Source organism: Echinops telfairi, unplaced genomic scaffold (genome assembly GCF_000313985.2).
Source record: "Echinops telfairi isolate 266 unplaced genomic scaffold, ASM31398v2 ScPeMD7_1;HRSCAF=3_0, whole genome shotgun sequence".
NCBI classification, from domain to species: domain Eukaryota; kingdom Metazoa; phylum Chordata; class Mammalia; order Afrosoricida; family Tenrecidae; genus Echinops; species Echinops telfairi.
This window is the reverse complement of record NW_022103896.1, coordinates 57355833-57427921: the sequence shown is the minus strand read 5'-3', so window position 1 is coordinate 57427921 and position 72089 is coordinate 57355833. Positions and strand designations below refer to the sequence as shown.

The window sequence follows — 72089 nt, the reverse complement described above, 5'->3', positions numbered from 1 at the left end:
AATGGCTGGTTTTGTCACTCTGTTGTGTGGCAAGAATCAGGATCGCAGAAATTAAATCTTGCAAATTCAAGAGGTAACCAGGTACTTTGAAATTTAGCAAAACGAGGGATATGATTGATTTTCATGAAAGTTAAGGAACCTACACGGAAAAATACCCATGGGAAACCGTAACAGGAGGAATTACCTGCAGAGTTTTGCAGATATTAGAAGAATTACGTGTCTTAAATTTGAATGACAAATGCCTACAGCTTGGCCATTTATGGTAAACATTAATGTACTAATTATGTAATTTCAAGTTTTATTTTTAACGAGTCAGGAGATTTAGTTTTCTTTTGTTTCCTCTTTCACACGGTTCTTTTGTGCAAGAAGTAGATAGCTTCGCATCTTTTTTTCCCCCCTCACTGTAGTTCAAAGTACTGTGTGTGATAATAGAAAAATCAGTCCCGAGTTTTGAAGATTTGGGCTCTTTAGCTGAGCTGGCAGTGCCTGGCAGGGGGTGGGTGGGTACTACATTTCCTAGAGCTTGTGTTATTGATCCCCCGAGAGGCTGTTCGAACAAACTTCAGAAGAAGGTATCGGTCATCTGCTCACAACTCAGTCGGGGTTAAGTATCACAGACTACGATGAAAAGTGCATGCTTTGTGGTAAAAGAAAATCTTCTGAAAGACATTTTGAAGAGAGTTATACAAGAGAAAAAGAATAGATTTCCTAGATAGCATAATTTCTTTGAGTTTTATATATAAACATGAATCTAAATAACCCCAAATCCAAGGTGAGTATTTAAGGTTCCTACAAGGGGACCAGTCATAGAACTTTTTCTAAAAGTTGTTTAATTTTATAAAGTACATTAGGCATGATTCACTAGAATTAATTTTTAATATATGGGGCAGTTATTCTTTACCTTTAACATGAATATGCTGTCTAACTGGTAGCAATTTTGAACATCACAAAACTTTGACATGGAATCTGAAATGAAGACTTTGGTGAAAAAAAAATCATTTTTGTTTGTTTTTTTTAACATGGAAACAAACATAGACCAAATTATCCTCTCATGGCTTTTTTGTTCAATATTAAGTATACTTAAGCACACTAGTATCGCCACCACCATCACTACTATCATTTCCACCAGCAGCAGCAGCAGCCACGCCTCAAGGCAGAAGCCTCCTTAGAATATTTCTTACATGTTTTATATGTATTATTTACTTTTATATTTCTGGAGATAGGAGTCTTATTACTTGGTGATTTAATCCACTTTCTTGTTTATTTCTAATTGCTGATTAGTTTTTTAACCAAAATTTACCTTCCTGTGATTTCACCCCAACTCTCTGATATGACACAGAGGGTTTAGAGATACATGTACTGCCGGAGCTTCAAATGATTGAAGGCATCTAGCTTCCGAGTCTCAGTGTGTTAGGCTGGGCGGACTAGAGAAGCAAATCCAGTGAGACTCATGTATGTGTAAGAAAAAGCTATATATCAAGAAGTAATTGTCTACAAAGAAAATATCCCAGCTCAGTCCAACTCAAATCCATAAGTCCGATACTAGTCCATAAGTCCCTCTTCAGACTCATGCAGCCACATGCAATGATGCAGACTGCAGGAAGACCACAGGCCAGTGGATGCAAAGTCATGTGGACCCAATGGCAGTGGCGCTGGCAGCACTCAGGGTCAGCCAGCAGGAAGGTGAAGGAAGAGAGAGACGGGGAGGTTCCCAGGGCCTCCTTCAGAGAAGGCCATGCCCACGAGGAGGCACCATCAGGCTGTGAGCTGATTGACAGCTTGAATACCACCTCTATACTTTTATATATGTTCATGTTGACACAAAATTGTGTAACTTCCACACTTAGCTTCTCCAGTGTGGAGCAAACCAGTTAATTTCAAACATTTCTTACATTCTGGAGTTTTCAGATGTGCATTATCTTGAGAATTTGCTTCCATCCGTCAGGGTCATATGTTCATTGGATGGCCAAGAACGGGGTTATTTCATCTCTTACCATTTCCAAAAGGCCTGGGGACACAGCGGACTAACCACTGGGCTGGGACCTGCACGATTGGCAGTTTGAACCCCCAGCTGCTCCGTGGAGAACCCGTCTGGTGCAGTTGTACTTTGCCCTACAGATCAGTTATGAGTTGGAATCCACTCAATGGCAATGGGTTACCACCGTTTCCAGTATAACATCTGGACCTGTGCTGATAATTAAGAAATTATCTCCTTAGTATGAGGTTTGCCTGCTGTTAAAGAATGAAATATTAGGCATCCCGAAATATTCTATTAAACCCAATCAAACCCATTTCTGTGAGTAAAGTTCAACATTTCTGGGAATAAATTTCAATAGAACAGAGGAAACCATCCTTTAAAATTTCCAAGGATGCAAATCTTTCTGGAAGCACCTTTCCAGCTCTTTCTCCCACCCAGTGGCTGGTAGGCTCAAACTGCTGACCATTAAGTCAGAATCTGAGCATTTAACCACCGTGCCACCAGAATGGTTTTCATTTTTTATAGATTCATATTTCCATGTAAGTGCCAAAACTAAATATGGTACTCTGGATGTTATACAGTCAATATAGCATACAATGTGACTATTGTTTCTTATAACTTAGAGAATCCATATTTTAACTTAATATTCTATATATGTATCTTTTAGCTGTATCACTCTGTGAGCTAATATTAAGATGGTTATTAAATATACCAGGGATTTTAAAAATTAGCTATTTAATTAGCTATTAAATTAGCTGTGATCTGGGACTATGTATGCATTCAATTAATTTAATCTAAATCCAGGACTAAATAAGCTTCCTATTTGTTTGCTTTTTTTAAGTTATAGTCATCCAATGTATTTCTCCTGATTCTCTGCTTTGAATATATTCTTGCAAACAAAAGAATAGGGAACTAGAATTATACTGTAGATATTCATGCATCTATTAGCCAACATTATTACAGTTATAATGACCATTTTACCTAACTATACTGTTATCTAGACATTTCTTTCATGTTTACACAGGTGTTTTAGGAAGATGTGCTAGAATCTTAAATTAGGATGCTGTATTTTAAAATATGGTGTGCTAGTTGATTTGATATACTTTAAACTTTTAAAATATATTTACTTGTTCTAAGAAATGCATACCCCTTTGGTGATATTTTTCACATAGTAGGCCTATTTGTTGTTTTGCTTCACCATTGGTCTGTCAATTTGTCATACAGATGTAGCTTGCATGTTGCTGTGAAGCTAGAAAGCTATGTCATCAGTATTTCCAGTTTCAGTAGGATTATCCAAGGTCAACAGATGTCCATGGAAATGACCGACTATTGAGAAGAATCAGACTGTCCACTTCTGAGGGCTTCACCACTGAAGACTCTGAGTAGCAGTGAAACATTGTCAGAAATACTGAAAACCTCGTGGCGAGCAGGAGAACATTCCCATACAGGGCCAGACAATGAGTCCTGCAGGCAAGAAGGCCCTCAACAGATGAACGAGGGCGAGCTGCCTCCTGTAGAGTTGACCAAAATCTATGGATGGAATAAAGCCATGGTTTCATCAATTTTTTCATATATCTGTTGAACATTGAATGAAATAGACCCAAAGAATTGATGCATTTGAACTGCGGTGCTGGTGAAGAGGATTGGAAGTGCCACGGACTGACAAAAGGACACATAAATCGGTCTTGAGAGAAACGCAGTCAGAGTGCTCCTTAGAGGGAGGATGGTGAGACTTCATCTTAGCTATTTTTAATGTGTTGTCGGGGGAGACCTGTCCCTGGAGAAGGACATCACGCTAGGTACAGTAGAGAGAGAGAAAAAAGAGGAAGACCCTCAAAAAGACAGAATGACACAGTGGCTGTACCAATGGGCTGAAACATAGAATGGTGAGGATGGAGAAGAATGGGGCTGTGTCTCCTTCGGTCGTACACGGGGCCGCTAGGGGGCAGAGCTGAATGGATGGCACCTAGCGGCAACATTGTACATGGCACTGTCCTTATTTACGTTTCAGGGGTCTCTACGGCATTGTCGTGAAATAAAGCAGATTTTTGTGTATTGATCTCGTATCCTGCCTCAGCAGTAGTTTTCTTGCTGAGTTTCTAGGACTTTCAATGGATAGGATATATCATCTAGAAATCGAGATCTTTTTCCTTCACTGCTCCTTTTGATGCCTTACATTTTGCTAGCTTGCCATCTTGCTGTAGTTTGGACTTTGATAGAATTTTGAGAAGGAGTCGTGATAAAAGGAATCCTTGTCTGGTTTCCATTCTGAGGGGCAATGTTTTCAGTTTCTCCCCATTGAAGGCAATGCTAGCCATTGATGGTGTATGTACAGCCTTAATTATATGGAGAGATTTTCCTTCAACTCCCTTTTTGCTGAATGTTCTTATCCAGAGTGGGTATTGGGTTTTTGTCAAATTCCTTTGTTGCATCAGTTTATATTAGCATGTGATTTCTATTTTTGTTTCATTTATGTGATGGATTACATTGATTATTTTTCTTATATTGAACCTACCAAATGTTAGTCTCATGTGGCCATGGTGTACTATTTCTTTAATATATCGTTTGGTTTTATTAACTAAGATAGTATTGAGAATTTTTGCATGTGTGTTTATGAGTGATATTGGTCTATACTTGCCCTTTTTAACAGAATCTACTTTATATCAGGGCATGTTTGCTTCCTAGGATGACTTTAGGGGGTGTTCCATCATTTGCTATACAGTGAACCCTGGCCACTTCGCGCTTCGACTTCCGCGGCTTCACTCTATCGCGGTTTTTGCGTAACAGCACCCACTGCCTACACCCGCTCCTTCAGAGGAAAAAGACGGTGACCCACCTGTAGAGTACATCCCTTAAGTCATTTCATAGGCTATTGATTACAGTATTTGTAAGAACTATGTATAATAATACTGTATGTGAAATATGTAATACTGTAAACTAGATGCCATAAATAATATAATAAAAAATAAATGATAATTGTAACGTCCAAAATGTTTTACTGTATTTTCCCTTTTTCGTTTAATAAATTGGGTAATACAAGTGTAATGGTGACTAAAGGGTGTTTTTTCATGTCCTCTATGCTCTAACTACGAAAATATTTGATTTACAAATAAGGAATCCTACTTCGCGGAATTTCATTTATCACAGTAGGGTCTAGAACCAATTAACCGCGATAAACGAGGGTTCACTGTATTCTGCAATATTTGAGTAGAACTGGTGTCACTTCTCTAAATATTTGGTAGACTTTATCAGTGAAACTGTCTGAATCGGTACATTTTTGGGGGGATGCTGGGGCATTTCTTATAATCTGTTACGTTTATTCATTTGTAATGGGTACATTCAAGTTTTCTGTCTAATATTGTGTTAGTAGGTAGTGTGTTTATAGAAATTTGGCCACATATCTTCTAGGTTTTGAAATGTGTTAGAGTATAGTTCCTCATAATCTCTCATTACTATCCTTTAATTTTTATTTGTTTTGATATCACCTCTTTAATTTCTCAGTTGTGTTATTTTCCTCTTTCCCATGTTAGAAGTGTTTTGTCAATTTTATTAATCCCTTCAAGTAACTCACTTCTAGTCTTGTTGATTCTATTGTTTTTTGTTTCATTTATTTCTTTTTTTGGAAACTAGCTTATATGCCTTCAAATCTTGTGTAGGTTATGTTCTCATCAAGGAATTTTAAAATTTCCTTTTCATTTCTTCCACAATTAGTTGTTTTTAAGAAGAGTATTTATTTATAAATTATTAAGGAGAGTATTTATTTATAAATTATTAAGGAGAGTATTTATTTATAAATTATTAAGAAGAGTATTTCATTCCCTTCATCTTCTTGTTGTTGCTTTCTAATTTTATAACATGGTGATCTGAAAAAGTGCCCTGTAGTATTTTGAATTCTTTGTATATTGAGGCTTACTCTGTGGCTTAATTGGTTTATTTTCCAATTATTCCACATGCACTGAAAATACATGATAGGGCTTTAAAGAGTTTGCAAACTAATGAAAATAAAATATCATAGAACATTTCCTGTGTTTGAACATGAATTTTTGAAGCTACCTTCTCTATTGTACTTAAAAAAATTCATTTTATTGGGGGCTCGTACAATTCTTACCACAATCCATCCATCCATCCATTGTGTCAAGCACATTCGCTCATTTGTTGCCATCATCATTCTGGAAACGTTTTCCTTGCACCTGAGCCCCTGATATCAGCTCCTCATTTTTCTCCCTCCCTCCCTGCCCCCCCCACCCCCCATGAACCCTCGGCAATTTATAAATTATTATTTTGTCATATCTCACACCGTCCGATGTCTCCCCTCACCCACCTCTCTGCTGTCCATCCTCCAGGGAGGAGGCCATACATAGATCATTGCAATTGGTACCCCCCTCCAGCCTCCACTCCCTCCACCTCCAGGCATCGCCGCTCTCATCACTGGTCCTGAAGGGACCATCCATCTTGGACTCTCCAGCTCCCGCCTGCACCAATGTACATCCTCCGGTCTATTGTACTCTTGTTGGGTGGTGTGTTCTGTGTACATTTATGAGGGCTAGTTGTTGATTGTATTTTGTAGATCTCCTGTATTTTTTTGTTGAATTTATTAATCATTGTTCTGTCTTTCATTAACATCTTCTGCTGCCATTATTGTGGGATGATCTCCTTCTATTGGCGATTCTGCTGAGTCTGTTTCATGCATCTTTCATTGAGCACATAGATATTCATCATGCTTATGTCTCTCTGTTGGGTTGACCTTGTGAGCTGTTATGCACCCCCCTTCCGTGGATTTCAAACTGACCATCTGCAAAGAAGAAGGGGGACACTGGCGGCTGTCGGTTCGCCACTCTGCATCCGTCACTGTTTGCTAATTTCATTCAGTCTCTTCCTCTGATTGATATTCGATTCACTTATTGATCTTTATTTTTTCCTTTGAAGTGTTGGGTTCCCGCGTTGTGATCGCTATTCGTCTCCCTTGATTTCTTGAGTCTCTGTTGTAGAGAGCCTAGATAATCTATCTGCTCAGTCCAACATCTGGGTATGTTGTGCCAAGTGGTTTAACTTAATTGTCTGAGAAAGGAGTTCATGGCAGTGTAACATGGTCTATTTGTGGTGACATTGGGCAAGTTCATGGAGACAACCGCTTTGCTCTCTGAGTCTTCCTACACCGTTCTACAATTCCTCCAGGTCCATGTCGTTTAGTCAGTCAGACAGTTTCCCTTTCTTCTTTAAAAATCACCGACAACATCTTGCTTTGAGGTTTTGAAGTCTTTTATCTATGCAAAGGATTTCCTCTTTAAGATTCTAGTGCAGAAACGTTTCTAAATCTCATTTGTGTTCTGGGTATTGTGAAACATGAAGTTGTCAGCAAGTTAACTGCAGAATTTACTAGCTATTCTGTCTTTGGAAAAATAAGCCCAAACCCCAGAACAAACCTTTAGGAGATGCAATTATACATAAAATCTTTGTATAAGTTCAGGTTGAAATCCATAATGTTGTGCCTCGGTGCACTACAGGTCACATTTCTATCAATATCACTTCTTTTACTTTCTTCTTATCTCCCATTAAGTTTCCTATGGCAGTTCCTATCCTTAGACCTGTGAGTTTTTCTAGAGATGTATGTGCTTTGCCTGTGACCCAATGTCTTGTCTCCAGGCATGTGTTATATTTCTCACCAGTTTTTACTGGCATCCGTGAGATCATTTTACTTCCTTAGGTTGCACTTAAAAGTTTAACTTCTAAAACACCTGTATTTCTGTTTCATATTTAAACCAGTAGTAAACTCGTGTTGTTATGTGCCCTGGAGTCGGGTTTCACTCACAGTGATCTGCTGTACAGGAAAGTAAAATACTGCCGGACCTGTGCCATCCTCACAATTGTTTTTAAGTTTGATGCCACGCTGAAGCCACTGATTCTGTCTTTGATTGGGGTCTTCCTCTTTTCACTGGCCTCTGATTTAGGGACTGATCCCTCCTGACACCTGTCCAAAAGGTGACACACAATTTCACTATTTTTGTTTCTGAGGAAATGTACTTTTTCCAAGACAAATGTATTCATTCCTTTGACAGCTCATCATGTGTTCAATATTCTCCACCAATACCATAATTCAAATGCACCAATTGTTCTCAAATCGTCCTCATTCTTTATCCAACTTTTACGTGTACACGAGACCATTGAAAATACCGGGGCTTAGGTCAAGAACACGAAGTCAACAACGTTTTAGAACAGATTTGCTGAAGGTACAAGTTCTTTGATTTCTTGAATGATACTTCCATGGATGTTGATTGAGGATCAAAAATAAAACGAAAAGCTTGACATTGTCAATCTTGTGCCCTCTTATTAGGATGCTGTCTATTTGTGAGGACTTTTGTTTCCTTTAAAAAAATCATTTTATTAAGGGCTCATACAGCTCTTAGTACAATCACTTTCTGTGCTTTTACATGTTACTCCTATGGTTGTAATCTTCACATGGTAGAAAATATAAAATGTTTAGGTATGCACCCACATTAGCATTTAGTTATCGATTTCTCTCTAACTAACTGCCCATTAAAAGATACATTGTCTATTAGCTCACACAGTGTTTGAGAGTCACGATGCTGGAAATAGCTTGGCTGGGTTGTTTAGACTCTGGGTCTCTCAAGAGGTTAGATCCAAGCTGCAGGCTGGGCTGCATTCACCTCCGGATTCTGCTGCACTGAAGAGTCACTTTGGAGCTCATTCATGTTGGTGGGAAGCCATGGTGTCTGCTGCCTGGCCTCCTGCCATATGGTTCTCTCCATAGGACTGAGTACAACATGACCACTTACATTCTCCATAGTAAAATAAGAAGAGAGGGAAAATGAGACATCACAGAGCTATAGATACAGGTACTCTATATCCTCGTGTATAAGCCGAGTTTTTCAGCACATTTTAAACACAGTTTTTGTTGTAAAATTAGGTGCCTCAGCTGATATTCAGGTTGGCTTATACTCGAGTATATATGGTGCACACACACACACACACACACACAAACACACACACACACAGAGAAGCAGTATAACCCAATCTCCAAATTGACACAAAGTGGGAGGGGACTCTCAGGAGTATGAATATCAAGGGATCACTGGGATGTCTAGGAGGCCTTTCACTACAGTGGGTCCCGTTCCCATGCAAGTCTTCATTGGAAAACTTCAGGTTTCTCTTGGAGGAATTAGTAATTCCCACAGAGATTAATTACTGGTAGTCAGAACCAATTCAACAATAGTGGGCTAGGAATTTGAGATTTGTTAGGCTAATTCAGATAAATGATCGCTAAGTTAGCATGGTCTCTGATTATCTTTAGAGGTTTCCGATGATTAAGTTTTTGGTATCATAGTTGCTAAATTATTCCATTCAAGCTTTTCAAAGCAAAGGAGAAAGAGCTCTCTTTCAGCAGAAAGAGTAACCACTGGGAAGATGAACGCAGATGCATATGGTCGTCACGACTTCAATTCTGCGTCAAGATTGGACTACAGGCACATCTTAAAGAGAACATTCAGCTGTGGGTGAGCCAGGTGAGACTGTATGAAAGTAAAGGGTCAGGAGGCACAAGGACCGTTAATGCATTTTAATCTGTCAAGTTGTGTTCTTTTCAAGATAGTAAGTGGTTTGTTACATCGAAATAGATAACTATTTCAGTAGTTCATGTTATTGTTAGTCTTAGGATAGCCCTGAGCCTGAGTGATCCTTCTGCTTTTCCGTTCCTACTAGCTTCAGAATGGACAACGTGTCTGCAATTTAAGGATGTTTTAAAATGAGTGAGGGGATTCTTATAGTACTGTGATCTATTTAAAAGCCATGGGTTACAGAAATGTTTTCATATAATAAAAAGCCTCTGACATAGGCACATTAATTGTCTTTTCTTTCAGATAAAGTAATATTTAGTACATTGATCATGACACCATCTCTAACACTTAAACATTATACATTACAATTCCCATTAACAGAATATATGTGAGTAGGTACTTTCTGTTAGGTATCCTGAAAGTTAAAGCAAATCACCCAACGTCTTTACAGTTTTCTTTGTCCCGTTAAAAGTTAGTAGTTGGCCATTAAAAAATTAAGCACTTTGGATACATTGATCAACTACTGACGTTCCAAAATTACTGTAGCTACATGTCATGTCAATGGGCACTACTGGAGACAGGTATATGGTATGACTTTATATGAATAGGATAGATTTCCAATGTGAGTTAGCAGCAGAGAGAAAAAACAAACAAACAAACAAACAAAAAGGATACCAATCTGCCAAAGTACCACAAAAGACTTGTACCAAAAGTTATTCACCCTGTTCACAAAGTACCTGTCGCCCTCTCCCTAATCACCCAGGCAGGACCCGGGCAAGATCACATCTTATGCTTCTTTGCTAACTCCTCTCCCACACACCCTGCACAAAGCTCAACATAAATTACACACTGACTAGATCTGACTGGACTAGTTCTTAGGCATCCTCTTCTGTGCAGTGCACGGAGCGTCTTCATGAATGCTCTCCAGTGTAGTTTTCTCTCCGGAAGGAGAAGTATACAAGTTCCTAGTCAATCAAAATTATTATGCAGCTTTTCCTGTAAATATTGACCTAAGTGGAAAAATAGAGATAATTTACAAGTTGATGTAAAACCGAGTCAAGCCTTTACCCCTTTATGAAAGTATTTCAGGTAAGAGTTATTGTTTTGCTTTTAGAAGCATTCATATGATATTCAAAAGGCACAAAAAGATTTTAGAACAATATATCATTGCTTTTTTGAGAAATAAGAGAACAGAGAGGTTAGAAACTTAAAAAAAAATTTCTCCTAGTGATTAAAGAAAATCCAGGTTGGCATTTTTGTAGAGTGCTAACCATCTGTTTTGTACAGTACTGTGTCTATTTTTCAAAATAAATACTGAAACCACATGAGGATAAAGTCATATTCTAGAATGGACTCTCAATGTACAGGTCTTAAAATGAGGTCTTTAGGTTTTTGCATCTCTCCAATTGTTTGCTATTGTTTGTCTATGGTTTGCTACAGGAAGCTGGCCATTCAAAAATGCCCACGCATAACTAAAATAAAAAAACCCACTGAAGGCTTGAATTGGTTTTAAAAGAAAATACTAATTGTTGGAAAATCTAACAATTATAGAAAAAAGCATGACGATGTAAGATTTTTTCTTTCTGATCAGGGCGTCCAATGGAAATATCTAGTATGGCTAGCCCAATGGAGTTTTGCTTTGATAAACTCACCCTGAAGCCCGGGATCCCAGGATCCGTACTGTCTGACAACAGGCCTGATTAATTCACCAGTGTTTATTATTTACAAAATAGGAAAATAAGAGATCATCAGCTCATAAAAATTCTTTCCTGCAGTGCTGTATCTTGGAAGCCTGAACTCTCAAGGAGTAATTTCTGAAGTGTCTCTTGGCATATTGCTATTTGCAAATTATGGCTGTATTACTTTAAGAAAATTCAATATAGAAAGATCATTATTTACCAAATACATAGTGGAGAGAAAATTGTTACTATTTGTGCTCTAAAAAGATTCTGTTTTTACAAAATGATACACTGCATGAGTCCTATAAATAGGGAGCTCCTCTGGAGCATTTACGATGTGAATTGAATAACAGAAATATGTGGTGGACAGAACTTTCCAGTCACACATCAACTGTGAACACACACACACACACACACACACACACACACACGCACGCATGCACGCACGCGCGCGGCGCGGACAATATTTTTCAATATTGGGATCCTGGTGATTAATTATGTTCAGGACTAGTTTACAGTATTAAACACAAACTGAACCCGGTGTTTGAAGTCTGTTGATGACTTCCCCCAGTAAATCTTATTGTCCTTTTCACCAATCAGGTGTGATCAAATTTATCTTTCAGGTCATCTAGGCGCTACTGAATCTGAATGATATCAGTCAAAATGCTAAGTGGGGCCATAGAGTCTCTATGATCTCCCAAAGCATCGGTTGCTATGGAAACTGCCCTTCTCTGATTTGATCACTTTTCTCCAAGCAAGTAATTTGATAATTCTTTCCAAAGGGAAAATGTCATAATGTTCTTGTTATCCATTTGAAAGACCCAAATTGTTTCTTTTTAATTCCTAATGTTTCCCCCTAAGAACCACCATATATCTTGGTAGTTTTATTTGCATACGGCAGATATTAAACTTGAGTTTATAGATTGCTAACCATGTCACTGAATTCCTTTTTATATTTAACTTCTCTTTGCTATTATTTTTTCAAGTCCATTAGTTCAAAATCCCAAACCTTTTAAATGTAACATTGAGGGGTGGCTGGTAACATCACAGATACAGAAATAGGTAGATGAAAAAAATATTGCGATACAAACTACCACTGCCTTCAAAAGCATTCATTCAATGCCGTATCTGCGCATTACTTCTATCACCAATAGCAGGATTGAGATCGGGAGTCAAGTCTTCTGACCTCCGACTCCTGAGAATGGGCTTCTCTAAATGAAATGCAATAGGAAAGGAAATAGGGCCTACTATAAATTGCCTTGTGCCTGGAGGAATTTTTCCGTTTCCCTCAACTAATTTCAAACTCAAGGCAGCATTTTAATTTCATGATTATAGACATAATATTCAGTGTGCATTTGAATACTTAACTTTAATGCTGCATGAAAAACGGGGGCATCCTGAAATTAATTAGGACTTTTACTTCCAGCCACGAGAAAGAAAACAAGCTCTTGTCTCGCAATTCCCGGCAGTCCTCTAGGTGGCAGTGTGTGGCAAGGAGCGGCTGACTGGGCCGGTGCCTCAGACCAACAAAAAGTCATAAGAAGAAAAGAAAGAAAAAACCAGTTTCCTGTTAGACATGTCTTCTTGGGTCTTCCGCACATGGTTTCTTTCCCCAACGCCAATCATCTACTTGGTTTGAGTTCCTGAACGGAAGTGTCCTGAGTCATTGAAATCATTACTGCATAGTCTCTTTGGTTCAAAAATGGTTTATTTTTTAACATGTGTCTCCAAGTCCTTTTTTTTTTTTTAAACATTTCATTAGGGGCTCATACAACTGTTATCGCAATCCATACACACATCAATTGTGTAAAGCGCATTTGTACATCATTCTCAAAACATTTTCTCTCCACTTAAACCCCGACATTAGGTCCTCATTTTTCCCCTCCCTCCCCACTCCCCCCTCCCTCATGAGCCCTTGATAGTCTATAAATTGGTATTTTGTCATATCTTGCCCTGTCCGAAGTCTCCCTTCACCCACTTTTCGGTTGTCTGTCCCCCAGGGAGGAGGTCACATATAGTTCCTTGTAATCAGTTCCCTCTTTCCTACCCATTATTCCCACTTTCCTACCCATTTGTCTCCAAGTCCCTACCCACTGTGGTGTTAGGAGCCCTGTGCATGGTAAGAAATATTTCTTGACTGTTTAGCTGTCAATACTGAGTTGGAAACAACCATCTCGAGAGCCCTGTCTTTTCATATTTTTCAAAATTGCAGCACAGAAGTTATGGAATGTGTTGCACGAGGTATGAAGAACAAATATATAGACGTGCTATTTAGAAAAGATTCAGGTAGACGCATTTATTTTCGAATTCTGGAGGAAAGCGACTGTGCGTTATCTTTCTGTGAGACGCTGTCCCATCTGGGTGGGGATTAGGCATTGTCAGGTCTGTCTGAATGCTTTGTCATAGATTCAAAGATGGAAGCATGTTCATCTCCTTCTATTATTACCCTACATCCTACTGTACCCAGTTTTTCCTAATATCAGCACAATCCTCTTGTCAAAAACAAAAGAATGTCTTTAAGGATTCTGTCTGATCCTTTCTCACTCCTCCTACAGAGGAATTGTTGCAACTTGGAAAAGAATGCACGCCTAATCACGTACGTCTTTCACATACGTCTTTCATAAAAGAGATGGCAGAGGAATTAAGACCATCTAAAGGTTGCTGCCCCAAATCTTGATGGGAGACTTCATTACTTTGTCAATACTTCTATTCTGTCCATGTCTGGTCCAATTAGAAGTCTTTCCAACCAAGCAGGTGACAGCATCTGCAATTTTGATCTCCTTTAAACCTCCGATGTAATCAGGCAAAATGATTGCCTCAAAACAGAGAATGCAAACCCTGAAAACCTATCGCCCAATTTCAAATGCTATTTCAACCCTCTTTGTTTTCGCAGCTGTCCCCCGGACAGACTCAGCAGACGAGCTTTGTCGCAGGCTGCAGGCGTAAAGGCGAGGGTACACTCTAGCCGTCCTCAAATGCTGTGTTTGTCAACAAGACTTATTCTCTTTGTCTGCTTTTTAAAAGGGCACTGGAATCTAGCTCATTAATTCAAGTTATTAAAACAAAGCCACAGAGAACTCTTGTAGAGGAACTGTGTAAGATGACCTTTCCCAACTACTTGACGCCTGTAACCATGAACAATTTCAAAGTATTCTCTGCGTCCCTCTTCTTTTCAATGTGTTCAGATTCACAAAAACAAGCTTTTCCCTTGACCTTAATGTGTTATTCCTAGCTTCATGTTATACTGCCTTTCTATTGGTCTATTGTATTTTATCAGATGTCCCTTGGCTTCATGCTCTGGATGTAACTTGTACTTTTGCCCTTCCCAGCTACTGCGCTGATTGTGGGCGTGAATTCACTGACATGACTGTCCCACCCCCTTGTGAACTTCCTATTCCAAGTAGAACACAGATCAGCTGCTGTTTCATAAAGCATTTCCTTCATTCTTTTCACATCCATCAAAATGTCTTTTCCTAGAACTGGCACTCTCCCACTATTATTTGGGTAACTTCCCACATGCAAGCGTTTTTTTCATTTCTTGATTGGGGAAAGGTGCTCTTAAGGGTGACGCTTCTGGGCGAATGGGAGAACGCTAATGCACTCCTAGAGGCCAAGAGCTTGCTTCTCTGCCGCTCTGATGCCTGTCCAATCGCGAGCACCTGGAAGCAACTGGCTTTGGTGCCGGTGACCTTTGGAGAAAAACGTCACGTATGTATGCCCATCTTTCATTAGAGAACAAAAGAAAAATTAGGTGGCTTACAGGATGGACCAATGAGAGTTAGTTACTGTAAGAACCATGAGCAATTCTGCTTGTATATCTATATGTTTCTGAATCTAAAGTATAGCACTCATGAATAAATTCTCATTCACGTTCTTCCTATCACTAGAAAGGAAAAAAGCCAAAGTTGTTCTTGCCACTTTGTAGAAGGGCAAAATGAAGCAAAGTTAAGTGAGCAGAGGCTTGGTGGCAGAAGAGGAATCGATGTCTCCTGACTCCAGGCCTGCTGCCTCTAGGGTTTTGAAGCTGCTGGTTTCTGGGAACGTTAGTGATGTTTGCAGGGAAATGTCACCAAGAAAGCTCACTGTGGTTCCCACTGGACCAGAGGATGCTCTGCAGGCCCCCAGCATGCACCACGATACTGTGTTTCCTAGAAGCTGCGTGCATCTGTGGCTGCTAAACAAAAGCAATTACCCCAACTGATTAGAGAGGGTTCTTTGTAATATGGAATGCTCCAAACTTCTTTCAAGCATTTCTTAACTATGTAATAGATTAGAGGGCTCATCAGTAAAACACTGCTAGTGCTTAAAATAGGAATCTTGCGCATTCAAGGGGACTGCTTATTGTTAAGAATGATAGCTAACCCCCTTTACATCCTCGGAGTCCCGCAAACATTCAGGTTAGCAGTTGAGTGCAACCTGTTTGTGCTACTCAGGTACTTTTCTTTCTTTTCCTTCGTGGTTTATTTTTAGAGAAGAGGACTATCTTATTTTAAAACTGTATAAGCTTAACCTTCTAAATTAAAAAAAAAGAAAATTACCAGAACTGCTTAAAAAGAAAAAGCTTAGACTATACAAAAATATTAAAATAAAGTTGGGTGCAATTATATTTCTTTGGTTTACTTCCACACCATACCCCTCTACCTCAGATGTTGTATGTGAGTATATGCAGCAGCGTTTTACATAAATGGATTTGGATGCCATTCAAAGGCACTTTAATAAATAGAAGTCTTAAGAAGAGGAGCTGATACCAAGGGCTCACATAGAAAGTTAATGCTTAGAAAATGATGATGGTAACATATGTACAACTGTGCTCGATACAATTGAAGTATGGATTGTTAATACGAGCTCTAAGAGCCCCCAATACAACGATATTTTAAATGATAATAAATAAATAGAACCTTTTATAATAGAAAAGTTAGGAGAAATAAACGGAAAACCCCACAGAAAACAAAACTGCCATCTTTTTTTCTAACCCAGGGTAAGCGGAGTGAGTGGCTTTAGCTCTGCTAGACAAGTAAGCTTGCTAATAAGGAAAGTTCAGAATTAAAACTGCTATTTGTCACCCAGTCCCGGGTTGTTCTAAATTGGTGCGTGCCTAGATGAGAAGCCTTCCCAGGTAAAACATGCAGCAGGGAAGAAAGGGACATTTATGTTCTCTGAAGAGCTTCCTCCCCACAGGAAGGAGAGAAGCTAAGCAGCACATGCCAAATCATTCTGCTTTCACATTTGCCCTCTCATTCAGTCACGTGACAAAATGAAGTCTGTGTGGTACGAATTAGTTGCCTTTACGTGGACAGACTCATCTGGTATGGAGAAGGGGTTCACATTAAGAGGGTTATACTATACTGTTGATTTACATTTTACTTTTTCATTTAATGAGGAAAATGTTTGTTGTTAATTAGGTGGGGGGTTTACATTTCAGATCATCAACTTTTGTTCTGAGTATAGATGCTAGTATTTGGCAAGAACACATTCAATTTATATTTTGAGATCATTTCAGAAAATAATACAGAGGCAATCACTATTACCCCCACACCAAGGAGGAAAGTTGAAGGCACTTTGCCTAGATTACTTTAAGACTCTCTAAAAAGAAGAATCTGAGCTTTGTCTTTTTGTATTCAGTTGGGTTAGGGTGGGGATTTGGGGAAACAGGGAAAATAAATAGAAATCTTATCACCGTATCTTTACTTCAGGCTTGCTAATGAATGAAAAATATTTATTTTCCTTCGCTGAATCATACATTCATTTAAAATGCCAATCGTGAATCCTGAAAATGGCATGAATAAAAGTCTAACGTTGTCGAACACAGTGCTGGAAGATGAGTGCATTAGGTTGGAAGGTCGTCAAAATATGACTGAGCGAGAGGTACCCCCTCAGAGGAGGGAGTGCAACATTAGTGGATGGAGCAAAGCTTTTGAGACCTTCAATTAGTGATTAGGAACAATTAAAAAGGAGAAGCTATAGCTAAGAACATCTGTTAATAAGTAGACCATGGAATGTATGAAATCTGGATCTAGGAAAATCGTAAGTCATCAAACATGAAATAGAATGCATAAAGGTCAATATCCTAAGCATTAGGGAGTGGAACTGGGCTCTAATTGGCAACATTAAGCTGGAAAATTATGTGGTTTAGTAGGCCAGGATTGACAAATTTAAGAATGGTGTCACATTTATCATCAAAAATAACCTTCTAAGATCTATCTTCAAGTACTGTCATCTGTGATAGGATAATAGCTGTATAACTACATGGAATTCCAGTTAATACAATCATCATTCAAATTTACATACCAACTACCAAATCCAAAGATGAAATTGAAGAATTCTGCCACATTATTTAGTCTAATATTGATCAAATATGAAATTGAAATGGATTGATAATACTGACGGATGGAACGCGAAGGCTGGAAATAAAGAGGCAGGACTGGTAGCTGGAAAATATGACTTCTGTGATCGACATGAAACGGGAAGATTGCATATTAGAATTTTTCAAGACCAGTGACTTCTTCCTTGCAAATTCCTTTTTCAATAACATAAATCACCATTATAAACATGGACTTCACCTGATGAAATACACAGGAATCAGATTGACTACAGCAGTGGAAAATTTGTTTAGTGAAAAATCTCTACATTATCATCCAAAGGATAAGGGCCAACCAAGGGACAGACCATCAACTGCTCATACGAAATTTCAGGTTGAAACTGAAGAAAATTAAAACACATTCATGAGAGCCAAAATAAGACTTTGACTATGCCCAGTCTGAATTTAGAGAACATTTCAAGAACAGATCTGATGCACTGAACATTGATGATGGAAAACCAGACATGTTATTGGGATAACATCAAGGACATTAAACATGAAGAAAGCAAACGGACATTATAAAGACAGACCAAAGGAAAAGATCAAAATGGATATTAAATGAGGCTCTGAAACTTGTTGAACATACAATAGCTCTAAATGGAGAACGCGATGAAGTGAAAGATCTTAACAGAAAATTCCAACGGGCATCTGGAGAAGCCAAAATAACCTTTTACAGGGAAATGTGCCAAGACCTGGAGTTAGAAAACCAAAAGGGAAGAACCTATTAATACAGCCCAATCTGGAAGGAGTGAAGAAAAATTCAAGCTTGGAGCTCCAATACTGAAGGATTTGTGTGTGTGCAGTATTCAATGATGCAGGGAGCACCAAAAAAGGATGACAGAATACACAGTCACTGTGCCAAAATTTAAGGAAAAAAGGTTGACCTGCAGTCACTTTAAGAGCTACTCTATAATCAAGAAGCCATGTTATCAGAGGAAGCAGGCCAAGGTGTACTGAAGCATGGAGAAAAGGCATGCTCCAGGGACAGGCAGATGACAATGTGTCACCACAGTGGTTTGGTACTGGAAGTGCTCACTGATCCATGGAAAGAAGTTTGAAAGACAGCTCTCTGGTCAACAGACTGGATGCTTTCCACGTGTGTGTGCCTGTTCCAAAGAACAGGTGGCCCCAAGATGGAACTTATGCAACAATGTCATTAATATCTCATGCAAGCAAAATGTTGAAGATAATTTAAAACCTGTAGCAAAACAGTGTGTTGACTACCAGAAATTCAAGCCAGATTCAGAGGAGGATGTTGAACATGAATATCTTGCTAACATCAGATAGATCTTGGCTGAGAGGAGGAAATGGCAGAGATATATTTACTTGTGTTTAATTGACTATGCAAAAGCTTCAGACTGTGTTGATTATAGCACACTATGGATAGCATTTTGAGGATTTGGAAATTTAGACTATGTATTGTGCTCATGAGAAACTTGTACATAGACCAAGGAGTAGTCATAGGAACAGAAGAAGGGGGTACTGGGTGGTTTAAAATTAATGTGCACCTGAACAAGTAATCTAAGAAAGTGAACTACATGAAGAATGTAGCATTAGGATTGCAGGAAGGCTTGGTAACAACCTACAATCGGTAAATGAGACATCTGACTTGCTGAAAGTTCAGATGACTTGAAACATCTTTTAGTATGTGTAAGTTCGTAGTATGTGTTACAACTCAATGAAAAATAAAACAAAACAAAAGTTCTCAGAACTAGATGAACAGATAGCAGCCACAGCATTAGATAAACAGAGGATATTCACGTGGTCAAGTGTTTTGTTTTACTTATATCCATAATCAACACTCAGAGAAGCAGCAGTCAAGAAATCAAAAGAAGGTTTACATTGGTTCATCTGCTACAAACGAACTCTTTAGAGCAGGGAAGGAACATCCAACCCGAAGGTCATTGAAGACCAGCCATCCTCAATACTAGTTAATATTACATGCCTCACCAAAGAGAAGAAGTTCCAGCGAGTGTATGCCAAACCTAACCAAGCTTACTGCCACCAAGTTGACTCTGAATCATAGCAGTCTTATAGGGCAGGGTCCACCTACCCTGTGGGTTTCTGATGCTATAACTCTTTACAGGAGTAGAAAACCTCATCTTTCCATTAGGGTCGAGCTAATTAAATGTTTGACCAAATATCTCAAGCCAAACTTACTGCCGTCAAGTTGACTCTGACCCCTAACAGCCCTATAGGGCCAGGCAGAACTGCCCCAGTGACTGAACTCTTTATGGGAATAGAAAGCCTCTATTGCTCCTGTGGAGCTGTTGTTTCAAACTGTTGACCTTGCAGTTAAGAGCTGAACTAGTAACAACTACATCACCTGGGTTCCTTTGTCTCAATATAGCTGGTATACAAGGCATTTGAAAATACCATAGCTAGGGTCAGACATACCTAGTTCTCAAAGGGACATCCTTGCTTTTTAACACTGCAAAATAGGTAAAGGGAACCTTTTGTGTGTGTGTGTGAAGGATCATTTGGATATTTGTAACATCATTTGTGGACCGAATAAAATTATCAACTTAATAATTAGGCTACTACTACTACTATAGGGATTGACACAATGGCTCCAGCATTGGGTTCAAATTTAACAGGCATTATAAGAATGGCAAAGGATTGGGCAGTGTTTCCTTCAGTGTGTTATGAATTGGAACAGACTCATTGGGCTCTGATGACAACAGCATTGGGGACCCTTTACCATATGACTTAACTAAATGTCCACACCATGTCAATTGTGGCTTGTGTTCACTACTGGAGGCTAGAAGTTGCTGTGTATACAATTCTTTGAACATGGTTTTTGGCATATAAACTCACTGCCATCCAGTCAATTCTGACTCATAGCAACCCTATAGGACAGAGAAGAACTCCTATGGGATTCTGAGACTGTAATTCTTTATGGGTATAGAAAGCCTCATCCTGTGCCATAGACTGTCTAGTGGTTTCAACTCTGACTAGCAGTCCAACACATAACCCACTAGGCCACCAGGGCTTCTCAACTGGCATATAATAGGTGTTTTTAAAATATTATTATTATTTAGAAATGAAATAGTAAAATTAAAATCGTACATTTCTGGGTTTTTTTTTTTGAGCTACCTGCAGTAGTTACATAATCTGTTGGCAATTTGAGAGTCTTACAAGTGAAGGGGTAGAGTTTACCCTGTCCATCAGGTTGCAGCTTGATGACTTCATTTGGAGACACTAAAGAGATAAATTGTTTATTGGAAGTGCGGCACGTGCTTATTCCCTGGGAGACATTACAGCTGACAATACACATGGAGCTACATTAGGACCCTTAGCTGGAGGAGTCACGTGGAGCCTTGGCCAGCACTGAGATGCTTACACCGCCACTGGATCCACAAGACTCCCCACCCACTGGCCTGTGATCTTCCTGTGTTCAGCATGCTTGCATGTGTTTAGTGAGTCTAAAGAGGACTTTATAGATTGGTATTGGACACATAGGCTACTATTGGACTTATGGACTTGGTCTGGACTGGGCTAGGATGTTTTAACATACAATTACTTTTTATATAAAGCTCTTTCTTATACATATATGAGTGTCTATGAATTTGTTTCTCTAGTCTACCCAGACTAACACCCTATCCAAAACTAAAAATTCAAAGTTAAAATATACCAATATTGGCTTAAATAATAAAAAGGTGTTCAATTAAAAGGCAAATGTTATTTAACTCCTGAAAGATGAATCTGGCTTGGCTGACTGCAGCACCATGGGGAGAATACATTAAGTAGCTTGCAGCAGTACCTGAGACTCAGGAGATCCCTTTTTGAATTTGTTTTCAGAGCTAGAACATGGCATATTTCGGAGGAGAACACTAGTCTAATTCTGAGGATTTCTTATTAAAGTGGCTTTAGGTGGCATATGTTAACCCTTCACAGATGACCTGGAGGGTCCAGTTCAATATTGTCATCATCATAATCATTCTCCCATCCTCCCTCTGTTCTTTGACACTTCTCTATTATGCTGATATTTTGGTCAAAATATTGCAAATAGTTAAAAAAAAAAGGAAAACTGAAACGGAAAGGTATGCCTCTGCAGGAAGTTAGCTTCCAATCTCATGGAGCAATTATTCACACACCTGAATTAGCATCAACTTGAACATGTTTGTGGTAATTTCCAAGGGTTAATGCTGGCCTAGTCTTTAGGGTATATCACCTGGTAAATGGTGGCTATATTTACCAAGTGTTTCATGAAAGTTAATGATATATCAGGAGTGCATTAAAATTTGCTGAAAGTATATTTGTGGCTACTATTGGCTGGGGGGTAGGGGTGGGCGTACTCTTGCCCAGTGGGAACATACAGGGTTTCTGTTGAAGTGATGAGAGGTTTTTAGAAACTCACAGACGTGATGGCTGACAGCATTGGGAGATGAATACTACTGACTTGTGCACTTGAGAATGGCTAAAATGATATTGCTTTTTGCTGCTGTATATATTTTACCACAATAAATAATTTTAGAATTAAAAAATTAAATGTTTTTAACCAGGTGCTAGTTTAGACTCTACCATTTTAAATAAGAGGGCATATTGTGTGTGTGTGTGTTTTAAATCATTTATTGGGGGCTGGTACAACTTTTATCACAATCCATGCATAATATTGTGTGTTTGATGTGTAGTAATTGGTCTGATAATAAAAGGACTCGGCTACAATCATTAATATTCATGAGCTGTGATTTCCTGGTAGCTTTGGCAACAATGTAGGAAGCTGTGGAAGTCTCATTTGGTGCAGGTTTATCCTATAACAGAAAATCCATTTTATTAGTATCTGGATCAGGGAAATATTTTCCAGTAGAAGAAATTTGTGGAATAATTTCTGATTTGTGAATAGATAGGCCAATGAAATGATCAAGTAGGATTAGTGTTTTTGAATTATTCATAATTATTGTTTCTCAATTTTGTGAAAGTTAAGAACCCAAGATGAAGCTAGAATTTAACAACTTCTGTCACATAGTTACATTTTTCTCTGAATAGTCGCTAATCCGAAACATCCTGTGTGGATTATGTTGTTTATTTTAAAATGGTTTCTCACTTTCAACGTCACTAATATTTACCTTTGACAATCCAGTTATTATAATGCTCTATTACACATTGCTATAATCTACCTAACCCCCCAAAGCCAAGCTCATTGTGAGCAGGTCACTTCTGGCTCATGGTGTGTGACTTGGCATGTGACATAGTGGTATTCCCAGCTGTAGTCTTTACAGCAGCACATCTCCAGATCTCTCTTTTGCTGAACTGCTAGGTGGGTTTGAACCACTAGCCATTGAGTCATCGAGCTTAAGTCCACAAAATTTTGTAAAACTGTTACCACCATTAAACAAGATACGTAACATAATGTATCTAATATGTGTAAAGAATATGTCCTTTTACTTGGTAAAATATTTGTGACCTAAATGTAATTGAAAAACAAAACAAAAAACCCAACACGATTTTTACCTTAGTCCTCCACACCCTCCTAACTTGTTGGCTGGTTGTGTGCTCACACGACTTATTTTCTTTTGCCTCTTACCCAGCCAAAGCCCTCTGTGGCACTAAGGGTTAAGTGCTGAACTACTAACTGAACATGCTGAGCCATCCAGGGGAGCCTTGGAAGAAAGACCTGGTGATTCGCTCCTGCAAAGTCACAGCCCTAAAACCCCGATAAAGCCGCATTGCTTTACTAGGTTTTTCATAGTCACAATGGACTTAATTGCAACTATGTTTTAAATTACTATATTTTAAAAAGTAATAAATACTTTCGTTGAGTCAAAATCAACTCGATGGGGGTGGGGTGGTAGGCACTCTCAAAGGAGTTCCTATGATTTTTTTCTCAACCTCATTGGATTTTCTTTTAAATTTTGTACTCACACTTTAGGAAGGACCCTCTACAAGACGTAGTAAGCTGGAGGCTGCAGCAGTGGACTCTGCTCTGAGCACAGCAGTGTTTCCTTCTGTTGTGCATATGGTGCATAGGGTCACTATGGGTTGGCACCTAAGAACAACGATAACACAACTGTGGCATTGAACAACCTATATCTTGAGATACATTTACTTTTGGGTTTCATTAGTAACATGTTTTTATAAACATACAAGTACATAGGAATTTTCATGTTTCCAAAAAAGCCTTATCTTTGTAACATAAAGTCATGCTATATGTGTTCAAGAGACATCAACTCCCTAGTGGAGTAATAAAATAAATATTTCCTATATTTTAAATAGCTGTTATAATAAAATCAAAGCTTGCTCTCCACACATTACCCTTCATACGGTATTGAACATTGTTGAGTGCAGTGCTGGTGTGGTAGGAACCAGGACTGTTGCATCTCTGCTTTGGCATAGACCATTTGTGGCAGTTGTTCATCGGTTCATAGCTATAGTGCTACATATTCTGCTCCTCTATTTCTTTATTCACTGTCCATTTCATTGCTTTAAACAACAAAAACCACCACACTTCCACTGGGCATCATAATAGTGTTCAATGACAGGCTAGTCTGCTGTTGTGGCTTATTAAGATGTTACAACAATGCTGTATCTTTTACTGTTGTGATTCATTAACTATCTGCTTTGGCTCTGCCATTTCTTTTATTATACTAGATTTTGGATAACTGTCTGCCAGTTATTATCCAGCCAAGACTAACTCAGTGAGATTGTTTGGAAGTAATCATTCTTTCAGAACTGATAGCCTAGCTTTGTTGTAGGACATTAGTTGGTGAGGTATTTTTTAATAATTGTTTTATTACTCTTGAATGATATAAATGAGCTTAATTATAAACCAAGGAGGCTGTCAAATATAAAGGGCCCCCATGGATTCCAGATATAGTGGGAGTGACCATGAAGTTTGAAAACAGAGCCCACAGTGTCCAAAGAGGGGTGAAAGTCATAGAACGTGAGTTGAAATTATGGTTCAGATCGGAGTTAGAGGGATGAACTAAACACGGCCTCTGTGAACAATAATGTAGGGAAGAAACAGCCTAGTCGATGTGTGCTCTAAAAATTCATATTTATGCTGAACATAAGAATTTAGAAATTTGATTGTACATGCATCAGTAACACTGCTCCTCTGACGAGAAGACTAATTTCAATGGCTTTGCCTCAGGTCAGTCACTTCACATAATTTAGACATTAAGAAAATATTTTCAACATTTGCCCTCAAGGAAGGATAAAAATGTTAATTTCCTCATTTTTTCATAGTATTTTAGATATACCAAAATGATTAATCCAGAGCTATGAATTTAACTATATGTTTATAGTCATAAAGATAACTAAGGATTTAGATAAATGATGATAGATAGATGGATAGATAGATAATGGCATGCTATTGTTGTGTCATCGAGTCACCTCCAACCCATCATGACCCTCTGGGCAACAGGACGAAGCACTGCACAGTCCTGTGCCATCCTCACAGTCGTTCCCATACCTGCGCCCATTGATACAGCCACCGTGTCAATCCATCTCTTTCTCTTTTTGGCTGCCCTTCCACATTACCAAACATGATGTCCTTCTCCAGGGACTGGCCTCTTTTGACATGTCCAAATATGTCAGGTGAAATCTTGCCATCACTTGCCTCTGAGGAGCACTCTGACCTTACTTCTTCCAACACAGAACGGTTTGTCCTTTGAGCAGCTCATGATAATTTCAGTATTCTTCTCCAGCCACACAACTCAAATTCATTATTTTTCCATGGTCTTCTTTATTCAATGTCCAACTTTCTCATGCATATATGGTGCAATGGAGAATACCATGCCTTCGGTCAGGAGCTCCTTAGTCTTCAAAGTAACATCCCTGTTCTTTAATACTCTAAAGAAGTCTTGTGCAGCACATTTACCAATGCTATACATGTTTTTATCTCTTGACTGCTGTTGCCATGAGTAATGATTGCGGATCAAAGAATACAAAATCCTTGACAACTTCAACCTTTTCTCCATATACATAATATTACCTATTGGTCCAATTGTGAGGATTTTACTCTTCCATACATTGAATTCTAATTCCTACTGAAGGCTACAATCCATGATCTTCAGCATATGCTTCAATTTTTCTTCACTTTCAGCAAGCAATGTAGTGTCATCTGCATATCTAAGCTTGTTAATAAGGCTTCTTCCAATACTGATGTCACATTCTTCTTCACATAATCTAGTTTCTCATTATTTTCTCAGCATACAGATTGAACAAATATGGTGATGCACACATCTTTCTGATTTTTAACTATGCAGTATTCCCCTGCTCTGTTCGCGCAACTACCTCTTGATTCATGAACAAATTCTGTATGAGCACAATGAAGTGTTCTGAAAATCCCATTCTTCTCAGTGCTATCCATAGTTTATTATAATCCACACAGTCAAATGCCTTCGCCTAGTCAATGAAACACAATACACATTTCTTTTCTGTTATTCTTTACTTTGAAACAAGATACATCTTACATCAGCCATGGTCTCCCTTGTTCCACGTTCTCTTCTGAATTCCGCCTGAACTTCTGGCAGCTCCCTTTCAATGTACTGCTCCAACTGCTGTTGGATAATCTTCAGCAAAATTTTACTTTTGGATGATATCATTCTCTAGTTTAAGCATTCTATTTGATCACCTTTCTTTGGAATTGGCACAAATATGGATTGCTTCTTATAAGTTGGCCAAGTAGCTGTTTTCCCAATTTCCTGGTTTAAGCAAGTGAGTGCTTCCTGTGCTTCTTTGGCTCACTGAAACATTCCAATGGCATCGCGTCATTCCTGGAGCTTTGTTTTTTGGCGAGTGCAATCAGTACAGCTTTGACTCCTTCCTTCAGCACAATTGGTTCTTGCTCATATGCTACTTCCTGAAATGGTAGAATGCCAACTTGTTCTTTCTAGTACGGTGACTGTATTCTTTCCATCTTCTTTTGATGCTTCCTGTATCATTCAATATATTGCCTATAGAACCTTTCAATATTACAACTTGAGCCTTGAATTTTTTTTCTTCAGTTCTTTCATTTTCAGATACACTGAGTGTGTTTTTCCCTTTTGGTTTTCTAAATCTAGGTTCTTACATATTTCATTATAATGTTTGACTTTGTTTCTTGAGCTGTCCATTGAAATTGTCTATTCAGCTCCTTGACCTCATCCTTTCTTGCATTTGCTTTAGCTACCCTATGATTAAGAGCAAGTTTCAGAGTCTCTTCTGACTTCCACTTAGCTCTTTGCTTTCTCTCCGCACTTTTTAGTGACCTTTTGCTTTCTTCATGAATGATGAGCTTGACGTCTTCCAAGAGCTCATCAGGTCTTCTGTCATTATTGTTCAGTGCATCAACTCTGTTCTTGAGATATTCTAGAAATTCAGGTGGGATAGACCCAAGGTCATATTTTAGCCCTTGCAGGCTTGTTTTTGTTTTCTTCAGCTTTATCCTGAAGCTACATATAAGTAATTGATGGTCTGTTCCACAGTCAGTGCCTGGCCTGGTTTTAGCTGCTGAGATTGCCCTTCTCCATTGTGTCTTCTCCACAGATGTAGTTGGTTTGATTTCTCTGTGTTCCATCTGGAGAAGTCCATGTGTATAATTGCCTTTCCTTTTGTTGAAAACAGGTATTGGTATGAATAAGTCACTGATCTTTCAAAATTCTATCATGCAATCTCCATCTTCATTTCTATCACCAAGTCCATATTTTCCAACTACTATTTCTCCCTCTTGTTTCCAATTTTTGCATTCCAATCATCAATGACGAGCAATGCATCTTGGCTGTTTGATCAATTCCAGCTGAAATCATTGGTATAATTTTTCATTTCTTGCTCAGTAGATTTTGTGGTTGATGCATACATTTGAATAATAGTTGTACTGATTAGATATCTTTGAAGGTGGATAGTTATAACCCGTTCACATACAGCATTATACTTCATGATGGATTTAGCAAAATCCTTTCTGATAATGAATAACATTGATTGTGTTATTCCCAACATAGTAAATCACATGATTTTCTGAATCATAATAGCCCAATTCAGTCCATTTCAGCTCATTAATGCCTAGGGTATGTAACATTTAATTTTTGACCACTTCCAATTTTCCTAAATTCATATTTATCATATTCCAACTTCTGATCATTAGAAGGTTTTTCAACTGTTTCTTATTACCTTGAGTCTTTTTCCATTAGCAAATGAAGATCACAAAGGTTTCGCTTCCAAAGGTTTAACTTGACTCATGACACAATGGTCGGTCTCTTCCAAGAAACCTGCTTCTCTTCAGTCACATTTACAGGGCCCTTAGCTCTGAGGAGTACATCCTCGGGCGGTATCTCTGACAATGTTCTGATAGCGAATAATGTTCTAAGGGGATAAAGGAATAGAATAGCAAGCTGTTGCCTAAACATCTGTGTCTTACCCTAAAGAGACCATGGGCATGGCCAGGAATTTATGAATGAAGAAAGAAATATATAAATATATTGTGGTGATAGTAAGCATAAAAAATAAAATAATATTTAAATACTTGGAATATTTATTTTGGCAGAAGGGCTAGATGGTTAGGTCTGGGAAAGGAGACATTTATTTTTCCTTGTTTTGTTTGTTAATTTTGGTGGATGTGCCGGGGAATGGATACTTCTCATTTTAACTGCTGTGTTTTGGACTTTTTTCATATGGACTCCATGTCTTTATTGAGTGAATAATCCGACTTTTGATATTTCCATTAACTGCATTTGTTATCTGTACCTTTATAATTATTTTGCCCAAATCTCAAATAACTTTAATCTTTTGGGGCTCATAGCTCTGGGTACTGCCATATGGATTGTGTACACAATGCCAGTATGCAGGGAAACTATGCAAAACTAACTGTACAAGTATTAGAGGGGCTATCATGTAGAACATGTTTGTGTTTGTTATAGAATGTGGTCCCAAATGTTTGGATGAAGACTTATTTATAAATCTTGGGGCCACCCTGGGAACCGTGAGAGCTCTTCAAGGTGGAATGAAAAACCTTGAGAAGTGCTGAGAATCTATTACTGGAAGATTCAAATATAGGTAGCTGATTAGTTGGTACTAGCATCATTCAGAAAGGGGGCAGAATTTCTGCTTTGGCAGGGAATGGCGATAATATACATAGATAAAGCAAAAAATATTTCTAGAAAACCATATGTCTGTATTAAGCAAAAGTATGAACATGTGAAGCTATTGTTCATTGAGATATCCTTCCTCTAGGTTTGTACACATCTGACCGTGCATTTCCATCTCTTTCACTCTTCCCAAAAGATTTCTGCACTGTTTGATTTCTACATTTATGGCCGCAGCTTTGGCCCCTTGGAGGGTTTCAAATCATGTTCCTTTTAAATGTTCTTTGGATTTGGGAACAAAAAGAAGTTTGAAGTGGTAACAGCAGGACTGTAAGGTGAATGAAGTCTAGTTTCCCAGCAAAATTTTTCTAGGACAGCCCTTGCCACCATTGAAGAATGAAGAGGTGTTCTGTCTTGATAGAAAAAATATTCCTGGGCACAATTTACCTGGCCTTTTTCTCAACAATGCAGTTTTTAATTTCCATAAAAATTGTTTTAAATTAGCCCTTGTGAAAAAAATCTTTCAAGATGATCCTTTTGGGATCCCACAAAAGAATCAACAGAAATTCTTAGCTGACCTCTCTGTCTTGCATTTAACTGGACCAACCGATTCCCTGGCAAGACGGTTTGGAAATTACCCCATGGAGACTAATCCAAGTGTATTGCTGAGAGAACTCATCATTCTTTAGCCATCCATTCACTTCAGATACATGTTTAAACACATTTTGCTTGGAGTAAGCCTGTGCATAAGAGAAGCCCTCAGAGCAATATTTTTTTACTTATTCTGACCTGTAGGAAATATTTCCCTCTTTTGATATGCATAACAGAATATAATACATACCCTTTAGGGTAATGATCCTTATACTTTTGCTATAGAATCTACCAAGAAAGTTTTTATGTTTCTGGGCCCCAAATTATACCTGCTGTTTCAAAATTTTTTGAGTCTTGGCAATTTTAACTTTTAATAAACTCCTCAGGTGATTCTAATGTCCACTAACTGTGAACTTCTCTGCATGAAAAGCAGAAGCAAATATAAAACCTAGGCCAGTTGATGATGTACTTCTAGAAGGTGGCTTTTAGAGGAATTTTCTCATGTGTATAATGAATCAGTCTGGGCAGAAAAAGTCAATGCCAAGATTTTTGTAAACAAGATTTTTGTACAATTTTTGTTTCATAGTTTTATCCCCTCTCCATTTTGTTTTAGGGTTTCTTTCTTTTTATGCTGTGGCGATAGTGATGAATGCTGGTGAGGCTATCGTTAACCCGAGCCCAGGCGCTCATTTTCTGGTGATTCTTTGAAACCAGAGCAGTACTTTACAGCACTGACTTACCTGTTTGGGGAGATTAACTAATTAAAAACTCTAAAGCAGTTAAGAGCAAGGGAAGCAGTTGGGTTCCCCCCCCCACATCATTTTATAATATTAAAATGTAAAGTGCTGTGCAAAGTTCTCTCTTCGAAAGAGTGGAATGAAAGAAGACTATGAAATCGTGGCAGTTGGATGCACACCTGAGAAATCATAGAGGCTCAGGCAGGTTTACTTTAAAAGATGCAGTAGACGAGAGTGATATTTTTGACACATTATCCATATGATGATGGGAAAACAAAAGTTTTAGGTAGAATTTTCATCCTATCTCATACCGTAGTGCCTCCTGGTTTGTGATGTTTCTCTCCATTATCACCGGTGTCATTAGACAGAGTAAGGAGGTCGAGGGTAGAGAACAACTAAGGAATCTCTACACTGATTGCTCAAGAACAAATGCCACAATCTTGTTGATACCCGGAGGGGATTCCTTTTGGTTTCTTCTCTCTCGCCACTCTCTTTTGTTTTTTTGCCCGAGACAACCATCACATCACACTTCAATATAGTTCCAACAGTCTTACACTTGGCCGCGTCGGCAGTGAAGATGTGTCTTCTTGAGAACCTTTATTGCACTTGGATACCCATCTCGTTTTGGAGCTGTGTGGTGATGTATCCGAGACATCGCCTTTAAAGCAGCAACCGTTTCATGCGGCGATACCTTGCCTTTAAAAGGTTTCAGTTGAAACCTACAACTTTCCTCTAGTTCCTAAATGCTTCCTCTCCACACTATCATGATCCCAATTCTACCTTACAAATCCGGCTGGACCAGAGGATGTACATTGGTACAGATAGGAACTGGAAACGCAGGGAATCCAGGACAGATGAGCCCTTCAGGACCAGTGGTGAGAATGGCGATACTGGGGGGATGGAGGGAAGATGGGGTAGAACAGGGAACTGATCACAATGATCTACATATAACCCTCTCCCTGAAGGACGGACAACAGTAAAGTGAGTGAGGGGAGACATCAGACAGTGTAAGACATGGAAAAATAATGATAATTTATAAATTATCAAGGGTTTGTGAGGGAGGAGAGGTGGGGGAGGGAGCGGAAAAATGAGGAGCTGATATCAAGGGCTCAAGTAGAAAGCAAATGTTTTGAGAATAATGACAGCAACAAATGTACAAATGTGCTTGACACAACATAGGTATGTATGCATTGTGATAAGAGCTGTATGAATCCCCAATAAAATGGAAAAAAATAATAAAAGGTTTCAGTTATCGTACAATTTTAACGGAAGCTGGATTACACACTGTGGATGATAGTGTCTTGGTTAGAGTCCATATTGTTTTTGTTTTAATTTTGTTATTATTTAAAAAAATCATTTTATTGAGAGTTCTTACACAGCTTATTACAATCCATACATCAATTGTATGGATTGTTCTTTCCCCTGAAGGCGTGTGTGCGGTTGTGTGTTGATCAGTTCCCCCTTCTCCCCCTTTCCGCCCCCCCACACTCACCCTTCCCATCTGGTATCTCTCTTCCCCTTCCTGCTCCTGGGTTGCGCGTGCCCTGAGCTCTTATCTCTTATCTTTGGCTGTGTCCATGGTCCATCCCTTCCAGTCTGAAGTAAGAGGCATCACTGGGGTCCTGGTGGTGGGGGTGAGGAAGCTTCAAGGAACCAGAGGAATATTATGTGTTTCATCAGTGCTTTACTGCCCCCTGGTTGACTCATCCCTTCCCTGTGGCCCCTCTGTGGGGGGTGTTTCATTGCCCACAGATGGGCTTTGGGTCTCTGCTCTGATCCCCCGTGTTTTTAACCATATGATTTTGTTTGTTTGATTGTTAAGTGTCTTCTGATGCCTCTTTTCCAGTCCCGATGACACCTCATGCTGGCACAGGCTGGTGTGCTTCTTCCATGTGGGCTTGTTGTTTCCCTGCTGGGTGGCCGCTTGTTTCACTTCAAGCCTTTAAGACCCCAGATGCTATATCTTTTAATAGCTGGGCACCATCTGCCTTCTTCACCACATTTGTTTATGCACCCATTTTGTCTTCAGTGATTGTGTCAGGAGGATGAGCATCTCAGATTGCCAATTTGTTAGAACAAAGTGCTCTTGTATGGAGGGAAGGTATGAGCAGAGGCCTGAAGTCCATTTACTAACCCAGTGTATTGCCATATGAATATATGTACACAGGCCAAACTTCTATTTTTATGGATTAATGTAATTAATGTATTCGAAATCCCCTATGCTCATGCCTCTATCCATAGTTTTGCTTCCTAGATCATTCCTTTGTTTCCCTTCCTTCTGCCTCATCCTCATGCTCGCTCTACTTCTGCCTCATAGTACTTCCTCTCAGCGAGACTGCTGTTGTGCCAGCGCTCCCAGGGTCTCTATATCCACCTCGTTATTTTTTTAAAATTTCCTATTTGTTCTCCTGTCTATGGTGCAGTTTGCCTATCGCCCCTTTTGCCCCGCCCCTACCTCCCCCCAAGTTCTCCTTGAACTTGCTTCTCATGCCTGTCTTGTGTAAGTAGGTGTACCAACAATGGTATAGTTCAAACAAATAGAAAATAAACGATTGACAAAAAAAAATAGAGAAGTAAGAAGGAGAAAAATCAAAACAAAACAGAAACAATAACAACAACAAAACCAAACAGAAACAAACAAAACAAAACAAAACAAAACCCCCAAACACAACAACCACAGCAAAAAAAACCACCCATATGTACATGCTTCCAGATCTGTCCGTTGACCTTTATTACAATCTCCCCACTGGTCCTGGGGGAACTCCGGGAACTGCCCCTCCAAACCTGAAATCTATTTTGGGGGCTCTTTAGGGGCTTTGTGGTTTGGCTTTGCTCCCGTTACTGATCTGTTGTGTTCCCTTCTTGGTTTGCCCTGCTGTGAGGGGTTCAGCACGCACTTCCTCCCTGTGTGTGTCCCCAGTATTGTCCCCTGTCGCAGTATGCTCCAGCAAGGGGACGGCATGTCGTGAGCTGCTGTGGTTCTACAGTCATCTCCGTGCCTTGGCACGTGCTGGGACGTCATCCTCCGGGGTTGGGGTGTCAAAATAGGCCTGGACCGACCGTTCCTTTCTTTTTCCTTCTTGGTTTGCTTCCATGTGGGTGTGATACCCCGACCCCTTACCCCAACCTGTAGGTTTAGTGTTGTTCTCTGTCGCACGTACTTCTAGGGAGGGGGTCAGTTGGCCCGCGTTGGAGCCGGCCGTGTAGCCCGACCTTTTCCTGTATTCCTCCTCCTGGTTACGTCGCCCTCGGGGGTTGGTGCGTCGTGGTGGGGTCTGTGGAGACATAGCCAATACTCTCCCCCTGGGTGAGTTAGTGCCCTACTCCCCTCATGCCATCTCCTCACTCTCATCCTGCCCCCATTTCTCCCCCGCCCCCTTTCCCCTAATTTAGGTTGGATTATCGTGTACCTCCTTGGGTTTGGTCTGACGTTCCCCTGACTGGCGGCACCTCCATCTGTTCATTGGGAGGTTAAGTGGTTTTTCTTCTATGCCTCTGTGCTGGTTAGCCTTACCTCAGGGACTCCTGGTGTACTTGCCCTTTGTGACTGGCTGACTTCGCTGAGCGTAATTTCCTCCAACTCTTCCCATGAAACGACATGTCTCATGTGATCATTAGTGCTCTTTAGGGATGTATAGCACTCCATTGTGTGTGTGTGCCAGTTTACTAATCCACCCGTCGATCGATGGAAATTTAGGTTGTTTCTAATTGTATGTGATTGTGAATTGTGCCGCAGGAAACACTGGAGCGCAGACAACTGGTTGTAGTCTATTTCTTACCTCTTCTGGGTATATGCCCAGGAGAGGGATAGCTGGGTCATAAGGTAGATCAATTTCCGTTTGTTTTAGATATCGGCAGATCGCTTTCCACAGAGGCTTTACATATCTACAGGACCACCAGCAGTGGAAGAGAGTTCCTGTCTCACCACAGCCCCTCCAACATTTGCTGCTCTCTGATCTGCTGCTCTCTGGGCTGTCAAGGGTGTTAGATTGTATCTCATGGTTGTTTTACTTTGCATCTCTCTGAAAGCTAATGATTGACAGTACTTTCTTATATGTTTATTGGCCATATGGCCAATATGTTTCCCTACTGAAACTTTTTTCTGTTCTTTTGCCCACTTCCTCAGGGGGTTAACTGTTTTCCTCTTTTTGCAGGACATGAGGGTGTTGTAGATTTTAATCATGAGTCCCTTTTCTGTTGTGTCATTGCTAAAATCCTCTCCTAGTCTGTGGGTTGCCTTGTTACCCTCCTGGTGAAATCTTTCAATGCAGACAGGTATTTTTTATCCTTAGTAAATCCCCCTTGTCGATTTCAGGTTCACCTGTGTGTGTAACTTTCCCTGTTGCTGTTAGTCTATGCATTCCCTGGGCCAAGGTTCTTAGGTTTGTCACAATTCCTTCACTGATGGGCCTTATATTTTGGGGTTTTACTTCTAGGTATGAGATCCCTCATGAGTTTGTGCTTGTGCATGGGGTGAGATGTACATCTTGTTTCATTTTTCTGCATGTGGTTATCCATTTTTTCCAGCACCACTTGTTAAAGAGGGCATCCATCTCCCACTTGATGCTTTTTGGGCCCTTCCCGAAGATCAGTTGTTTATGTGCTGATGGTTTTACTTCTTGTCTTTCTGTTCTTTTCCACTGGTCTGAGGATCTGTCATTATGCCAGTACCACACTGTTTTGACCACCGTGGCTGTGTAGTAGGTGTTATAATCAGGTAAAGCTAGTCCTCTGACTTTGTTCTTCTTCTTGAGGAGTTCTCTGCTAATTCTGGGCTTCTTCCTTCTCAATATGAAGTTGTTGATCAAGTTTTCCAATTCTTTGAAGAAGGTTGTTAGTATTTGAATTGCAATAGCATTAAACATATAAAGCGCTTTTGGTAAGATTGTCATCTTTACTATGTTGAGTCTTCCAGTCCATGAGCATGAGATGTTCTTCCATTTATAGAGGTTGCTTTTGGTTTCCTGGAGTAGGGTTTTGTAGTTTTCCTTCCTTGCATAGGTCTTTAGACTTTTAGTTAAATGTATTCCTAGGTATTTCAATTTGTTCTTGGCTATTGTGTAGGGAATTGCCTTCATCTCCTCTTCCATGCTCCTGTCCGATGTATATAACAACCTGATAGACTTCTGTTTATTGATCTTGTATCCTGCCACTCTTCCATATTCCTCCATCGCTGTAAGTACTCCCATTGTGGAGCTTTGAGGATTTTCAATGTACAGAGTCATGTTGTCTGCAAATAGTGATAATTTTACCTCCTCCGGCTAGAGTCTATATTATTAATCTTATGATGATGTTAATTCAAATAATTTTTGTTGCACCCTTAAAACAGGCTGGTGTTTTTCTCCCATGTCGACAGAGGTGGCTGCAATATTGTATTATATAAAGTGATCCTGTTTGTCCTTTTATACAAGCTTGCTAAATCTAGGAAATGATTAGGATTCCTTGGGATGGTAAACATGTGAAGGTGTTTATTGCCATTCATGACTTTAAGTTCATCCATGTAGGTTTTATCCCTTTTCCCCTGTCTGAGTCTTTAGAAAGAAGAGATTGGGGCTTTGACAATTATTCTTTAAGATGCCAGGTGCTATTTAGCTGAATCTGAAAAGTAACCTAATAAATATCCATCTTATCTGTAGGACTTGTACACAGAGTTTATCACCATTTCAATGTCAAACTTTCATTTTCAGTACACAGCACTGCCACTTTGGATAAATTCATCCCCCGCCCCTCCTTTGATAAGGACAGCAAAAGATCTAGACCCCCTTTATATGTTATCGTTTTGTTTAGGCTTAGTGAGAAATCTTATAGCACGCATGCTTGTCTCATAGGATAAAGTGACCATATCATTTTCTTCAGTTCTTTTCCTTTCCCTATTTAAATTCCGAAGGCTCTCTCTCTCTCTCTTTTATTTCCAAATTCATTTTCTTTAGTACATCCAATTTTCTCCGGCTCTCCTACTAACAGCTGTGGGTAGTGATGGGACGATGTATCGAGATAGTGCTTCAGCACTCTGCACATACCCCCTGAGCAGCTTTATAGAACACAGGGAAGTACAGGATAGCTCTGCGGCAGATGGACTTTCAAATAGCATTCACCAAGATCTCTCCCTTTCATATCAAGAAACACAGGCAATAGATATACCCTACTTAGTATTCTGACATTTCACAGTTGATATCCTCATACATTTCCCTTCCACGTGATGGGTAGGGATGGGAATTGACATGCCCTTTTCAAACAAAATGTGCTTTCTCTTTTTCACATCTGTGAATCTTGTTACAACAAATCTACTTGGCTGGACCCTATTTGTTTTCTAGATTTCTCTGCTGAGTACCAAATATGGTGACGATCGAGTTTAGGGCACAAAATTGCAAAATGACCCTTGCATCGCCTATTAGGCTCAGGAGTCATTAAACCTAACTATATATTTAGTTAGCAAAAATCAAGAAATTACCTTTAATGTCACCTTTCTTATCTTTTCTTCCACCACTTTGTGTGCATGCATTTTATGGCTTAGATATTGCCACAGATATTGATATTTAAAGACTATTTAAAGACTTGGTTGATGATATCAAATATGTTATTAGAAACATCTTGACAGTGTCAGGCCCCCTCTGGTTTAATTTAGGTCCTATTTGGTTTAGTTTGGGATTGGAATTATTTTTGCTCGCATCTCTGAAGCAATTAGCCTGTCAAGTAATGCTCTCCAATGGTCAAATGACTTTTGCCAAAGAGGGAGGGAATTGCACCAACACTACAATTTATTTTTAACAGGTAGTTTCCAATATCAGAACTTTCTGCAGCAATATTTCCTGCTTGTTCTGAGCCTGGCAGTAAATTTGGTTATGGAAAGTTTAATGCAGTGTGTGTAGAGTCTGGAGATAAGTAAGAGTGTTGTTTCCTCTTGGGTAACTCCAAATTGTGTACTTTAAACTTGTGATTTAGCAGGTAATCCTCCAGGTGAACCTTGACAATCTGGTTACACGGTAAAGCCAGCATCTTGGAAGGCAGCCTATGATTGGCTAGCTTCCTTGCCATCTGCAACCCCGAGCCTAGAAAAAAGGATATGTAAGTGCTTATGATGCATCCCTATGTGGGGTTTATGGAGACTGAAAGGTAATCAGGAATGCTCATAAGAAGGAGAGGATTTGCCCTGCTGTAAGCGGTTTAGATCCCATTAGTGAATGGCAGTTCTGAAAATTCTATTTGTGAAAGTATATCCACTGGTACCATCCTGTTGTCTATTTGAAGGGGAGGAAAATACTTTCAAAAGGAAGGCTTATGTTCTCTCTATAGAAAAAGATTTTGTCCTTTGAGAAATTCAGAGAAGAATCCTCGGCAGTCACCAAAACCAACCCCACCGCCACTGAGTCCGTTCCTGCAAATAGTGACCCTGTAGGCCCGACGAGAACTCTTCATGATCTGTCCGATTCTGTCGCCTTTACACGAGCAGACTACAAGTACATCCTTCTCCCTCAGGGAGCTGGTGGGTTAAACACTTAGCCTTTGGGGAGCAGCTAAAAACTTCAGCCACGATACCATCCCAGCTTCCCATCTGCAATGAAGACAGATCTAAATCTGTTGTTGTTCGGTGCCAACGAGTCAGTTCCGCCCCAGAATGACATCATACACAACAGAACGAAGCACTGCCCAGTCCTGTGCCCTCCTCACAACTCTTCCTCTGCCCGAGCCCATTGTTTCAGCCATAGTGCCAATCTAAACCATTAACCCTACCCGTTTTGTGGTGGAAGGAAGTAGATTTTGTTAGATGTAATTGAGCATATCAGATGAGTCTTCCTACTCCTATAAAGAGTTACAGTTTCAGGAACCCACAGGGGCAGTTCTGCCCTGTCCTAGAGGGTCATGATTTGGAATTGACTCGACGACAGTGAGATGTCTAACACTGCCTCGTCCTGCATCACCATCCTGACAATTGTTTTTATGTTGGAACCCATTGCTGCAGCCACTGTGTCAATCTGTCTCATCGAGAGTCTTCTTCTTCTGTGTTGCCATTCTACTTTTCAAGCATGATGTTGCTTTACAGACTTGGTCTTTCCTGGTAACATGGCCATAGTATGTGAGACAAATCTCACCATCCTGACTTCTAAGGAGAATTCTGGTTGTACTTCTTCCAAGACAGATTTTTGTTCTTCTAGCAGTCTACGGTACTTTCAATATTACTCACCCGCACCATAATTCTACTGCAGCAATTCTCCTCTCATCTTCTATATTAATTGTCCAACTTTTGCATACATATGAGGTGATTGAAAATATGATGGCTTGGGGTAGGGGTATCTTAGTCCTCAAAGTGAGATCCTTGCTTTTCAACACTTTAAAGAAGTTTTTTGCAGCATTTTTACCCAATGCAATGCTTTGCTTGATTTTTTCCATAAGAATTGACTGTGGATCCAAACAAAATGAAATTCTTGGAAACTTCAATTTTATCTCCATTTATCATCAGACCAGTTATGAAGAGTTTAGTTCTTTTCCACATGGAGTAGTAATTCATATGGAAGGCTGCAGCCAAGGAGTTTTGTCAGCACGTGCTTAAAGGTCCCTTCACTTTCAGCAAGCACGGCTGTGTCATCAGCACATTACAGGTTAGTTCTGGCAGCTAATAAGCCTTCCTCCATTCCTGATGACTTCATTCTTCCTCAGATAATCCATATTCTCATATTATTTTCTCTGTATGCAGATTGAATATGTATGGTGAAAGGATAAAATTTGGAATCACACTTTTCCTTATTTTAAAACATGCAGTATGCCCTTATTCTGTTTGAAGGTCTGTCTTTTGATCTAAGTACAAATTCCACATGAGCACAATGAAGTGTTCTGAAATTCCCATTTTCCTTGATGCTATGATACATAGTTTGTTATTATCCACACAGTCAAATGCCTTTCAAGAGTAAAAAAACCAAACAAAAAAACCAAACAAAACCAAGTAAATGTCTCTCTAGTATTTTTTACCAAGATGTATCTGACATCTGCAATGAAAGTCTGTGTGCCATGTCCTTTTCTGAATCTAGTTTTAATTTTTGGTAGCTACCTGCAGATGTACTGCTGCAACTGCTGAATTATCTTCAACAACACTCAATTTAATGATCTCTGTAACTTGCTTTAGATTGTAGAATAGCTAAAGCCCACGGAAGAAGCGATGAAGTAAGAGTTGAATAGAAAATATGAAAGGGAGGCTCAAGAGTACAACGTAAATTAAACCCTATAGAATTGCAACTGTTAATTTCTCTTGTTACATAGATGAGACAATTGAGGCTCAAAAAAAGTATTTGCGGTAGGCTGAATAATAGATCCCCAAGGATGTTCATGTTCTAATCAATTTTCACCTTACCCTCCTGAACCATGGAAAGGCTTCTAAAATAGTCTTAAAATTTATCAGTAATCCACTCGCTTTTTTCATTTCTGGAAATAGCTAGGGCTCACGTCTCCATTATGAAATGAAAATCCTCCAGGATGATGCAGGAAAGCCTTGGATGACCCTTTGCTGCCTCTGTACTCCAATTCCTTGAAACTTAGAAGAGTTGGCTGGTGGTGCTTTGAAGCTTGTCTTTTCTTTTTACTCCCTGCATGCCTTAAAAATGAACTGAGTTGGCCAGAAATATGTTTTATCCTAATTACCCAGTTAATCGTGTATTGTCAGGAGCACTGTGTTGCCTCCTTCTTCTTTTCCATTCTGGATTTCTACATTTTCTGTGGGGTTCTATTATTTTGATTCCTGTGTTATTTCCCATTTTATAAAGTGGGTTATGGAAAATTGTCTTCGACAGTGGAATTCTACTTTATCCACAACTTTTGCTCAACATTTAATATTTTGGATTAAGTGGAATCTTTGACCAGATACCACTTGAAGACAACTAACAGTAACACACTTACAACTCAAAGTAATACCTTGGGCAGCCCTTTGAAGACAGGAAGAAGCCTGGGGAAAAATCAACAGCCCAACGAACAGTAGCAAGAAACAAACATAACCAAAAAAAGAGACTAAATGCAAGACCACAGAGAAATCACAGGGATTTGGCCATTGCTCAGACCAGATGTCTAGTGAAGGGACTATAATTAGTCCTTCTCTTGCTGCCATCCAGTCAATTCTGACTCATAGAGACTTTATAGGTTATCACCAATCAATTGAATGGATAAAGTTTTTCATATCCTCTTCTTTATTGTAATAATTTCTTATCAAACAATGTGCCTTTATTAATACTAACAACTCCAAAGGCACTGTTCAGCACTTGGCATTAATTTATTCTTTTACTTATTTATTTATTTTAAAATATTTATTCTTTTAAAATTTACGTTTCACATGGTCAAATACTCTAGCAGTGAGGGGGGGGTTTCTTAAAAGACTATGTTTAAATTGGGAGGCAGAAACTGCCCTAGTCCCTCAGAAAGTGGAGCCCAGTGTGAGTGTGAGGGATGGTAATTCAGGGTTTAGGAATGTGCCTCCTGGATGGTAAAGATTTAGGGATATGTCTGGACAACTGAGAAATACTTTTTTACTTAGAGGAGATTCAACTAAGGAGAATTGAAGCAAGAGGGGTTTGGAATCCTGACCCAGATTAGGCAGGGCTCCACGGGGCTGTCTGACTTCATGCTAACCACAGAAGTTAGTAGTAGTTTTTCCTAGACACAGGAAGAAGCCACAGATGTGGTTTGTTGTGCCCATGGATGTTTTCAGCTTCTTCCATGTCTTGGGACACAGCTGTCCCAACAGTAGTATGTGCTACTGCTGCACACATCTATACGAAGCATGAATTTGAAGGAACAGGATTTCACCTCACCTATCACTAGTGTTCACTCGGGACACATGTGTCCCACATGATGTATCAGACTCTCTTACCTCAAACAGTTTTTCCCCCTTTCCTTCATTTCACATGCTTTCTGAAAATACAGGGTCCTATCCAATCTCCCTGCCGTCGAGTTGATTCTGACCCGCAGTGGCCCCATGAGGCAGGGTAGAACTGTCCCTCTGGGTTTCTAAGGCTGGGATTCTTTTTGGGAGTAGAAGGCCAACCCTTTGTTTGGCAGAGCAGCTTCTGATTTCGAACGGCTGACCTTGTGATTAGCAGCCCAGTGCATAACCACTAAGATACCAGTGTGCCTTGAAAATACACAGTGGGCTTTAAGGAAATCGGTTCTGCCAATTGCCATAAAGCATTCATTAAAGTTTGTTCTGCATAGAATCAGTTGTCTAGGGCAAAACTTGAGGCAGAGACCTTGTAGGTAAAAGATGGTGGTAATTTGGTCTGAGGTTGCTGATGACAGTGAGGTAGACAGCTCTGCAGTAAAGGTTCCGTGTCTCCTGCCCCAGTGTGCACAAGGTCTTATAAGGCCGAAGAAGTGTTCTTTGTGCCGGATATTATGCATACACACCGTATTTAGAAAAAGGCAGTGGGACTGCATCTCCCTTTTCTCTTCATTTTTAGCTGAGATCTCAACTTGAAAAATATTAACTCCTTAAATTACTGGGCACATATATGAAGGATTCTGTAAGCCTTGACATTACACTAGAATTTACTTTACTTTCTACATAGACATTTACAGGTTTCTATCCGAAATTTGTGGGTGATGTGGGTAAAAATTAAGTCAATCTGTGAGTTGGCAAGCTTAAGGTCTGAAGAAATGATTTTTTTCAACATTGCTGTTTATATGACAACCATTTCTGATATCTTGTGAGCCCTGGTGGTGTAGTGGGTAGGAGTGGGGCTGTGATCCGCAGGATTGGCAGTTCTCAACCGCCAGCCGCTTCCTGGGAGAGAGGCTTGGCTGCCCCCTCCCACGAACAGTTAGTCTTGGAAACCCACAAGTGGTCACAATGAGTCAGCACTGACTCGATGGCAACCACGTTTTTTGCTTTTTCTTTGGGGGTGGTGGGGGTGGTGACTCTATTTCTGTAAAACGCTAGATAAATAGGTTACTTAGATATAAAACTGTCTCTGACACAAATATAATATCTCTACATATTCCTATTATCTCTGTTTATGAGCTCAACTTCATAGAAGAAGCCCTATTTTGCCCTAAAGATAGTGCTTGGAACTTAAAAGATACTGCGAATGTAAAGGAATCCAAGTGCTCATTTCATTTTGAATTAAGAGAACTATCACTGGTGCAAAAGTTGAAGGTACTGATGGGCTCAGAATTTAGACCCCCGCCCAAAAAAAACCCCCAACTTCTACAGAATGGAAAAGCTGATCATTTGGAAATAATAAACACTAATCCACATTGTTTCTACGGAGTATTCGGCTTGTTGAGGAGGTTTTAGGAGTCTGCTATAGTGTGACGAGTTGGTGTATGCTGGGGAATTAGAGTTGCTAAGTATTTGAATTGGCAACTGTGCATGTTGGTGGATTTTTTAATCTTGAATGTTACTGTAGCCCTTTAAGTATCATTTAGAAGGATTTTATTGTTACATTAGATGCAGTCTGGCTTTTCTAATAAGTCAAGTCCACTTCATCACGGTCCATGTGTGCTGTGACTGTAAATCTGACCAGGAGTCCACATCATTGAAAGCCGCGCCTGTCGTTGCTGGTTTACAGGGGCGTGCTTTTGTTTTTATTTCCTTTGATTTTATGCTGATCTGGGTTTCAGCAGTATTTGCCTGCAGCCTCTTTCAACTTTTCCTTTTAATTAAAAAGCCTAATTGTGAGTAATAAAAACTTCCAATTAAGCCCTTTAAATAAAAACTGAATGCAGAAAGTGGTTGTGGTTGCAGATAGAGGCTTAACTGACACTTTGATTCTGGAGGGAGACTCTTGCTGCCATCCCGTTTGTGATGTGCACATTTAACTCGTGACTCCTGAGTTAGGCAAAGTGGACTTTGGAAGAGATATGTCCGAGTAGAGAATTGCATTGCTCAGCATCCAGGAAAGCTTGTTTCTGAGGGGAGCTTTTATCAATGTTCACATAAAGAAGAGTCTACTGGTACAAAAAATGTCAGTAAAGTTTCATTTTCAACAATAAGAAACTATTTGTGTCTTAAGGAAAACCCAAATATTTTAGCTTATCTGTCATTCTCAGTTAGTAACATTAAGATTCTTAATGATTCTGCGCATACACCTCGCGGTACCTGTGATAGACTTTATCCAACTGGCCAGCACCCGTGTCACCGTCACTGTCCCTGCATCACAGTGTCAGCATCCATAGCTTTGTACCACCATGGCTGGGCAGTCTTGGGATGGACCAGTTTCATGAATTATTCTTTAATTAAAGATACACATGGAATTACTCCATTATTAAGGATATAAAATGAATTAATTAAATTGCCATTATCTATTCTTTTCCCTACAGAATGCTAATGCATTATAGTAATTAATAAAAACCTTTCACCATTGCCTTCCTGAAACTTATAATTTATTTGTATAGTGGAGGAAAAAATCTGTCTTAATCTTTCATGTTGTGTTTAATATATCGATAAACATTTATAGAGTATTTAAATCTCCTGCATTTCGCATGTCTATGATCTTCCTGAGGAGACCTGGTGACATTGTGGTTAAAGCCTTAGGCTGCTAACAGCAAGGACAGCGGTTCAAAAACACTAGCTGTTCCCTGGGACCAGGCTCCCGACCCCTGAAAATATTTACAGTCCCAGAAATGCACAAGGGTATTTCTTCCCTAGCCTATTGCATCATGATGAGTCAACACTGATGGGATGACAGTGAGTTTGGCTTCGGGTTTGATGACCACTTGAATACAGCACGATGATCTAGAAAGCAATTTATTTGTGTTTCCTTGTTAGTACAAATTCCTTTGTTGTTATTACCAATAAAAAGTTGTTCCTTTTGTTGTTCAGGTGCTATTGGGTCAGTTCCTACTCATCATGACTCTGTGCACAAGAGAAAGGAAGACTACCAGTCCTTCAACCCCCTCACCATTGCTATGTCTGCGCCCATGGTTGCAGTCGCTGCGTTAGTCCAGCTTCTTGACGGTCTTCCTCTGGTTTTCTGACCCTCTACTTTCCCAAGCGTGATAGCTTTTCCCATGGACTCTCTCCTGAGAACATGTCCAAAGCATGACAGATGAGATCTCATCATCCTGGCTTCTAAGGAACATTCTGGTTGTACCACTGCCGAGACAGAGAAGTTTGAGTTTTTGGCAGTCCACCTGTTTCAATATTGTTCACCAAGACACAAATCAAATCCACCAAACTTTCGAAGTACTCTTTATTTATTGTCCAACTTTCATATGCATATGATATCACTGAAAATGCCTGGCTTGGATCAGGAACACTTTAGTCCTCAAAATGACAGGCTTGCTCTTCAACACTTGAAAGCAGTCCTGTGGAGCAGATTTACCCAATGCAGTACATTTGGTTTCCCAACTGCTGATCAACATTGATTCTGGATCCAAGTAAACTGAAATTTCTGACAACTTTATTTTTCATAGCTCTCAATATATGAGGTTTTTCAAAAAGTTAATGGAAATGGATATAATGAAAAACAAATATTTGGATAAAAAAATTAAACCAAAGATAAACTGATATTAACTTCTGATAGTATATGAACAGGTTCTAGTTTGAAACAATAAGAAAGATGACATCAATTTGAAAAGAACCTCTATCAGAATAACATTAATTCTGTTAAAATTAAAGCAAGATCACTTTTGTACAGTGTTATTGACATGTAGTTCAAATATCATGCATTTCAATGCTTGAAACATAATGAAAAGTTTGCAATCATCACCACAGTCAATTTTAGAACATTTCCCTCATTCTGGTATCCATCTGCTATAAACTGAAGAAACTTCGAATCCAGTACTTCGCTATCGTTTTACCTATCCTGGATTTCATATAAAGGAAAACATACAACTCTCCTCCTGACAACAATTGTAATGTCAAGCTCAAAAGATCTGAATCCAAAAGAAAGCAGAAAATTTTAACAGGGTCAAAAGGGAGATGAAATGATAAGGTGTTAAAATTTAACATACTAAGTAAGCATGAATCCATTTTCCCTGTACTCTGTCTGATGCAAAAGCTATTCACATCCTTGGTCAATAGTCAGAGGGGATTCTCAGGAGTTTTAATCCAAGTGGGGCACTGCCAATGGATTAAGTTAGCTGGTGTGGACGGCTTCAAGAACGGATACGGCCCTGGGGTACGATCTTCTACACCCCAGCTATCGATTGATGAAAACATGTTCAACAGTTACTTAACATCCAAAATGCCATTCATGTTTTATAGATAGTTATTAAAAGTGGTATTCCATGACTTCTGTGAATTTTCATGCACACCTGTACTTTTATTCACCAAATTGCTTAACTATACGCATTGTAAGTACATTAACATGCCTCTGGCATGGGATCAGGCATGAGGCTGGCTCTTCCTCCTCTCAGATCTTATGCCATTTTCTCCACTTACAGGATTTCATGTTCCCAGATAATCTTGGAGTAGAATTTGGACAGAATTTTAAGAAAACTTAATGCACTTGCTTGCTAGGGATTGTGATTCTGTTGCTCCAATTTGACCCTTCTCTCCCTCTTTATTTAGCAGCAAAACACTCTATAATGTGATCTCAAGTTTCTTTGAATTTATATTTTTATATGTAGTTGTTGTGGATCATATACATAGCGAAATATACACAAACCCATCAATTTCTACATGTACACTTCTGTGGCATGATTATGTCTTTGAATTGTGTACAAATCTCCCCTTTTTCCTGAGGTGTACCTCCTGGGTTAACATAACTTCATTGTCCTCAGGGTTCCCATGTAACACCTATCTAATCTTTCAAATTACTATTATCTTGATCTAATATGGATAGATCTTAGCAGAGCTCAATGCTCAAAATTTTTTTTTTACTAATTAAGCTATTCTTTTTTCAGTTTTAGGATTTCTGGGGAAATTTTTTGGACTCAGGTTTAATGTTTAGCTCAAGTCACCAGTTTCAGTGGCTCGGTAAGTCTGCAGTTCATAAGAAATGTAAATTCTGTCCTGCATGCCCCTCCTTTTGCCCAGGTCCTTCTTTAATAGCATGTTTGATCAAACTGTATGTTAGCTGAGCGCCATTCATTTCTTCTTGCTTCACGGCAAAGGACGCTTGTGGAGGTAGGCATTCTTTGTGTTTGTGACGCCCCTTGTTACTCTGCTGCTTCAGGTGAATAGCAGCTTTGGTGGCCTTGAAAGCTTCTAAGATCCCAGACACTGCCGTGCACTAAAGGGTTAAGACAAAGCTAAACTTGGATCCTGCCCCCCCTTTGTTCCCCTGCACATGGAAATCCAGTTTCTCTAAAACAATTTAGTGAAAAGATTCTTCTTTCCCCCTTGAATGGACTTAGCGCCCTCAGGGATTGATACCACATCCTACCCAAACTGATGAAGCACTTTTCTTACTCCTTTGGGCACTAGAAACCCAAGGAAGAATGCCATGTGGTATCCTACTGGAAAGTTCGAAGAGATGAAATAGAGCCAGGAGGACTGGGCATTAAAGAAAACCTTTACTACTTCAAAATTTACTTTAAAAACTACACCGTGAAACAAGGAAAGGAGAGCTTTACTACATCCTTACTCTCTTCTGTCTCTTTCCGACAGCTCTTTGCATGGTTTACCGCTGGACCCAGCAAACTCAAAATGCTTGGATGAGCTACTAAGTAGAAATAAAAATGATAATTCTCTTTTTATTTCTTCTTTTTCTAGGCAATCATAATAGGTGGATTTTCATTAAACATGGGAAAATAAAAAATGGGAACTGCACTTTCCCTGAACTCTCTCAATGTTCTATAAAATGTTCAATTAACTGAGCATGCCACTCTCCATATTTCTTGCTACGCTCTCTCCATTGTATGAGGTCTCTCTAGTGGTTCAGTTAACATTAAAACAAGTGAGTCAATTTATTATTTTTCACGGAACTTGGAATAGCGAGGTAGATAAATACCACTACTAATAATTTCATTTACTTCATGACCTGTTGTTTAAACTTTTGGAAGAACCATAACACACCAGGAGCGAAAAGCATTTTAAAAAGATAAGGTAGTTACTGTATAAAGGAATAAAATGCAATGCCCCTATGCCGTGCTTATTTGAACCATATCTAGCAATTCTGTTTACTGTGGACCACCCACCCATATAATAACCAAGGAAGTCACTCCACTGCACACGCCACAGTCAGAACGGATCATGGAAACTGCTGCTGTTAGAGGGTATAGAGGAGCGGTTAACAACATGAGATGGTCCAAAGTGAGAAGTTGGGTGTGAATTCAATTTTGTAACCTAATAACCATGTGATCTGGGCAAGTTACTTAACTTTCTGAGCATTAATTTCCACAAGTGTAGAAGCAGTGCACTGATATTTAACTCACAGGCCGTTGTAACAATTACATGTGACACTGAATGGAAAACATCAAGAAAATACGTGACCCAGGGTAATAGCTCAATAGCTCAGTCATGCCATTATTAATGAAAACCGAGCAAGGACATAGCACTTTTCCTGCTAGTTATGGAAATAGGCATCTGTTTTGCTATAGGAAAGAAAAGGCAAAACAGTGATTTATGTCAGAAGATAAGGGTTTAGCTCTTTGTCATTTTTTATTGATAGAAAATGTGCGTGAGGATGTGTGTGCGTGTGACTTGGTGTGTGTCTGAGGGAGAATGGGAGTGAATACTAGCATGATGGGTAGTGGGGTCCCTCATGGATATACCTACGTTGCTTGGATTAAAACATAACTGAGTGGAAGTGTCAGGGAAAGCACAATGGACTTCGAATAAGGAAACTTAGGTTTCTAGCTTTACACCGTCAGTCGTTGGTTGTGTTAAATAACTTGATTCCTGTAGCTATGAATAATAGTTTATTATATTTAAAGACAAATTAGTTATTAGTGCCTGGATATCCTGGTTGGATATGATTTCAGTGGGCTACCATATTTACTTCTTTTAACAATATTGATGGAGTGATGGTTGCATGAAAGCTAACCTAGAGTAGGTGTCCACATCTGTGGAATAGAGTGAGGCTTCAAAATGTCTCTCTATATAATTGATCCGGAGCTACTAGCAGGAACTTCAATAGACAAGATGATGCACAGCGGGACAGATGGGAATCGGAAACGCAGGGAATCTAGGACAGATGAACCTCTCAGGACCAGGGGTGACAGTGGCGATACCAGGAGGGAAAGGGGGTGTAGAAAGGGGGAATGGATCACAGGGAGCTACATATAACCTCCTCTCTGGGGGACGGGCAGCAGAGGGGTGGGTGAAGGGAGACGCTGGACAGTGTAATATAAGATATAATAATAATTTATAAATTATGCATGGGGGAGAGGGGAGGAGGAAGGGAGGGGGAGGGGGGAAAAGGAAAATGAGCTGATTCCGGGAACCCAAGAGGAAAGCGAATTTTGGGAATAATGAGGGCAACAAATGTATAGATGTGCTTTACCCAATTGATCTATGTATTGTGATGAATTGTATGAGCCCCAATAAATTGATTAAAAAAATTTTTTTTGAATAATTTACCTAGCTCTGCGATCCACAGGGCTGATTGCTCTCAGGTCCCTTTTAGACTCTTAAAAATGACGGTATGACAGTGAGCTCTTTTTTATAGGCGTTATATCTAATATTATTTGTTACATTAAAGTTTAAATCTGAGAAATGTAAAAATAAATGATTCTATATTAATAAAATAACATCTTTGTTGTAAAATAACTACATTTTCTAAAAAATAAATTATGAGAACAGGGTCTGTGTGAGTCTGGGTGGACTAGAGAAACAAATTCATAGACATTCATATGTGTATAAGAAAGAGCTTTATATACAAGAGCAGTTGAATACTGAGAAAACATCCCAGTTCAGTCCAGATCAAGTCCATAAGTCCAATATTAGCCCATATGTCCAATACCAATCTATGAAGTCCTCTTTAGACTCAAAATACAAGCAATGATGCTGAATGAGGAGGAGCACAGGTCAGTGGGTGTGAATCTTGTGGGTCCAGTGGTATTGTAAGCATCTCAGCGCTGGCTGGGATCTCCAAGTGTCTTCTCCAGTTCCCAGAGCACAGAGTCTTTCAGCATAGCGGCATGTGTCTTGTCAGTAGAACGTCTCTCTGGGAGTGAACCTAGAGTCTCTCCCACCTCCAAGGAGGGAAAAACCAGATTTCCCAGAATTCTCAGGACAAAGCTATGCCCACACAGAGGCCTCACTGGCTTTGATCCAATTGACAGACTGGATTCCACCCCTTCAATTTTAATCCTCTCAACTCCCAAATTGACACCATGTTATGTAACTACCACAGGGTTCTCCCATTTCCCCCCCCCAGATTTATTATTTAATATAATGTTTGATTAGAAAGTAACTAGATTCTCATAAACACTTATGTATCTAATCTATTGATATGCCATCAGTCATGCAGTCACTGGAAAACTCCACTGTATACTTGTGAAAGAATGACAGTGCAATAAACAGCCACCATCTTAAATTTGTTGTAACTTCATCTTGACTTTGTAGATCCCATGAGAAGGCTTTAGAGATCTTCCTGGGCTCCTGGACCATACTTTACAATCACTGACAAAGTTTTATCATTGTTTCTTTTAAAACTCTTTCAAATTCAAAACCTTTTGAAAAGGATACTACAGTTACTCAATACCTTGGGATAAGATTGGATTCTCATGTCCTGAGTGGTGGAAAGGAAAAGAACAATAAAGATTAAAAATGAATGCGGTGCGTTTTGAACTATGAGAGATTGGGGATAGTGAAGCCTAATATCAATTACATTTTGCAGTTTGTTAATTGGCTCCATCACATAGCAGTGGCTCCAATCTGGACCAGCTCCTTGATCGTTGCAAGCCTCAGTTTCCCCATCTGTATTCTAGGAGAAATATTTATTTGCATTGCTCTGATGAGTAAATCAAGTGATATTTGTAAAATACTTTGATAATGCCTGAGCAAAGTCGAGTAAGTGGGTCATAATTAAGATATTATTATTTTATCCATGATACGTTCTTTTCAAAAACACATGAAACTATTCTCATCAGGATTTGTCTTTTTGGAAACAATAATTATATTTATATAAAACTTTTCATGATTTGGGTAATGTTCTTGCAATCGACTCCCATTGGAATTATTGTTTTAATGAGCATTGAGTTTCTATTAGAAATTTGCTTACCAAAAGGACTGCATCATTAGCACTCCTGTCAGGAGTATATAAGAATGTTTGATATTTTTATGTAGATTTTGGACCCTGGGATATAGTAGTAAGCAAAACAGAATAGCTGCATCCTTAGTTATAGCAGACAATAGAATTTGTTTAAATTTTTACTAATTTGATACATTAGAAAGAAAATGTCTACTGAGTACAAACAATACAACCATTTGGGAAAAACAGGTGTCTTTTGTCTACATGAGAGCTTTCTAGTAACTCGATTAGCCTTCAATAAGCTAAATTCATTTTTTTCTTGAACTCCTAACATGATTTTTTTCCCTTTGGCCTGTGAGCCTTTAAAAAGGTTTCATAGCATACTTTATCCACTTGTTTATTTTTCAGCAGTAGATTAATCTCAGAACAATATACTCAACTGGCTCTAAATTTTATCCAGTCTTAAAAGTTTCATATGAATGCAGGCAGAGTGGAGGCTCTAGCAGAGGTGGTGAGATAGGCGTTAAATTCCAGTACCTATGTGATGAAACTCTCAATTAACCTTGCGCTGCCATGGAATTGATGCCCACTCAAAGTGACGTCCCCTATGGGTTTCCAAGACTGTAACTGTTCATGGGAGTAGAAAGCCTCATGTTTCCCACAGAGAGGCTGGTGGGTTTGAACTGCAGGTTGCAGGCCAATGCTTAACCACTACACCACCCACCAGGGACCTTCATCTGAGGAAAAGGGAAAAGTCAATCCCAATCTACGAGCTCCTTAAAACCAAGAATATTCATTTTTTCTATCTCTGTAAATCCAGACCGGGTATAGTGCCTGGCTCATAGCTGGTATTCTTTTGTGGCGAAATGACTATGCAGTGGGCATTAATTTTGAAAATATAACTAGTGAAGACTGATGGGAGAAAGATCAGGTTTTCTACCCTGTCCTATCGGATCACTGTGAGTCAGCATTGACTGGATGGCAATGAGTTGGCAGGGCCTCTCTTGGAACAGATAGTTGTTCCCATAAACTATAATTAATCCTTATTGTTTATGCCAGTATTTCATTACCTACTGCCGTTGGGTCAGTTTCAACTCAACGTCCCTCTAGGACAGTGTAGAGCTACTTCTTAGGGTTCCCGGGACTGTAGATTTTTATAGATGCGCAATCTCTTCTTTCTCCTGTGAAGATGCTGGTTAGTGGGAACCAAGAGTGCTGTGGTTAGCAACCCAGTGATTAACCTTCCAAGTAATAAATAATTTATGATTATGCTGCTTGCTTATTCTCATAAGAACAAAACGTTTTACTTGGCTATTTACTCCACAAGCAACTGTTAATTCACGTCCTCTCCTCTTTCAAACGTGTTCTATCTATATGCTGAGCAAGTCTTCAGAGGAGCGGGGTTAGATGAAGAGTGTGGCATCAGGATCGGATGAAGGTTTATTAACAACCTGCAATATGCAGATGATGCAGCCTTGCTTGCTGAAAGTGATGAGGAATTGAAGCATTTGTTGATGAAGATAAAGGATTGTAGTTTTCAGTATTGATTACAACCTAATGTAAGGAAGACCAAAATCCTGTATCAATAGGTAACATCATGATAAAACTCTATTAATAGGTAACATCATGTTAAATAGAGACAAGATTGAAGTTGACAAAGATTTTCTTTTATTTGGATCCATAATCAATACTCATGGAAACAGCAGTCAAGAAATCAAAAAAACATTTTGCATTAGCTAAATTTGCTGCTCAAGAGTCCGTCATAGTGTTGAAAAGCAAGGGTGTTACTCTGAGGACTCAGGCGGCCTGGCCCGAGCCATGGTCTCTTCCATTGTCTCCTATGCAGGTGAAAGCAGGCCATTGACTCATGAAGACTCAAAGAATCAATGCACTTGAGTTGTGGGGCTGGAGAAGCGTATTGAAGGACCATGGACTGATGAAAGGACAATCCAATCTGTCCTGGAAGCATGACCAGAAAGGATGGAAACACTCCGTCTTACATAATTCGGACATATTGTTAGGGGACACCGGTCCCTGGAGAAGGACAGCATGCTTGTTAAAGTGGAGGGGCAGTGAAAACGGACCAACACCCTGGCTGCAACAATAGGCTCAGGCCTAGCAGCACTTGTAAGAATGGCTCAGGACCTTGTAGTGTTTTGTTCTGTTGTGCATCATGTCACTATGGGGCATAACCTACTCAGTGACACCTAACAACAACAACAACAACAACAACGAAAACAGCATGTTGTATCTTAGCCCCTCAAAGAACAATAGGTAAATTGGCCATCTCCTAGACGTGGTTAAAGACTGAGCTTCTATGCTGTCTTAATGTGCAACTCAAGCTTGTTAACCAGGGCATGCGGTATTTTGTTCTTTTGAGCATAGGTCACTATTGGCCAGAGCCGAGAGAATCTCACCTACAGCAACGACCTCTTTTAAATTAACTAAAACATCTGTCCACAGGATAACTTTTGCCCTGTTAAGCTTCCTTCTTCCCTTTCCCCTAACCTCTCTTCTCCAAGTGTTGCAGGTGATTTGGAAAATATATAAATTTCCTTAATTGAGTTAAGTTTTATTAGTTATAGAACTATGAATTATTGAGTCATGAACAATAAAGTACATGGGATTCTAGTGGGGGTAAAAAAACCAATGTGTATAAACCTGATCATTATTTTTCCTAGAGATACTAAATTAGGGACTGTATGCATTGCATTGCTTACACTGATTTTGGGCCTTGTGCTTTAGGTAGTCTACATTATCAGAGGGTCTATGGTTTCTACATACACATATGTAACAAGACTATTTTTTTGCTTTTCTGACTTTCTAGAAAATAACACCAGATTCTCAGGTCATTTTTGAAGTGACACTTATTCATATCATCATTTTTTTCCTTTGTCAAATCAAACTAATTAGAACAATAGTGGTGGTTTGTAACTTAGCCAAAAGATTCATGACAAATGATCTTTAAATTATATATATATATGGTGAGATAGTTAAGGTTTATTGTGCCAACCTGGCCAATAAACACATGTGGGATTAATTGAAGGGCATAGAGATAAATGGCTCAGTGAGCCTCGCCTTTCTAGTTCTCGGGTCTCTTGCTCTCTGATGGTCGGACCAGGGTGAAGCTGCCTTAGCCAATTCCCTGCTTCAGCTGGCAAGGCTCTCTTCCTGTGAGACATCCCTGAGGAGAAGCTACATGGACCTACCCTGATGGAGTCCTGGGTGTAGACCAGCTGTGTGGAGACCCCTGCCAGTGCTGAGATGTATATATATTCACCGATATAGCTTTCCTCCTGCAGTTGGTGACATTGCATGTTTTATGTGAGATTGAGGAGGACTTTGTGGATTGGTGTGAGACATATGGGCTAAAGTTGGATTTATGGACTTGGACACCACTGGGTTAGGATGCTTCCTTAATGTACACCTTCCCTTTATAGAAAATTCTCATATATACATGAGTTTCTGTGGGTTTGTTTCTCTAATTTATCCAGACTAACACATTATGGTACCAGGAGTGGGGTACTGGAGAAACAAATCCTAAGATGGAGAGTAGATGTTTGTTTGACTTCTCCCTCATGTAGTTTTTCTTCTTTGTCTAGCCAGAGGTCAGATAAAGCACACTGTTTACTCAGGTGTTTTCTGGAAAAAAGATGGGAGGTTAGTTTTGATTATTTTGTTTGGTTGTAGTCTTTGGTTATTCCTGTTTAAAATGATGAAAATGAATGTGATTAATGTATACTTTGAGTTCAGGGGTAGAAATTGCCATTTGAATTTCTCAGAAACCATGCTGCTTTAGGAAAATGGCTGACAGATGGTCAAAATGCCTGACAGAAGCCTGGATGGTTTAATGTTCTCAGAGGCCTAATCCCATATTTTTGTATAAATCAAGTAATTTAGACAAGCTAAATAAGGATTGAACTTAGACTGCCTTAAGAATTGAGGTTAGTATCTGATTCTATATTTATTCTGATTTCTTCTGCTTATTATCAATATAATGATTTATAGAAATGTTTATTGGGAAGTATGAAAATAGCTTGTAAGCTCACTTGCTTTCAGCCATTAAAATTTGATCTTTAGATGGGTTTAGGCCACACCTGAAAAGAAAGCTTTGAAAAGATATGCCCCACCCAGTGCTTTGGATTACTAAGGAACCAGTTTTCTTTATCTGAAGCTGGAAAAAATCTGGAACCATGAAGAAAACTCTCTAGGACTGAATATTAAAGGGAGCCTGTGGACAGGCTGAAATGCTTGCTAGGTAACCTGGATCTACTTGTTGAGTGGAAGTGGGAGAAGTGCAGCAGTAAAGATACGGGTTGAGTTTGGCCACTGACATCTGTGGACTTGGATTACAGGAAAAAGGAGAAGACGAGAGCTGGTTGACCTGTCTAAAGTTCATGACCTAGCACAAGGAGACTAGGCTTGTTGAGTAATGGTGAGAGCCCATGATCTAAAGAGAAGGCGACCAATAGGCAACCTAAGGAGGCTAAGTGAGACAGCCCACATTGAGTTGACCAGTACCCAACCAGAGGAGGAGATTTTTGAGCCTGTGAACTGGTGCATGTTGTTGTTGACCTTATGGATGGCCTGCCCTGATGTGACTTTGCTTATGGATGCAGACTTCACAAGGTTCCAACTGGAAGGAAGATTCTTCATGTAGAAAAATATGATTGTCTCCTCAGAGCACTGGGTTGATGTAAGTAGGCAGGATAGAAATTGGATACCCAAAATTGGGGGGATAACAGCATTAAGTGGTTGGCTTACAAACTTTCATAGGTGGGGGGATATATTCACAGGATTATAAGATTAAGGTGTAGGTGTTACTTAACTGCAATTGTTAGGCTAAAGAATTGTGTACAGGTGCCAAGTTGGCAAGTGGTAGATTGAAATAGTTACATTTTGTTGTGCCAACCTGGCCGATAAACACATGTGGGATTAATTGAAAGGCGAAGAGATAAATAGCTTGGTGAGCCTCGCCTTTCTAATTCTAAGGTCTCTTGCTCTCTGATGGTTGGACCAGGGTGCAGCTGCCTTAACCAGTTCCCTGCTTCAGCTGGCAAGGCTTACTTTCTGTGAGACATCCCTGAGGAGAAGTCACTTGGACCTACCCTGATGGAGTCCTGGGTCCTGGAGCAGCCGCGTGGAGACCCCTGCCAGCACTGAGATACTTACACGTTCACTGATTCAGTTTTCCTCCTGCAGTTGGCATTATTGCATGTGTTTTGTGAGACTGAGGAGGACTTTCTAGATTGGTGTTGGACAGATGGGCTAACATTGGACTTATGGGCTTGGACACCACTGGGTTGGGATGCTTTCTTAATGTACACTTACCCTTTATATAAAACTCTCATATATATATACATATATACATTCTTTTCCTGTGGATTTGTTTCTCTAATTTACTCAGAGTAACACATAAGGATTCACAATTTTTTTATTTCTGTAGAGTTTACTCATTATTTATGACTTTATTTTCCATTTTTCACTTCCTTACTTTAGCACCTTATCTGGAAGGCCTGTCTCACTGTCTTATTTCAGGTGCAGAATCCACACTGTATGTATGCTCCTGGAGTAATACTATGTACAGCTAGTGTGACATCACATAGCAGCTTCATGAGTCCCAATTGCCATTACTTCTTAATTATTACAATGGCTTCATCAGTGATCTCTATGGATTTCTTGTTTTTCATTTTCTAATTTGATGCCAAGTAAAGGAAACAAAAATTTAATACATATGTTTAAATTGAAATTCTTTGAGACAATGAAATACTATTAAAGGAATGGTCCATAGGATACTTCCTTATTAAATGTACCACATCTTAATTTGCTTGTATGTTTTAAAAACTATTTCTAAAGTACTTACAATATATATACTATCTTTAAAAAAATCCATAGGACTCTGTTTTTCACTGGGTTTTGCACTGGGTATGAAGAATCTTTGGAGATCTCTGCTTCCTTAGCTACAAAATGGAGTCTTTGGGACAAGGTTTAAGATTTTAAATTCCAAGTATCATGGGGCAGTTCTTAAAAGTATAAATTCAGGGTCTCTATTCTAGGATTTTGTCATCTAAGTATCTGGGGCTAGAACCTTAGAACAAGTGTTTCTAAAATGCTTCCCAGGTGATTTTGATTTGGGAGCCATGGAACAGGGAATGTGGTTTTTTTAATATCCATGGCCCATGAGGATTCTTTCCCTTAGTCATTTGTTCTTTTTTGTGTGCATGTCTTTTTATAATATCCTCTCTTTATTGTACTGTTTGCATTTGGCTTTCTATTTGTTCCATTTGCTAATCTGTTTAAACCAAGAAAATAGTGTTACCGTGTTGACAGCATGTGTTGTACCTAGTGTTGTTTTACCATATGTCAGCCTCGCACGTTCACAACCATGTTGCCACTTTGAGCTATCACTTAATAATTTCTGAGCTTATAATTGGCTATCTTTACTTTGATTCAAATTCATTACTTGTTACTAACTATCTGAGGCTTTTCCTTTTCCTTTTTATTAACAAGAAACAAGTGAGTTCCCTGAAGAACATAGAAGAAAAGTTACTAATCATAAGCGGGAATAAAATGATTATATTGATCGACTCTGAGAATAGTTGAGAGTATGATAGATAAAACTTCACAGGCAGAACTGCTTCTGAATCTTGCATGGCTTCAGAGGACTACAGGCTAAGGAAGAAAAAGAAAGCACTGCTGCCTATAAGATAATTAAGATCATTGATTAGCTCAACAGTAATGTATGGGGCTCTTATTCTAGAGCAGGCATTCCTGATGATGCATTGATAAACAAAATAGGTCCTTGTTCATCTGGATCCCACTCATAGGTCTAAGGAAACAGAGGGATAGCAATGAATCAACAATTTATTAAAGAAATACCATTATTACAGTGCATAATACAAAGAGAAATGAAATGGGATAGGCTAGGGAGCAAAAGACACATCTGAGGAGGGTAAGAGGCAAGCAGGGAACTGATGACAAAAGGAAGACAACCACACAAATAACCAGGAGAACCACACTCCGAGAACGGAGAGTAGTATTAAGGTAAGGCATCTTCAACTTTTTCCACATGCGACCGCTTTACACCTGAGACCGTTGCAATAGGGGCAAATGCTGCCTGAAACATCTCAGATTCATTCCGTGTTGGATTCTGAATTCATTTTTAGTGTGTGTCCGAACCCCTTTACAGTTGCCAATTTTTTGCAGCCCCCATTATGTGCTAAACGTCGATGCCGCGCAGGCTTTTCTTCTTCAGCACAAACCTCAAAAGTCCCTCGGAGTGGTTTGCCACCACAACAGCGGGAGCCACGCAGGTAAGTCACCAAGACAAGACAGGGCAAAGATTTAATAAAGCATGTTACTATCACAAACACGTTACCTCATTTTAGAAAGTTGTCTAAATATCATCTAGGGATATGACATTGGGTTTTATATAGGGGCGCTGGTGGGATCCCGTTGGCTCATCTCAAGTCCCTATGCTACTTTCTGTTGACCCGTGTTCTTATATCCTGATTGGTCCTTATTCCACCACAACGGCTGGTCTTGGAACCCACCGCTTGTGCAACTCATTCTTACGTGAGGTGCTGAGCTGAGTCATCCAGACCTCTAGGGGAATGACTCATGTGAAGCAGTTTGGAATAGGATATCCACACTTCTACCCGATCCTGGCCTGATAGTTGGATGGATCCTGCAAAACAGTTTGGGATAGCTCAGCGGTTCTCAACCTTCCTAATGCCGTGACCCTTTAGTACAGTTCCTCATACTGTGGTGACTCTCCCCAACCATAACATTATTTTCATTGCTACTTCATAACTGTCATTTTGCCACTGTTATGGATCTTAATGTACATATCTGATATGCAGGATGTATTTTCATTGTTACAAATTGAACATCATTAAAGCATAGTGATTAATCACAAAACAATATGCAATTATATGTTGGGAAATATTTATTTCTAATTACAAATAAATGAAATTTTGTCTTGAAGCCTGGTGTAGTATGGGTAACAGCCTTGATATAACAATAGTAAACTACATTGCTACATTTTGCGACAGTATGGGTAAAAAGCCAACATCAATGTGAAGGTTGAGATAGCTTCTTTCTCAGCAGATCAGAAATTCTCAGGGCAGTTTTTGCAAGAGCACAACAGAGATCAACTTCCACAACATTTACCCAGTAATTATAATTCATGAAGTGTCATTTTACCTCCAATACTGCTGGTTTCAACACAGTAGCTGCTTTTTAACACAGTAGCTGCTCTCTACACATGTGTGACTGATCCACATAAGTACATTATGGCACCAACCTTGTCACACCTGTATTTGTACAGGGTGTATGTGATGGGGTTAGCATGATGATGTCATCATGCCGGGTATTTGTATGTGGGTGTATCTGCATGTGGGTGGACCCGCCTAGAGATGGATAGAGGAGTGGTGTCTCAGTTCCTAAAACACAATATGTGTTTTCCAATGGTCTTAGGTGACCCCTGTGAAAGGGTCACCCCCAAAGGGGCCATGACCCACAGGTTGAGGACCACTGGGATATGTCATCCAGGTTTCTAGTTGACTTTGACAACACCCACATTCTGTTACATGGCCCCATATAGGGTCTTGACCCACAATTTAAGCAGCTCTGATTTAGCGTACACGACTGAGGACAACTTTGGTGTATTTGAAGAGCCAAAAGAATGTCCGTAGGTCAAGAGAATAGTAGGTGATAGGTTGCATAGATTTTCTGAACTCATTATGCTAGATCTGAAGTAATGGAGAGTCTTGAATGTTTTCCAATATCAATTTGAAGATAAGCCTATATTTAATTGAAATCTTTATTGAAATTTACTCCTTAAAGAGTGTCGAGGCAGTGTCTGACCTTCTCGGGTGTTATAACTTTCTCTTCCAGAGTGGAGGAGGTTCAGGATTAATTTTGTTCACAATGGCTAAACCATATAATCAATTAACCCTATGAGCATCTTCCTCCACTTTCTCCTGCAGACAAAGTCATTTCGTGGGAGTTATGACAATGGCTATGTGAGTCATATCAAACAACTCACAGCTCCACCATGAGGTTACTTCAGCCTTGTAGAGCTTTGCAAGGGTTATTTATAACTAGATAAGTTCATATTTTTATCTTGTATTTATATCATTTAATAATAATTACTGGAGATATATTGAAATATACATAGTAATCACCATGTTGAAATTATGGTAGTTATTACACATGCATACCATAAGACCTTGTTATTTATCATGTTGATAAAAATACATCTATTACTATAGCACATGTTGGTTTATAGAAAGAATTTTGATAACTAGATATATAGGGTTATAACTAATTTTCTTTAATGAAACATATTCTGTTTTTATAGTATATTTTAAAATTTTCATTTTTGTTGAAAATGTTCTCATCCAATGCTGCTCCCATTGAACATGTCTGTGTCCATTGTCAGTGGCACTGTGTACCTTCCTCGCATTCTTTCAGCATTTCGCTCTCTGTTCATGACAGTGATGGGTTGTTCCAACCCCTTAGTTTGGAGGAACTGCCCCGGTGGTAGTTACATATTCTGGTGTGAATTTGAGGATTAAGAATGTAGGGGTGGAGTCTAGGATGTCAATCAGGATATGGCCAATGAGGCCTCTGTTTGTGTTTGGCCTTCCCTGAGGCTTCTGGGAATTCATTTTTTTTCTCTCCTTGGAGGTGGGAGACACCATCTCTCTCACTACTTCACTCCCAGGGAGACATTGCAGCTGACAAGACACATGGAACTACGCTAGTGCCCTGTGCTAGAGAAGCCATGTGGACCTACCCTGATGCAACTCAACCTCTGAAGCTGGAGACGCCCTGTAGAGACAGTCCCCTGCCAGCACTGAGATGCTTACAGTGCCACTGGATCCAAAGACTTTTTACCCACCGGTCTGTGATTGTCCTGGATTTGGCATCATTGCATGTGTTTCGTGAGTCTGAAGAGAACTTTATAGATTGATATCGAACATATGGGCTAATATCAGCCTTATGGACTTGATCTGGACTGGGCTGGGATGTGTTCTCAATATTCATTTGCTATTGTATATAAACCTCTTTATTATACACAGATGAGTGTCCATGGATTTGTTTCTCTAGTCTACCTGGACTACTCAGCCCCTCAAATTTCTCATCTATGCTGTAGAATTACTAAAGTTCCCCTGGGTCTTATATAGATAATTTTTCAAAAAGTCACAAAAAGTGACATTTTCACTTTTTGAGTTAAAGTGATTTTTTGTTTCAGTAGTCAGTTTTGGAGCAGCCTCATCAGGTCCAGTGAGTCTGTATTCCTGGAGAATGTATTTTGAATTTCCCCCCATTCTATTAGAGAAGTCTGTATTTTTAAATTCGGATTTTAGACTCTGAATGTTTTAGTCAAGAAGTGGTATTATATTTTTAATTTACAGGGGTTTTATTTGTTTGTCTGTTTTCTTTTACAGACTTAGGAAGAATCATGGTGGAAATGGGATGTACCCGCCTGAGATTCTTCACTATACTCTCTGCCAAGGCAGCCACAGACAGCCCAATGGCCCAGGAAGTATAGCCTTTCAGTTTGATCACCTCATAAGCACTTTCGACCACCTGCTTATGGACCTCTTTCCACTGTTCCTTATCTCCATCAGTGCCTAAAGCAGGACACAGATTTTTCAGGGAGACACCAGCATCATTCACTCCACTCCAAACTGGCACACCAGAGTCTCCATGCTCCCCAAGGACCCATCCGTGAAAGCTTAATGGGTGGACTCCCAGCCTCTCCCCCTGCGGTAACAGAACCGTGCCGAATCCAGATCGCAACCTCTCCCAATAACACGGTTCTTGGGGAAGCCACTTATCTTCCGAGCCACATCGGTAAGGATATCCACTGGGTTAGAAACAATGAGCAACTTGCAGTTTGGGCTGTGCTTTACGGCGTTCGGCATGATGAATTTGAAGATGTTCACGTTGCGTGGGACCAAATTAAGACGACTTTCTCCCTTCTGCTCCAGCCGTGCTAATAACTGACTTGGAATTTGCCGTTACACTGTAGTCTTTGCCCGAGACAATTTTTGGCGTTTGAAGGAACAGGCTGCCATGCTGCTGGAGATCCATCATTTCACCCTTTATTTGTCTTCCATGACGTCAACAAGGGCAAGTTCATCTGCCAAGTCCTTCATTAAGATCCTGATGGCACATACAGGCCACGCCCACAGCACCCACCCCAACGACTGTAAGCTTGTTCTGGGGGGTCTGTTCTTCCTTCAGGAGATTCTGAATCAGCTGGTCCCTCAGAGCTGCCATGGCGCTTTTGGGAGATGCAGGAACTGGACTGCATGGTTGGGAGATGCAGGAACTGGACTGCATGGTTGGGAGATGCAGGAACTGGACTGCATGGTTGGGAGATGCAGGAACTGGACTGCATGGTTGGGAGATGCAGGAACTGGACTGCATGGTGGGCGAGAGCCCTACATCTGCTTCTTAAGAGTAAGTGTTATTCTAGTTGACTAGCTTATAACAGTGTGTTCACAATGGAAAACTATGTTATCCCTATAACCTCGCAAGACTGTGTCTTTTTCATTGTCAAGACCTGCTTGTGTAAATCATTACACCTACTTTTAAGAGTAACAAGATAAGCTCAATCAAAACGAGACTACTGTTGAGTGGTAAAAAAAATGAATATTGACTCTTACGTGATTCGGTATCAGGGTTTATATGGTTTTTACATGCATACATTTGCATCTTAAGGAGTTCTGATGGTGTAGTGGCTACACTTTGGGCTGCTGACCATACGACTAGCAGTTTGAAACCACTAGCCACCCCTCAGGAGCAAGATGGGGCTGTAACACCTGTAAAGGGTTACAGTTTTGAAACTCACAGAGGAAGTCCTAGCCTGTCCTAAAAGGTCACTGTGCTGTGAGTCAGCATTGACCCGATGGCAGTGACTTTATTTGCTTGTTTGGGTTATTTGAGAAACGATGTACAAATGTGCTTTACACAATTGATGTGTGTATGGATTGGGATAACAGTTGTATGAGCCCCTAATAAAATGTTTAAAAAAAAAAAGAAAAAAAGAGAAAAAAAATGCCTAGAAATAAGTAAGAGCAAGAGTGAGAAATAAAAATCTGAATGAGGCCAAAAATATACTTTATATACCCGTGGTAAGTATGGATTGTGGGACGTATATATATTTCAAACCATTATCTCTCAATTTTTTTGTGATTTTTAAATGTACCAAGCTTGACTATCTCTGAAATTCCGTAATTCAAATTTCTGTGAAGCATGGGATTTTATTATCAGATTACACAGTGATATTAAACATTGATGGTTCTAATTTTTTTTATAATACTTCCTACCTAAAGATTTGAAAGTGGTCATTTTACTTCAAATTTATGGAGAGGTACTATTATAATGTGTAACAAACCACACTTTTCAATGACAAGAACTGGGTTCTGGCACTGGCTCTCCTGCTTACTAATCACATAGAGTACATGCCACACCACTTAGTGATGTTGATTACCATCCTCATGCACCATTGCTGCTGTTTCCAAAATTCCCATCACCTTAAACTGAGGCTAAACTAAGCAATATCCTTTTTTCCCTTGCTCCCAACCCCTGGTAGCCATTAACGGACTCATTTTTTAACATTTCATACACATACATATTTCATGCATATGGGTTTACACAATATTTGTCCTTTGCGACTGCATTTTATTTGTAGATTAGTTCGTGTAGTATTTTCCCATTGTTAACTCCTCCTATCCACGAGCATATACATCCATTATGTAGATATCTTTTAGTTTCTTACCATGGTATTTTATCGTTTTCTTTGTATAGGTATTTTATGTTTCTGGTTACAGTTATTTATAATATATAATATATTTCTATTTGGTTATAAGTATTTCATCTTTTGGCTGGTTATTATAAATGATATTGTTTTCCTGACTTCCTTTACAGAGCTCTCCTTTTTAAATTAAGAAATCAGACTGATTTTTGTATGTTAATCTTGTAGTCTGTCTCTTTGTTAAATCTCTCTATATCTATAGTGGTTATATTCTCTTGTCTCTAGGATTTTCTATGTATATGTATATGATTTTATCATCGACAAATAAAGATAGTTTTACTTCTTTGCCAATTCTGTGTCTGCTGTATGTGTGCACCATATTATGTTCATTCATTCATTCTTTCATTGATGGAAATTTAGATTATTTCCAACTTTTAGCTATTGTGATTATATGAGGGTGCATATATCTATCCATGCTATGACTCTTGTTCTTTAGGATATATGAAAAGGTTTAAAAATGTCCATTGAAAAATTAACTGAAAACATAGTGGAATTTTTCTATGAACTTTTGAAGCTCCTTAACCTGCCAATACTGTTTTCTAGGATATGTTTGTGGTAGCAGGTTTGTTAGAAAATACAGTATTTTATTTCCAAAAGCTTAAAGAAGTGTCATTCTGTTTTCCCTCATGGTTGTACCATTTTAGAATCTGGAGGAAGGGTAGAAAAAACATGATTATAAAATGAAACGAAGCAGGGTAGGGAAAGAAGACCTAATAAAAAAGGAAGAATGGCGACAATCACCAAAGCACAGTGCATGGTATTGGCGTGAGCAGTACCTGTTAGGCACAGCTGTCATGGGAACGTCACACTCACTCTGCAGGAGAATGCATGGCTGCTCATGGAGGGTCAGGGTACGTGCTGTTGAACAAGGAGAGTATCGAGGGTGAGACATAACACACACACCCCGCCCCTCTAGAAAAAAGGAAACGAAAGAAGGTGGAGGAAGATGGCAACAAAGGGGGTTGAGAAAAAAGTGTTGAAAGATTAAGGAAAAAGTGAAATATTAGGTCTCTGGTTGTGCAAGGTGGGGAGAGGTGGTTTGATCAGCTACCACGTGATGGACGTTGAAGAAGCTTCAATGTAAGGGAGGTAAATTACCCTTCATTAATCTTGTGCTGCATGTGCAGAGCGGTTTGTCTGTTTTTTGCCCCATTCAGAACACTGCTTGCGATAATTCTCGATGTTTGTGTAGACTGGTGGGAAGTTTGCTTTTCCTACTATGCCTTCATGTATGATGCTCTCATTCCACCGCTTTCTCTCCTCCACATCTGATTACTCCTTTATTCTTTTCTTTGAAGCCCTGGGTTCCAAGATTGTCATCCATACACATTTTGCTTGTGTACTCATTTAAAAATTGTGTTTTGTTTGATGTTTGCTTGTTTATTTTCATGTATGTATGTTGTAGAGGGTCAGGATAGTATATCTGCATGGTCTGCGATCTTAGGCTGCTCTGTGTATCTGATTCTTGATACGGATGTGGCATTACTTTATAGAGCTGAGTTTTGTGATATTGTGTTAATTATAACTCTGATTTACCTATGGCATCACAATTTCTGGTATTCAACAAAGTAGGATTCACATTTAAAAACCTACAGATTTATTTGTCTGTGGATTTACTTCCCTGTAGGCTTCTAGTGTAGAGTTAGGATCATCATAACTCTTAGAATGAATATTGGTATAGGTACTCTTGAATCTAGGATTTTGATATTCTAAATTACAGCTCGGGGTTCATTTCCCCCCCATGGATGCTGGACAAATTGTATTATTTTTTAAAGAGAAGGAAATGGTATGCTTAAGGAATGTGTTTAACTTACCTTTAACTTCCTTATGGATTCAAATATATTTGTGAGGTGGAAATCACCACACCTAATACCTTTAAAGCTAGAACTACAGGGTGTTAAGGTTTCCTTGAAGTTCATTATCTGTCATTCTAAATCCTCTTGAAGTTGGGTATTGAGAATAATAGATATATATTTAGTCGGGATACTGAAGAGTTTTACTGGCTTTTGGATAAGAAGATTTTCAACTATCAGCGTTTAAGCTTCAACTTGCTGTCAGTTAATCTTGACAAGGCCAAAGTCAAATTCTAATAGTTGTGATTGTGGAGCGGGTGTTTTCCATTATGTGAGGTAAAGTGTCAATTAAAAGGGTGTTGAGATAAAGAAATAGAAACTAGATTAAGTTTATACTTCTTCGTGGATGATAAGAAAATCCATTTCTGAGTTACATTTCATTGAGAATATACTGTCAGAGGCAAAGCTGACATACCTTATAACTTGAAAGACTATCTCTGGTTCTCAAAAGGTTTAATAACAACTGAATCATAATTTCAAAAAATTTTGTATCTATAAAATAAACATTTAAGTACAATAAAAAGACCAAATTAATGGTAAAAAAAAGAGGCTGTAGACACTCATTTTATTTTTTTCCTCCGTCTTATCTAGTAGTTTCTTCTCAGTTAAAAAGCTTCTTATTTGCAGTTTTTTAGTGGGAGTTCTAGTCTTTTTGAGAAATCCAAAACTATTTTTGATGTATACCCACAAAAATAAATGTTTCAAAGTGACTGTCCTGTTTTAGAAGCAACCCATGGTAAGAATAAGTTTATGATTTTAGTACAACATTGAAATTTGTGAGTGAATCTTTAAACCATATGAAAATTCCAAACAAATTTCCTGAGTAATATAGAAAAATAAACTTAAGTTTCTCTCTTATGATGACTTTAAAAGGGGAAAATGATGTGATAGATTTTTTATCATATTTAGAAAGCCTTCTTAGGATCTTTTGACTTAAAATGCCAGCTATGGATCAGATAAGAAAGTCAATTAGAGAGGACCCAGTAGAGCCTGCAAGAATAGTTTCTTTTAGGAATACCAGCATGAGACGGGTTCCCAGAAAATGGATGGTAAAAGTACCTCAAATATCCAGCTTCTGACGTCAACTACTCTTCCTCTTTTCAGTCCGCTCCTTTCCTCAAGCTTTGCTATTGGGTGCCATAGAGTTGTGAGAACAAAACACTGCGTGTTCCTGTGCTTTCCTCTCAACTGTTCTTGTCTCCGAGCCCATTGATTCGGCCACTGTGTCAATCCATCTGGTGGAAGGGCTTCCTTTTTTCCCACTGTCCCTCTACTTTACCAAGCGTGAGGTCTTCTCCAGGGACTAGTCTCTCCTGACAACATGTCCAAAGTACATGAGATCGAGTCTTGCCATTCTTGCCTCTGGCTGAACTTCTCACAAGCAAGACGTTTTTTTGGCAGTTCACGACACTTTCAATATTCTTCGCCAGCACCCTAATTCAAATGTGTTTTTTCTTCTTTGGTTTTCCTTATTCAATGTCCAACTCTCACATATATAGGATGCCACTGAAATTCCATGGCATGGGTCAGATGCTCCTTAGTCCTCAAAGTAACCTCCTTGCTTTTCAACATTTGAAAGAGATTCACCCAATGCAATGCATAATTTAATCTCTTGATTGCTGCCTCCATGCGCATTGATTGCCAGGTCAGATGATTGTTTGCTGGCTCATAAAACTGTGGAAACTGATGTATCAAGTCAGATGACAGGCTGCTATTACAGGAACATCCTGGAAATGTCTTAGGTGGTTGTAGAGGTAGACAAGAGTTACTCTTTAAGTCTCTTCCATTAGACCGTAAGCTGACAGATAATAAGGCCATGGAAATCAGCTATTTATGTCATCAGTAGGGTCTTGGTTTAAGTTCCACGAGCTAGATATAAGACAAGTCAGATTCAGGATCCACAGCAAGAGAGAGTACTTTGCCATATATTGGTATATTCTCTACCTGCTGCTATATGCTGTATTTCTATACATTGGATGTAGATCCCATGTAGATCCCTCCTAAATTAATGTACCCACTTCTTTAGTACTGGGATGTTTGGGTTCCAAAGACCAGACAAACAAAACCCAAACCCACTGCTATCAAGTTACTTCCAACTCACAATGGCCTTCTATAGGGTTTCTCAAGCTGCAAATCTTTATAGGAGCGGCTTTTCTCCTCTGTCTCCTGTGGAGATGCTGGTGGATTGAACTGCAACTTTGCAGTCATCAGAGATTATGCAAATATTGTCAAAATGCAAAAATGGAGATGACTTGCCCCATTACATCATGACATGGAGAATGACTATGCCGTTACATAACTGCCACATCACATTATTGAATGTTACCAAATTACACCGTCACACACATATTAAGAGACATCAATGCATATAGATGATTTCATTGTACAACTGCCAAACCAATGAGAATCATGGCCTAGCCAAGTTGACGTAAAACCTGAACTATCGCAGTTAGCAGTGCTATAGCACCTTCATATTCATTACTGCCGAATGCATATTGTTAATATTCAAATAGTCAGACAATAGATTTATCCCTATTGTCATAAATATGAAATGTAAATAATGAGATCATCTGTGAGGGAGGAACAGATATATTGAACATTACTGGTTGGTTTGCTTTTGTCTACAGTGATTCAATTTTGTCATTAAACAAATGACCAACATGTTGGTTAATATAATTAATTATTAATTACTACTTTCTTTATATAGAATTATTGATAATTACCTCTTGCTATTAAATATACCTGACTTTCTACGATAACTTTGGTCCTTTTTTTTAACTCAGAGATCTCTGATCCTCTATTCCTTTTCTTATCTTTCTTTCTTTCACTCTATTTTCTTTCTGTTATTAACCTTGGGTAAATTCTAATGAGACAAAATTTTAAGGAGGGAGGGAAGCCCTAGTGGCATAGAGGTTATTCATTAGGCTACAATCTGCAAGGTTGGTAGTTCAAAATCACCAGCCATGCTCCTCAGGATAACGATGGGACTTTTTATTCCCATAAAGAGTTACAGTGTCAGAAACCCACAGGGTATCCTAAGAGGTTGCTATAAATTTGCATTAACTTGATGGCAGTGAGTTTGTTTTTAAAAAAAGTTTAGGGACATTCAAGTTGAGTGATTCTGTTCCCTATCCTTTCAACTTCACTATTGTGGTCATCTAGCTAGTATATTATTTTGGTTTTTATAATTTTCAGTTATATTATGTCCATTTGAATAATATTGATATTTTATGTTCTCTTGCTGATCTTTCACTTTTATTTTTGTTTCAAGAGAATTTGTAGCTGAGTTTTTGGAGTATTTTTATGATTGCTATCTTAAAATCCTCTTCAGTTACTGATAATATCTGATTCATTTCACATGATAGGTGAATTTTTATTATATTTGTACATTTTTTCCCTAATACATTAAAAGACTCTTGGTGCGAAGTGCTGAAATTGAGTAGGCAGTATTGTTTAGATTTAACTAACCCCAAACCGGACTCACTGCCACTGAGTGATTCCATCTCAGAGTAACCCTCGAAGTCAGTGGTTCTCAACCTCCCTGATGCCGTGACCCTTTCACACAGCCCTCAGGTGGTGGTGACCCCAACCATAAATTTATTTTTGTTGCTGCTTCATAACTGTAATTTTGCTGCTGTTAAGAATCAGGCAACCCCTGCGAAAGGGTCGTTCGACCCACAGGTTGAGAACCGCTGCTCTAGATCAAGGCAGAACTGCCCATGTGGGTTTCCAAGACTGTAACTCTTTATGGGAACAGAAAGGCTGATCTTTGTCCCTGGAAGCAGCTGGTGGTTTTAAACTGTTGACCTCAAGGTGAGCAGCTGAACACATAACCACGGTGGCACTGGAGCACCTCCTCTTTAGGTTCAGCACACCCAAACTCAAAACCCACTGCCATTAAGTTGATTCCGACTCATAGCAACTCTATAGGTTAGAGGAAAACTGTCCTTTTGGGTTTCTGAAACTATGCGTCTTTATAGGAGCAGGTAGTCTCCTTTTCCTCCCTGGAGTGGCTTGTGGGTTTAAACCGCAGACCTTGGGGTAAGCAGCCCAACTAGAAAGTCCCTACCACCAGGGCTCCCGTTTTAGCAAACAGAGACCCTGGCTGGTTTGGGAATATGGTTCTGATAATAGTTTATTTTTATGAGTTTTTATAGCGTTATTTCAGTCTCCTGGTTTATTAGGTTCTATTGATGCTGTGGTTATGTGCTGGGCTGCTACCTGCATGGTTGGAAGTTCAAAATTATTAGTCTCTTCGTGGGAGAAAGATGGGGCTTTCTCTTCCCATAGCAGCTACCGTCTCCGAAGCCCAGAGGAGGGGCATTATGAGTCGGCAAGGACCCCATTGTGGTGAGTTTGAGTGTGGCTGCTACTCGTCCTTTCAGGTGCTGCCCTGGTGGCGGAAGAGACTGCCTGAGTTTGGGAATCTGTTGTCGCTGGCCTGGGGAGAGGAATCGCAAACCTAGAGACATGAGTTTAACTTTGATTCTGTGTAGAATGGATAACTTCCGAAGGCTTAGATAAATGATATGAACTAGTGTATATTTCATAAAGATTGCTACCACTGTACTGTGAAAAATAAAATGTGGAAGAGAAGAAAAAAATCTTGGACCCAATTTACCATACTTTTCAAGGGTGACAGATATAAACCTGTTAAAGGTGCTTTGATGTTACCAGATCATTTGTGTACCAACTGTCTACATTACCAGCACCATCATTGCCAAAATTAAAATAGAACCCATCACTGCTATCACTTTTTTTCTTGAGCTATAACTTTTTAGAGCATGTTATGTATCAGAGACTTAGCATGTATATCATTAAACCACCAGAGGAAATAGGTACTATTATTGTCCCCATTCTACAGCTTAAACCAAACAACAACAACGACAACAAAAACTAAAGGATTTGACAAGAACTATACTAATGTGTACCAGTCAATTTTAAAAATCAAATATGTTTTAATTCATTTTTTTACTCTGAACATAATTCTGTCTTTTCATTTTGGGGTATGGTGACAGAACTTATAAATTTTATAAGTTTTGATTTAAACATCTATAGAATAATCACATCAAAAGGGGAAAACTACAGAACAGAATTTCAAATTCTTATGGAATTTGGAGACCTGAGCCTCAATGCAATGTAAATTCTAAAGGAATTTTGAAGCCCTGAATCTATTGGCCTGAGACAATCTTTAAACTTTAGGTTAAATAAAGATATATCTTTCGTTTTTAAACCTAAAGCTTAGCATAAGTAGTAAACAATGTCTTCCTTAAGCATTGTGCTCTTTAAATGAGCTATCTATATGGAATCAATGTGACAGAGCCACATGAGAGAACAGATAGAAAATTGAGGGGTCTGGGGGCTTACATTTGTAGGAATGAACAGTTTAGAAAAGGCGGTTGAGGATGACTTCTCAGAGCATTGTCCGTGTAGGAATTGTTGCACTGGGATATGTTCTGATGTGTACCTTTTCAACAAGAGAAAAAAATAAAGTATAAACCCTCTTGTTCCCTCGCCCTGAAAAAGAAAAAAAAAAGAAATTTCTAGACCTGAGACCAAACTCAAATTTTATTGAGAGAAAACCCCACTGGAAAACAGCTAGGAGGAAGGCTCGAACGTTAGACCAAAGAGAGAAAGGACTCCAAGTGCATCCCAATTATCTGTGAGCCTGGAGCTGCATCCAAGACTAAATGTGTCTATCCAAAGGGACAAGACAGAAGCCAGACCACAAGTAAACTAAGGACATTATTTCTCAGTTGGGCTAGTGAGTCTCTGGGTAGAAGAGGACCAAAACAGTCACCATCGGAAACGCTGAGTTTTAAGGATGAAATATCCACTTCTTATATTTTATCCCCATTTTACATACTAATAGAGGGTCAGGAAAATAGAAAACCAATATGTATTAAGCACTTATAACATACCTGAAGAGAATTTTTTTCTCATGATAAGCTTTAAAATAGACATTATGTTTTGATTTGCTAGATGGAGAAATTGATGTTTCTGGGAAAATTCCCAATCTGAGATGAAATTCTCCCAGCTCATGCCACTAATTAATCACTTCACAAAACTGGACCCAGCAATCCTACCTTTGCTAAAAGGTATGCTTCTCTGTAGTGGTGGAGAGAAATGGAATCAAATGATTCCCATTCCTTGTGTTGCTGGGTGGGAGCCCTGAAGGCATAGTGGGCTATGTGCTGGGCTGGTATCTGAAAAGTCCTCAGCTCAAAACCACCCACTGATCTGTAGGAGGAAGATGAGGCTTTCTAATCCCATAACGAGTTCCCATCTTGGAAATCCATGGGGCAGTTCTACTCTGTCTATAGGGTCACTATGAGTCAAAGTCGAACAATGGCAGTGAGATGGATCGTTGCTGGTCATATGGATCAGGAAGCATGTGAGGAAGGGTATTCTTTTATTGTACACAGGAAGCACTGCTGAGGGAGAGCTGAACCAGAAGAGGATTATAACAGAGATGATCAGGCACTCAGGAAAACGGAATTGTTCAAGGAAATTGAAAGTGTGATTCAAATTTTCTCTACACATCACTAGGGAATCTTGACTGACTTCCTGGGTTGAGGAAGCAAAGTTTGAAAACAGTTCCAAAGAGCTATGGACTGTTTAATGGAAGTTTAATGGAAGAGTTGATTAAATGAAACAGGCATAGAAAATCATGTGGTGAATTAAACTGTTAACTGGATATGTTCAAGGAAGCTAATAAATACATAGTGAATTAGATATAATTTCCTCACAGTAAGTTTACAAGGAAGTCGAAATAGATGTAGTCAACCTAGACTTTAGGAATCTGGACACTCTTATCAAACTTAAGTGGAGGGGTTTTTGTTATATATCTCTCCCGTACCTAATGTACTATTTAATGACTCTGGTAATTATTAATTTGTCTTTTATTTTGAGCTTGATGTTTTTCTGATTTCTTATAAAAATAAGATATAAAAGTCCTCTAGCTGTGTTCTAGATTTCTTACAACATCTAGAAAGTTCAAGACAAATACATACTCAATAGCTATTTAGAAATTGGGAATTTTCTGCTTGAAATAAATCTTAGAAATGTTTTAATTTAACATCCAGACTTTGTGGTCAAGAAGCTATCTTGAGAATGGTGAGGTTCTCACCCGGGCCAAAGGCACTGACGTGCCTGTTTCTCTTCACCACACCTCTCTTGATTGATTGAGTATTCAATGCTTGCTTAAGTTATCTTATGAGCCTACTGGTTTTAAAAGAAAATTCATTTAAATGTTTTACAAGTTTAAATGCCTGTAATTAAATAAAATGTCTCAGATGATATCATTTTTAACTAGGCTTGACTTTTTTCTGTCATCTCTCATTGACACAGATGACAGGAATAGAATATGTATTAAAATGTCAACTGGATATCTAAAACAGATGAAAATTGAGTTACCATACGAC

The 72089-nt window shown here is 39.2% G+C and overlaps 1 pseudogene; it reads right to left on the bottom strand.

Moving 5' to 3' along the window:
• Positions 1-45828: 45828 nt before the first annotated feature.
• Positions 45829-61272, bottom strand: LOC101639683 (annotated as a pseudogene).
• Positions 61273-72089: the final 10817 nt, after the last annotated feature.